Source organism: Xenopus laevis, chromosome 2S, assembly GCF_017654675.1.
Source record: "Xenopus laevis strain J_2021 chromosome 2S, Xenopus_laevis_v10.1, whole genome shotgun sequence".
Taxonomy (NCBI): domain Eukaryota; kingdom Metazoa; phylum Chordata; class Amphibia; order Anura; family Pipidae; genus Xenopus; species Xenopus laevis.
The window spans coordinates 93611256-93683344 of NC_054374.1; the positions used below are offsets into that span (position 1 = coordinate 93611256).

The 72089-nt window shown below is 37.2% G+C and overlaps 1 pseudogene; it reads left to right on the plus strand.

Annotated features, from left to right (window-relative positions):
- The first annotated feature begins 15170 nt into the window (after positions 1–15170).
- On the plus strand, positions 15171–31032 carry LOC121400790 (annotated as a pseudogene).
- The last annotated feature ends 41057 nt before the right edge of the window (positions 31033–72089 follow it).

Here is a 72089-nt window from a genome sequence, read left to right on the forward strand (position 1 = left end):
CTTTGTCTGGCTTTAAGCAGCTGAATTCCTGCTATAATGTCATAGACAGAGACAGAGAGTCTCTCTTTTTATTTTTATAAATTAACATAGTATCACCCACCCATCATTGATCAAACACGAATAAAAAAAATAAAGTAACCATTTCCTTTTGCTGTTAAGATTTTAATGTTTTTTTAGGTGTGATAATGAACTGTAAAGTGTGGGTATCTCTTCAAAAAAACAACCTTAATAAAAGGGGTAACTTATAAGTTCCAAGTTGCCCTGTAAGACAGCAGGGAAACAAACTGCCACATAGTCATGTACACAGCCACATTTCAGGGGTTGCTGCAGCCTGAGGCAGCAGCCCCAAAGCCTCCCCCCTGCACTCCCCACATCTAACTTGTAGTGTTGGAGCGGGACGAGGAAGGGGCCGCATCGCTAGTGTAGTGGGCGGTATAGCGATATATGTGTATATGTATGTGTATATATATATATATATTATATATATATATATATATATATATATATATATATATATATATATATATATATATAACAAGGGAAAGTTGTGCTCACCACTATTTTTTAAAACCATTAGGCGGGGGTGCAATGAGGCTGTGACCACAAAATACATATAGTCAACTACAAGAGTCCTCTGCACTCAACTCATTATCAATATATTTAAGACAGCGACATTTTGTGCATACTGCTACTAAAAAATTCCTTACCCTTTAAACAAAACAGGGATTGCTTGTCCATATATTGCAATATATTTAAGCTGGCCAACTACGTCAAAGTCATCCCATATAGGATGGCCAGATATGGGATGACTTTAGTAGCAGTATGCACAAAATGTCGCTGTCTTAAATATATTGATAATGGGTTGAGTGCAGAGGACTCTTTGTTGTTTGACTATATATAATATATATATATCTATATATATCTATATATATCTATATATATATCTATATATATATATATATATATATATATATATCTATATATATATATCTATATATATATATCTATATATATATATATCTATATATATATATCTATATATATATATATCTATATATATTATATCTATATATATATGTATTACCACCTCCACTGCATCTTGCTGAGCTGCATCTCCCATATGGAATCAGGTGGGACTATCAGCGCCACAGAAAACAGAATAACATTGCAGGGCCTGCAAATTAGCAAATACATTGTGGTCCAAAAAAAGTTTCAACATATCAACGTCTAAAAATGTGATAATCAAGGGACATTTAAAAGGATCTACTGGAGTGCTGCCTTTATAAGAAATACATTGTGAATGGGGGGAGTGTGGACATCCCTGACACCTGAAAACATTGTGAGGTGTGATAAAAATACAGCTTTCTCATTTTAGACATGATTTGAACACCACAATAAGATAGTGTCTGGACCCAACCTTTTTTGTTTGTCATAACCTCTATTGAAACCAGACAGGGAAAGTGGGTTAGACACAGATATCATCATCACAGTTTGTCCCTGTGCCTTATACTGTGCCTTTGCTAAAACTGACCTCAGTGTAACATAATCATTTGAAAAAAAAAATCAGAAAAACAAAAAAAATAAATAAAAGAAGGAAATTGGTGCGCTCTGTCTCTGACAATTTATGTATGTTTGTGTTATTGTTATCTTGAATGTATAATGGAACTTTCTGAACCTTCTAGGGATGTACCGAATTCATGATTCAGCAGGATTCGGATTCGGCCAAATCCTTCTGACCTATGCATATGCAAATTAGGGGCGGGAAGGGAAATTGTGTGACTTTTTGTCAAAAAACAAGGAAGTAAAAACATTTCCCCTTCCCATCCCTAATTTGCATATGCAAATTAAGATTCGGTTCGGTATTTGGCCGAATCTTTCTCAAAGGATTCAGGGAGGTGCAAAATAGTGGATTCGGTGCATCCCCAGAACCTTCTGAAAACATTCTGAAATCAGTGTCATCCTGTTTGTTTCATGTTTTAGTAAGATAAATTGCACATTGTATTCATTCTTCAGGGAACTCGTACAGTGAACAGTCATTCAAACAACATCTTTTTGTCAATTTCTTTTTTATTGAACATTGCAACCAATTCTCAGATTTCTGGTTAAGTCAAAAATATGATTGACCCTTCTAGCAGATATGGTAAGTCTTTTATGGCTTTTATGGCAATGGAGATTAGACATTGCTGGATGGTGTTGATACCTCAAGTGGGGGTTATTTATTAACCTTTTAAGTGCCAGCAGAATTTCACATTTTGGTTACGCGAAATGCCAGCCGTTTTTGAAACATTTTGTGCTCTCTCACTTTAGGGGCATTTTCTGAGGGGAAACCTATAGTTTACCTAGGAAAACTATACATTGTTTTTTTCGGTAGAAACTGAGCTTTCTAAATCTGCCTGAGTTTTCATGTATTTACACCTGTGCAAAAAAATTTATAGTGCTAAATACCAAAAAAAAATGAAAAATTACCATTTTTCATCGTATATCAATTTATACCAGAAAAATATTTCATTTTACGGATGAAAATCCAACTGATTTGGAAAGCCTTATGTCTCTCGAACGTGCCAATACCAGATATGTATAGTTTTAGGGAGATTTAGGATTTCTGTACAGCAAAAACTCCCGGCAGTCTATTACCAAATTTTGAAAGCACTAAGGCAGAAAACGGCATGCTTTAGATTCCAAGGCAAAAAATCCTGAAACCGTAGGTTTACCCCAGAAAACCATACATTTTTGAAAAGTACACATTCTGCCGATTACAAAATGGGTAACTATGTCTCTCTACTCCAACTACCAAACATAAAAGCTTGTCTGAACATAGCGGTTTTTCAACAAAAAATTCAAAATTCTGAAAAATCATTTCAAAGGTTTTATTTTGCTGCTCCGCATATCCCAAACTATATTAGGTACCAAGAAAAAGCACCTGAAATATGATTGCCAGGGGTCCACTGAACAATTTGATACCCATTATGCATAGGTTTACCAAAGTATCTGGCATTTAGAGACACCAATATGTAGTTAGCACATCCAAATTGTTCAGGACTTTACTTCAGCTACTGAGAAATCAACACATTGACTGCATTTTTTGTGGGGTAAAAACACAGAAATATATGTTTACCCCCAAACCCATATATTTTTGGAAAGTACACATTCTACTGAATCTAAAATGGGTACCCATGCCTTTCTGCTCCAAACTACTGAGTCGCAAGGCTTTCCCAAAGTTGTCGGTTTTGGTGAAATATCTGAAAATTGCCTCAAAGCTTCAACTTCCCAGCACCATATCACCCATGTGTCATTACGTACTAAGAAAAAGCACCCTAAATATGATTGCCAGGGTTCCTCCGAACAGTTTGGTGGCCATTGTTCATAGGTTTACCAAAGTATCTGGCATTTAGAGGCCCCAAAATGAAGTTAGCGCATACAAACAGTCCCGTGGGTAACTTCAGCTAATGAAAAATCAACACATTGACTGCATTTTTGTGGGGTAAAAACACAGAAATATATGTTTACCCCCCAAACCCATACATTTTTGGAAAGTACACATTCTACCGAATCTAAAATGGGTACCCATGCCTTATTGCTCCAAACTACTGAGTCGCAAGGCTTTCCCAAAGTTGTCGGTTTTGGTGAAATATCTGAAAATTGCCTCAAAGCTTCAACTTCCCAGCACCATATCACCCATGTGTCATTACGTACTAAGAAAAAGCACCCTAAATATGATTGCCAGGGTTACTCCGAACAGTTTGGTGGCCATTGTTCATAGGTTTACCAAAGTATCTGGCATTTAGAGGCCCCAAAATGAAGTTAGCGCATACAAACAGTCCCGTGGGTAACTTCAGCTAATGAAAAATCAACACATTGACTGCATTTTTGTGGGGTAAAAACACAGAAATATATGTTTACCCCCCAAACCCATACATTTTTGGAAAGTACACATTCTACCGAATCTAAAATGGGTACCCATGCCTTATTGCTCCAAACTACTGAGTCGCAAGGCTTTCCCAAAGTTGTCGGTTTTGGTGAAATATCTGAAAATTGCCTCAAAGCTTCAACTTCCCAGCACCATATCACCCATGTGTCATTACGTACTAAGAAAAAGCACCCTAAATATGATTGCCAGGGTTCCTCAGAACATTTTGGTGGCCATCGTTCATAAGTTTACCAAAGTATATGGCATTTAGAGGCCCCAAAATGAAGTTAGCACATACAAATTGTCCGGTGGGTAACTTCAGCTAATAAAAATTAACACATTCACTGCATTTTTGTGGGGTAAAAACACAGAAATAGATGTTTACCCCCAACCCCATATATTTTTGGAAAGTACACATTCTACAGAATCTAAAATGGGTACCCATGCCTTTCTGCTCCAAACTACTGAGTCGCAAGGCTTTGCCAAATTTGGCGGTTTTGGTGAAATATCTGGAAATTGCCTCAAAGCTTCAACTTTCCAGCATCGTATTGTCCATGTATCATTACCAGCATAAAGCATCCTAAATATAAACATATGGGTCTACTAAACAGTTTGATGCCCAATGTGCATAGATATACCAAACTATGTGGCGCACAGAGACCCCCAAATGACAATATGTATAGACATTTTCACGGCTGACGCTCTGGCTGCTGCAATATGAGCACCTGGAGTGTGTATTATGCGACATTAGACCCCCTAACAGTACAGAGACCCCAGAAAACCATATATTTTCAGAAAGTACACATTCTGACGAATCCAATATGGGTAAATAAGTGTTTCTACTGCAAACTGCCAAACTGCAAAGCAATGCTGAACATAACGGTTTTTATCAAATTTCTGAAAATCGTCACAAAGCTTGAATTCTACCCCATTATATGCCACACATTTCGTAACGTATCAGCATAAAACATCCTAAATATGAACGCCAGGGGTCTACTGAACACTTTGATGCCCAGTATGCATAGATATACCAAACTATGTGGCGCACAGAGACCCCCAAATGACAATAGTGTATATACATTTTCATGCTGACGCGCTGGCTGCTGCAATATGAGCACCTGGTGTGCGTATTATGCGACATTAGACCCCCCTAATAGTACAGAGACCCCAGAAAACCATATATTTTCAGAAAGTACACATTCTGACGAATCCAATATGGGTAAATAAGTGTTTCTACTGCAAACTGGCAAACAGCAAAGCAATGCTGAACATAACGGTTTTTATCAAATTTCTGAAAATCGTCACAAAGCTTGAATTTTACCCCATTATATGCCCCACATTTCATAACTTATCAGCATAAAACATCCTAAATATGAACGCCAGGGGTCTACTGAACACTTTGATGCCCAATATGCATAGATATACCAAACTATGTGGCGCACAGAGACCCCCAAATGACAATAGTGTATATACATTTTCACGGCTGACGCTCTGGCTGCTGCAATATGAGCACCTGGAGTGTGTATTATGCGACATTAGACCCCCTAACAGTACAGAGACCCAGAAAACCATATATTTTCAGAAAGTACACATTCTGACGAATCCAATATGGGTAAATAAGTGTTTCTACTGCAAACTGCCAAACTGCAAAGCAATGCTGAACATAACGGTTTTTATCAAATTTCTGAAAATCGTCACAAAGCTTGAATTCTACCCCATTATATGCCACACATTTCGTAACGTATCAGCATAAAACATCCTAAATATGAACGCCAGGGGTCTACTGAACACTTTGATGCCCAGTATGCATAGATATACCAAACTATGTGGTGTACAGAGACCCCCAAATGACAATAGTGTATATACATTTTCACGGCTGACGCTGGCTGCTGCAATATGAGCACCTGGTGTGTGTATTATGCGACATTAGACCCCCCTAACAGTACAGAGACCCCAGAAAACCATATATTTTCAGAAAGTACACATTCTGACGAATCCAATATGGGTAAATAAGTGTTTCTACTGCAAACTGGCAAACTGCAAAGCAATGCTGAAATAACGGTTTTTATCAAATTTCTGAAAATCGTCACAAAGCTTGAATTTTACCCCATTATATGCCCCACATTTCGTAACGTATCAGAAAATTAACAAGCCTGAAATAATAACGCCAGTCTACTGAACACTTTCAGCCCAAAATGCATAGATATATACCAACAGTGCCACAGGCCCAATCGACTATAGCTGTATATACATTCAGCTGTGCGCGCGTGCCAATATGACACACTGATTTAGTGGCTATTATGCGACATTGACCCCCTAAGTACAGAACCAGAAACCATATATTTAGAAAGTACAATCCTGAAACCAATATGTAAATAAGTTTCTACTGAACGCAAACTGCAAATGGCAATGAAGCATAACGGTTTACAAATTCTGAAAATGCTACAAAGCTTTGAATTTTACAATTAAATGCCACATTTGAAGTATCGCATAAAATCCTTATAATAGAACGCCAGTTACTGAACACTTTGAAGCGCATACATTGTATACCAATATGTGGTTACAAACTAAATGACAAATGCCAATGACATTTTACGCTGACGGCTGGCTGCTGCAATATGAGCCCTGGTGTGTATTATGCGACATTAGACCCCCTCAACAGTACAGAGACCCCAGAAAACCATATATTTTCAGAAAGTACACATTCTGACGAATCCAATATGGGTAAATAAGTGTTTCTACTGCAAACTGCCAAACTGCAAACAATGCTTTAATAAACTTTTAAACTCAAAGTTCTGAATCGTCACAAGCTTGAATTTTACCCTATTAATGCCAACATCTTAACGTATCAGCATAAAACATCCTAAATATGAACGCCAGGGGTCTACTGAACACTTTGATGCCCAGTATGCAATGAATATACAAACTATGTGGCGCACAGAGACCCCCAAATGACAATAGTGTATATACATTTTCAGCTGACGCGCTGGCTGCTGCAATATTGAGCACCTGGTGTGCTATTATGCGACATTAGACCCCCCTAACAGTACAGAGACCCCAGAAAACCATATATTTTCAGAAAGTACACATTCTGACGAATCCAATATGGTAAATAAGTGTTTCTACTGAAACTGGCAAACAGCAAGCAATGCTGAACATAACGGTTTTTATCAAATTTCTGAAAATCGTCACAAAGCTTGAATTTTACCCATTATATGCCCACATTTCGTAACGTATCAGCATAAAACATCCTAAATATGAACGCCAGGGGTCTACTGAACACTTTGATGCCCAGTATGCATAGATATACCAAACTATGTGGCGCACAGAGACCCCCAAATGACAATAGTGTATATACATTTTCATGGCTGACGCGCTGGCTGCTGCAATATGAGCACCTGGTGTGCGTATTATGCGACATTAGACCCCCCTAATAGTACAGAGACCCCAGAAAACCATATATTTTCAGAAAGTACACATTCTGACGAATCCAATATGGGTAAATAAGTGTTTCTACTGCAAACTGGCAAACAGCAAAGCAATGCTGAACATAACGGTTTTTTATCAAATTTCTGAAAATCGTCACAAAGCTTGAATTTTACCCCATTATATGCCCCACATTTCATAACTTATCAGCATAAAACATCCTAAATATGAACGCCAGGGGTCTACTGAACACTTTGATGCCCAATATGCATAGATATACCAAACTATGTGGCGCACAGAGACCCCCAAATGACAATAGTGTATATACATTTTCACGGCTGACGCTCTGGCTGCTGCAATATGAGCACCTGGAGTGTGTATTATGCGACATTAGACCCCCCTAACAGTACAGAGACCCCAGAAAACCATATATTTTCAGAAAGTACACATTCTGACGAATCCAATATGGGTAAATAAGTGTTTCTACTGCAAACTGCCAAACTGCAAAGCAATGCTGAACATAACGGTTTTTATCAAATTTCTGAAAATCGTCACAAAGCTTGAATTCTACCCCATTATATGCCACACATTTCGTAACGTATCAGCATAAAACATCCTAAATATGAACGCCAGGGGTCTACTGAACACTTTGATGCCCAGTATGCATAGATATACCAAACTATGTGGTGTACAGAGACCCCCAAATGACAATAGTGTATATACATTTTCACGGCTGACGCTGGCTGCTGCAATATGAGCACCTGGTGTGTGTATTATGCGACATTAGACCCCCCTAACAGTACAGAGACCCCAGAAAACCATATATTTTCAGAAAGTACACATTCTGACGAATCCAATATGGGTAAATAAGTGTTTCTACTGCAAACTGCCAAACTGCAAAGCAATGCTGAAAATAACGGTTTTTATCAAATTTCTGAAAATCGTCACAAAGCTTGAATTTTACCCCATTATATGCCCCACATTTCGTAACGTATCAGCATAAAACATCCTAAATATGAACGCCAGGGGTCTACTGAACACTTTGATGCCCAATATGCATAGATATACCAAACCATGTGGCGCACAGAGACCCCCAAATGACAATAGTGTATATACATTTTCACGGCTGACGCGCTGGCTGCTGCAATATGAGCACCTGGTGTGTGTATTATGCGACATTAGACCCCCCTAACAGTACAGAGACCCCAGAAAACCATATATTTTCAGAAAGTACACATTCTGAAGAATCCAATATGGGTAAATAAGTGTTTCTACTGCAAACTGCCAAACTGCAAAGCAATGCTGAACATAACGGTTTTTATCAAATTTCTGAAAAATCGTCACAAAGCTTGAATTTTACCCCATTATATGCCCCACATTTCTTAACGTATCAGCATAAAACATCCTAAATATGAACGCCAGGGGTCTACTGAACACTTTGATGCCCAGTATGCATAGATATACCAAACTATGTGGTGTACAGAGACCCCCAAATGACAATAGTGTATATACATTTTCACGGCTGACGCGCTGGCTGCTGCAATATGAGCACCTGGTGTGTGTATTATGCGACATTAGACCCCCCTAACAGTACAGAGACCCCAGAAAACCATATATTTTCAGAAAGTACACATTCTGACGAATCCAATATGGGTAAATAAGTGTTTCTACTGCAAACTGCCAAACTGCAAAGCAATGCTGAAAATAACGGTTTTTATCAAATTTCTGAAAATCGTCACAAAGCTTGAATTTTACCCCATTATATGCCCCACATTTCTTAACGTATCAGCATAAAACATCCTAAATATGAACGCCAGGGGTCTACTGAACACTTTGATGCCCAGTATGCATAGATATACCAAACTATGTGGCGCACAGAGACCCCCAAATGACAATAGTGTATATACATTTTCATGGCTGACGCGCTGGCTGCTGCAATATGAGCACCTGGTGTGCGTATTATGCGACATTAGACCCCCCTAACAGTACAGAGACCCCAGAAAACCATATATTTTCAGAAAGTACACATTCTGACGAATCCAATATGGGTAAATAAGTGTTTCTACTGCAAACTGGCAAACAGCAAAGCAATGCTGAACATAACGGTTTTTATCAAATTTCTGAAAATCGTCACAAAGCTTGAATTTTACCCCATTATATGCCCCACATTTCATAACTTATCAGCATAAAACATCCTAAATATGAACGCCAGGGGTCTACTGAACACTTTGATGCCCAATATGCATAGATATACCAAACTATGTGGCGCACAGAGACCCCCAAATGACAATAGTGTATATACATTTTCACGGCTGACGCTCTGGCTGCTGCAATATGAGCACCTGGAGTGTGTATTATGCGACATTAGACCCCCCTAACAGTACAGAGACCCCAGAAAACCATATATTTTCAGAAAGTACACATTCTGACGAATCCAATATGGGTAAATAAGTGTTTCTACTGCAAACTGCCAAACTGCAAAGCAATGCTGAACATAACGGTTTTTATCAAATTTCTGAAAATCGTCACAAAGCTTGAATTCTACCCCATTATATGCCACACATTTCGTAACGTATCAGCATAAAACATCCTAAATATGAACGCCAGGGGTCTACTGAACACTTTGATGCCCAGTATGCATAGATATACCAAACTATGTGGCGCACAGAGACCCCCAAATGACAATAGTGTATATACATTTTCATGGCTGACGCGCTGGCTGCTGCAATATGAGCACCTGGTGTGCGTATTATGCGACATTAGACCCCCCTAACAGTACAGAGACCCCAGAAAACCATATATTTTCAGAAAGTACACATTCTGACGAATCCAATATGGGTAAATAAGTGTTTCTACTGCAAACTGGCAAACAGCAAAGCAATGCTGAACATAACGGTTTTTATCAAATTTCTGAAAATCGTCACAAAGCTTGAATTTTACCCCATTATATGCCCCACATTTCATAACTTATCAGCATAAAACATCCTAAATATGAACGCCAGGGGTCTACTGAACACTTTGATGCCCAATATGCATAGATATACCAAACTATGTGGCGCACAGAGACCCCCAAATGACAATAGTGTATATACATTTTCACGGCTGACGCTCTGGCTGCTGCAATATGAGCACCTGGAGTGTGTATTATGCGACATTAGACCCCCCTAACAGTACAGAGACCCCAGAAAACCATATATTTTCAGAAAGTACACATTCTGACGAATCCAATATGGGTAAATAAGTGTTTCTACTGCAAACTGCCAAACTGCAAAGCAATGCTGAACATAACGGTTTTTATCAAATTTCTGAAAATCGTCACAAAGCTTGAATTCTACCCCATTATATGCCACACATTTCGTAACGTATCAGCATAAAACATCCTAAATATGAACGCCAGGGGTCTACTGAACACTTTGATGCCCAGTATGCATAGATATACCAAACTATGTGGTGTACAGAGACCCCCAAATGACAATAGTGTATATACATTTTCACGGCTGACGCTGGCTGCTGCAATATGAGCACCTGGTGTGTGTATTATGCGACATTAGACCCCCCTAACAGTACAGAGACCCCAGAAAACCATATATTTTCAGAAAGTACACATTCTGACGAATCCAATATGGGTAAATAAGTGTTTCTACTGCAAACTGCCAAACTGCAAAGCAATGCTGAAAATAACGGTTTTTATCAAATTTCTGAAAATCGTCACAAAGCTTGAATTTTACCCCATTATATGCCCCACATTTCGTAACGTATCAGCATAAAACATCCTAAATATGAACGCCAGGGGTCTACTGAACACTTTGATGCCCAATATGCATAGATATACCAAACTATGTGGCGCACAGAGACCCCCAAATGACAATAGTGTATATACATTTTCACGGCTGACGCGCTGGCTGCTGCAATATGAGCACCTGGTGTGTGTATTATGCGACATTAGACCCCCCTAACAGTACAGAGACCCCAGAAAACCATATATTTTCAGAAAGTACACATTCTGAAGAATCCAATATGGGTAAATAAGTGTTTCTACTGCAAACTGCCAAACTGCAAAGCAATGCTGAACATAACGGTTTTTATCAAATTTCTGAAAATCGTCACAAAGCTTGAATTTTACCCCATTATATGCCCCACATTTCTTAACGTATCAGCATAAAACATCCTAAATATGAACGCCAGGGGTCTACTGAACACTTTGATGCCCAGTATGCATAGATATACCAAACTATGTGGTGTACAGAGACCCCAAATGACAATAGTGTATATACATTTTCACGGCTGACGCGCTGGCTGCTGCAATATGAGCACCTGGTGTGTGTATTATGCGACATTAGACCCCCCTAACAGTACAGAGACCCCAGAAAACCATATATTTTCAGAAAGTACACATTCTGACGAATCCAATATGGGTAAATAAGTGTTTCTACTGCAAACTGCCAAACTGCAAAGCAATGCTGAAAATAACGGTTTTTATCAAATTTCTGAAAATCGTCACAAAGCTTGAATTTTACCCCATTATATGCCCCACATTTCTTAACGTATCAGCATAAAACATCCTAAATATGAACGCCAGGGGTCTACTGAACACTTTGATGCCCAGTATGCATAGATATACCAAACTATGTGGTGTACAGAGACCCCCAAATGACAATAGTGTATATACATTTTCACGGCTGACGCGCTGGCTGCTGCAATATGAGCACCTGGTGTGTGTATTATGCGACATTAGACCCCCCTAACAGTACAGAGACCCCAGAAAACCATATATTTTCAGAAAGTACACATTCTGACGAATCCAATATGGGTAAATAAGTGTTTCTACTGCAAACTGCCAAACTGCAAAGCAATGCTGAACATAACGGTTTTTATCAAATTTCTGAAAATCGTCACAAAGCTTGAATTTTACCCCATTATATGCCCCACATTTCGTAACGTATCAGCATAAAACATCCTAAATATGAACGCATGGGGTCTACTGAACACTTTGATGCCCAATATGCATAGATATACCAAACTATGTGGCGCACAGAGACCCCCAAATGGATATAAAGTAGATAAAATTTACAAGGCAAAACAAAATAAGGCAGTAAAGAGTGAAATGCAAAAAAATCCAATAAAACCACAAAAATCAATGTTTTTTTTCCAGACTAGTGTTATCGGCCGTCAGAATCACAGTTTGAATATTTTAGCTGGGCCAAACAGGTTATACGGCTAGAAACAAGTGAACACAACATACGCAGAGCTGAAAATGCAATAAAATGGCTAAAAATTCAATAAAATGGCTAAAAATGCACCAAAATACCCAAAATTGCAATATAATCACCGAAATAACATAAAAAAGATATTGCACAGTACGGTTAGCGAATACGCTATTCGTAATGGCAATAAAACATTTTTTTCAGCCAAAAAAAGAGACGATGCGATAAGAAAAAAAAAAAAAAGCCACAATGCCATGTATGTGCGTGTGCGTGTGTACAAATGGTAAATTACATGTTATGTGCGCGTGTGTGCGTGTGCACATGTGTGTAAGTGCAGTGAGTGTAAGTGACCCCCCCAATCCCCAAAAATGTATGTGTAAGTGTGTGTAAGTGTGAATCTAAGTGTGTATTACTGTAATAAGTGTGTGTTGGTGTGTTTGTGTGTGTAATTGTTGCACTAACCTGAAAAAATCGCTGGAGACTGTTGCAGGCGATCAGGAAGACTCCCTGGAAGACATCTGCCTCGTGGTTCCTGTCTGTGTGCTGTGGGGGCGGAGATCGTCGATCCGGTGCAGGCTGCAGCAGCAGGACACGTAAGTAACACGTGCCTGCTGCTGTTTTTGGGCCCCTGGGCGATCGCGCCCCAGGGGCCACTCGATCCCCTGCTCTGCTCGTTGCCTAGGGGCAGGGGATCGAGCAGGAATGGAGCGAGCGGCTCTAACAGCCGCTCCTCCGCTTCTGAACCCGGAAGTGCTGCAGAACGTAGAATCTACGTTCTGTGGCATTTCAAGTACCTTTGCCACAGAACGTAGATTCTACGATCTGTGGCATTTAAAGGGTTAAAATCTGAATTTTTCCGATTTTTTAAAATAGAAAAGTCCAAACCAAACTATACCAAACTTTAATCCACAATTTGACCTAATTTATTGTTAAAAAAAGCATGATTTAATTGGATCATGGGAAAACTTGATACATTGAGTTTTTCCTGAATCATACAATTTTTCAGGCTTTTTCCCCAAAAAAATAATAAAAGCTCAAAATAATAAAATTTTCGGTCTAAATCCAGCACACACCACAGTAGCTTCCAAATAGGGTAGAAACCTCTCTCATTGACCTCAGGTATAATAAATCTTGAAAAATTAATAATAAATCCACTAAAAATTCAGTATTTGGACTTTTAGCATTTGGACTTTAATAAATAAACATCTATACAAATCCCATAGGATTGTTGTACCCCACCAATATGGATTCATACAGTTTAGTTATGACTGAATATAAGATACTGTTTTATTATTACAAAATAAAAAAATAATTTTTCTGCTATCCTCCAAATAAGTATAGGTATGGGATCCATTATCCGGAAACCCATTATCCAGAAAGCTCAGAATTACAGAGAGGCAGTCTCCCATTGACTCCATTTTATCCAAATAATCCAAATTTATAAAAATGATTTCCTTTTTCTCTGTAATAATAAAACAGTAGCTTGTACTTGATCCCAACTAAGATATAATTAATCCTTATTGGAAGCAAAACCAGCCTATAGGATTGTTGTACCCCACCAATATGGATTCATACAGCTTAGTTAGGACTGAATATAAGATACTGTTTTATTATTACAAAATAAAAAAATAATTCGGATTCGGATATTAGGTATGGGATCCATTATCCGGAAACCCATTATCCAGAAAACGCAGAATTACGGAGAGGCAGTGTCCCATAGACTCCATTTTATCCAAATAATCCAAATTTTTAAAAATGATTTGCTTTTTCTCTGTAATAATAAAACATTACCTTGTACTTGATCCCAACTAAGATATAATTAATCCTTATTGGAAGTAAAACCCGCCTATTGGGTTTATTTAATTTTTAAACAATCGTCTAGTAGACTTATGGTACAAAGATCCAAATTATTGAAAGATCCGTTATCTAGAAAACCCCAGGTCCCTAGCATTCTGGATAATAGGTCCCATACCTGTATATAAATTAATCTCGAGATAGGCCAGTGTCTATTATCTGTCACTGAGGTTTTGTATGGTCAGCTATTATGAAGCCCAAATTATTACAAATCAGCAATATGCATTACTGCATTACAATATATTTCTAATGCAGGTCCTGTACCATTTAGTTAACCAAATTATTTATGCATCTATCATTAGTGGTTCATTTTCTTACTGGACTATTTTCAAGATTTTTGGGTTTTTACAATAAACTGCCCTCTTTCAAGCCATACAATACCCAACAATTACTAAAGGGCCAGTGGCCAGGAATGACTGGACACAGAATGCCGTCTGTACAAGCAGTTGTGTTGAATATAAACACCTCTTACCCATAGTTAATGCATACACTCAATAAAAGGCACCAGAGACCACTTAGAGAAATACTGCATTTCTACTACATCTTCTACTTAACTGAAAAAAGTGCTGAATTCAAGTGCAAGTTGTGTAATTGCAGTGCTACGCAATATGTTGGCGCTATATAAATAATGTTTATAATAATAATAATAATTGCTGATACATTGCCATGGAAAAACTGAACTGGTGTGGTTTATCGACCACATTTGTAAATACATATATGTATATTTTTATTTATATATGAAAGCAGCACTGTATATTAAAACAATACATTAAGAGCCTATGATTAAAGGAGTTACTCCCGAAAGACGTCAGGTGATGTTGGTCAGTGATCAAGACCTTTTTTATCTTACCGGAGTGCCGCCTTTTCATCTTTTGAGCAATACATTAAGGGGGTTATATAAACTGGACTTTTTCTTTCAAAAAAGAAATTCGACCAGACTCCCAGACCCGAATCACCTTTATTTACCAATAAAACTTCTCATGACCTTAAGTCATTCCAGGAAAATATTTTAAAAGCATGACATGGTCTTAATCTTCAGTGGAGCTTTCAAGCTTTCAAGTCTAGACCATTGTAAACAAAATCACGAACTGAAAGGGTCATGTTATCATGAGAACAAGTGTTTTGAAAAAAATAGTATCGCTATCTCTTCAAAACCATTACAAATCATTCACTCCAATATACAGCATAAGAAGACTCCTATGTTTTTAGTTTTGCCAAGGAAGGTGACAGCCTCTTCCCATCCAAAGCATTGGTGGCAATACTTACATTGAACCACTCCTAAAAAGATGATTCTATGAGCAAGACAGAAGCATAGCCTGGAATGATGGCCAGAGGCTGCTCATTGTTAAAGCAATTCATAGATAAAAAAGAAATAAGAACAGCCACAGGCCTAGAGGCAGAAGATTCTGTATCACTAAGCAAGTCACCAAATAGTCATAGGATCTGTGACATTAACCTGAATATTTATTATTCTGAAAAAATATACTATTATATTCAGTTTTTCTACAGCCAGATACTTTGTTTCCATATTCCTAAGAAACTGTAAACTGTTCTTCAACCTGAAAATTGTTAAATTTTCTCTATTTTGAAAAAGCTATTATTTATGTTCCTTCGGTATATCGCTATTTTATCAGAACTAGAGGCATAATGAATTCCGGAAAGGACAAGCTACAGCACAGGTCTTGGAAACTTGAGAATTCTATGTATTTCTACATTTACTGACATAATTTAATCCATTTGTCTGTACAGGCACTTTTGCCACCAAACAGCAGAGATAATGCAGCCATCTATGAAGCTAGCAAATAAAACAAAACAAGCAAGAATCAAAATAATTGTTCAGCCTGAAATCACCCAGAAGTGCAAGGCAGTTAAAATTGCAGACAGTTTGGTGCATAAAACAAACATCATACCAAAACAAATATCAGAATTGAAGATGTTGAAAAAACAAAAATATTTAGACTTTTCTGCCCAGAAACAAAACGTATGGTTTAGTTTATTGTCTTGCACAGTAAATATAATAAAATGTATTTCGTGAAAAGCAATGATTCTATGATAAAAACAAAATGAAGCAGGTGTTATAACCATACATTAATTGTAATGTACAGTTTAACATTACCAAATCAGCTTTTCTTACATTTATGATTTTAAATTGAAGAAGCAACTTTTACCAACATATTTTTTACCAATGTCTAATAAGATGGAAAATGTTATGGGGTGTATACGAAAACTTGTATTGAGAAGTGCATGCACAAGGTTCACCAGAAGACCACTGAAGAACAGGTTTTTGCCTATGATCTTTGCAGTTGATTGCAGCTGATGTCACAAAGCTGATTATTAAGTCCTGGTGATGGATGAACTGATTTCTGAGATGCCATGTAATGTGAATGTGAATTAATTGATACCATAATAAATTGATAACAGAGAGGTACAAATGTAATCTGAAAACTTACATTCTGAAAATAATCACTTCCTTGAGACAACATAGATATTTCATAAATGTATTTCAATAAGGTTATATTTTTCATGAAGCACCTGTAGGATGGCATAAAATAATAACACATTGTTATTGTATGCTTTGGTCTTTAATTTCATTCATGGATATCTCAGCCTTGATATACCATCTTGCAATGACACTTGGATAAAACCAGGTAAGAGATCTCTCAAAAGTTTCTTGCTATAGACGACTCATCAGCCTGTTTTTTGTATTCTATTTTGTAAGGATTACATCAATAATAGCATGCTTTTGCAAAGTTTGCACCAGCTCTAATAACTAATAGCAAACAATCAGTAGGTAGCATACTAGGCACCTGCTTTAAGTAACACATATGATTGGTTGCTTTGGGTTACAAGACCCGGTGCAAACTTTGACTTTTATGAAATTACCTTGTAAATGTTATTAGTTTTAATAAAAATATGAGGTTATATCAGCCCACAAGTGGGCAGAACTGCCTTTTTTACTTTTGGAAGCTGCATTATTTCCTGTCATATGATCAGTGAGCCATCATAGATGGCGATTCAAGGTAAAAGTTGTGCAATATTTTAAAAAAGGGCAACATTTTCTTATGTACAGGATATGACAAATTGTTTTGGATCTTTAATAGGTCACTCTATAGGATATAAATTATTTATTGATTAAGTATTCATTGTGAACTGTTTTTTTCTTAATATAAAAATCACCGCAGTTTACCTGGAAAATACTGGTAGGCAGATTTATTATAGATTTAATTGGGAATCCTGCACGATTGGTATCAGTTTGAACAACGCAAGAATTTTCCACATTTTTGACAGATCAAACTGGTATATCAATTCCAACTGATTTCAAAGGTTATTTTGATTGATTTGATCAACAATCAACATTAATCATAGTCCATATCATTCAGTGCTTTGTTATTTCAAAATGAGGTGTCAAAGTGTGAGGTGTCAAATCCCATTACAGGCTATGGATAATGGTTTTATTCTCCTGTTCTTCTCCTTGTTCACTCAATCAATACAGAGAATATAGAATTCAGATACCATTATGGGAGAATGCTTGGGAGTTGGGACCTCAGGTTTTCCAGATCACCATATCTTAAGTCTTCTAAAAAAACATTTAAACCCAATAGAATTGTTTTGCCTAAAATAAGGATTAATTATGTCTTCGTTGGGATCACGTACAAAATACTGTTTTATTACTACAGAGAAAAAGAAAATTCTTTTAAAAAACGTGAACTATTTGATTAAAATGGACTCTATGTAGATCCCCTATGTGTGTTGGTGCAGTATATTGGTAAGCAAAGCTGTCCTTGTAAGCTGATGTTGCCTTAACCTTCCACAATTGTTTTTTTTTTGTATTAAAAAGGAAATGCAATGTTTATAAAATGAAAAAGTATGTAATCTAGTTTACTTGATCTGTCCATCTTATAAATATACCTTTTACATTGCAAAATAAAAGAAAATGTAATTCTAAGTCACTTTTTAAAAAAAAAATATATTGACACAAATTTAATTATTTAATTTTTTTGATTGCAATTTAAAATAGTTTATCAGAAACTATTTTAGTCAGAAACAAGTTCACAGAAACAAAGTACTGTATCAGAAGCTCTTCTCCAGTCAAAAACCCACCTTCAACAATGCCTTGCACTAGTGATGGGCGAATTTGCGAAACGGCGCCGGCGTCTCGTTTTTGATGCCGTGCATTTTGTCGGAAAAAAAAAAATTTGACGCCGGCGAATTTTTGCCGTGAATTTTCGCTGGCGGCAAATCGCGCAAATTCGCCGCAAATTCGCGCCTGCCGGATAAATTCGACCATCACTACCTTGCACACTTCCATTCTTCTTCTTCTTCTGGGGTCTGTCACTGAACATGCAAAGCACTATGGGAACCGGCATCTTAGCTGGAGGAGAGCTGTCTACTGATTCAATGAAATGGTTTGAGCAATCAGGGAAGAAACAGACCACAAAACATTGAGCTCAATATTTATCTCTGCCCAATATATTATGATGGTTTTAATGAATCTCAGATATATATATAAACAATATCTTTACTAACCCACAATGTCAGGGAATGATTGACACATCAGGAAGAGTCCCGGTTCTCAAATTCATCTTCTCGGTCAACAACAGTTCAACTTGTGGAAGTTCATTTGTAGTAAGTCTCTGTTCAGAGTGTTCTAGTTAATTAGTTAAAATGATTGTAAATTGTAAAATTGTGATTGCATAAATAAAGCAAAACAAAAAAAAAAACAGCCGTTCATTGAAATTAAATCTGCACAAGCTTTTTGAATAAAAAAAAGGTAATTTTCCATAAAAATATGGAAAGGCATATTGGTTTAATATGGAACACTGTAATAAATATGAATAATGGCATAGAGTGCTAACGTTTGTCAGATCACCAGTGCTTACGGTCAAGGGATTTTTCAGGACTTCTCCAACATTCAGAGTGTTAATATCAGTGGGATCATTAAGTCAAGATATACAAGTACAGGCATTATCACTTATACAGTAGCTCAGCTTTAATGTATTTATACTCTTGCCAATATCCCCTGGAGTATATTCTTAACAATACCAGGCTTGATGTGTAAGTATATTTACATTTTGCAAAATTCTGTTCATTACAAAGTATATGCAATCTACACCACTAGATGAGCCTAACAGAAGTGTTTACATAGCATTATTGAAAACTAAATGCTCCATTTGGGAGACAATCAATATAAAATTAAAGTAATAGCAATAAATGTTTAATCTCTTGTACGCCATGGAATACAATAAACATGGTTACAGTGGAGTGGACAGTGGGCATTCATTAACTATTTTTATTTCAAATTGAAGAATTGGAAATACAGTAGCAATCAACACGACTAGTGGCAGCTTCTTAAGCACACTCTCTCTCTCAAGCGTTATACAGTAAGCAGTTACAAATATTTTACTGGGAAATATGTGGGGGAAATAATCAATTTTATTACACTAAAGTGATAATTTGTAATTGTTAGATGCATCACTATAGGCACTAACATGTGTATATAATTGCAGTGTGCTATACTAGCGATATGTACTTAAATGCATAAGCATCCTTCTTTTACTGCAAGGCCAATCATGGTTACTGCATGAGGCAGCGCTGTCTTGGCTATGAGATAAACACTGGAGTCCATTTGGAATTCACTCCCATTCACTATTGTACAGCTAAATCACATGCATCTGTGCGTATGTTACCTATTAAGACGGTCCACCAGATTTGTTTATTATAGAGTGTTATTTATCAGATTTGATAGCTTTATCTGTAAGCACTTAATAACTCTTGTGTTTAATACAACTTTGATTGATACAGATGCAGAAAACGTTATCTAGAAATTAGACCAGTGCATGTAATACGATCATTATTAGTGATGGGCAAATAAATTCGCCTGGCATGAATTTGCTTCAAATTTCGCCGGCGGCGAATACATTAACAAAACTCCTGCGAAAATTCCTGTGAAATTTAGCCTGCGTCAAAATTTTTTGGATGCCCATTGACTTAATAACGCCAGCGTCAGCTTGGACGCGGCATCAATTTTATGACTTTCACGATTTTTCGTGAAAATGTCCGATTTTCGAGATTTTTTCATGCAAATGTCAGAATTTCACTATTTTTTCGTGAAACTTGTCGATTTCACGATTTTTGTGTGAATTTTTTGTAGTTTTGGGACAAATTCGCCCATCACTAATCATTATCTGCCTTTTTCGATTGAAATGAGCGCTTTGACATACTGTGCTGTGGTTCACCCTCAAGGCTGGTACATATTCATGACTTGGGCTCTACAATGAAGTAAATTAAATTTTTTAACAAAATATTATGATTTTTAACATTTTTGCAAAATTTGCAGCAGACATAAGGGAGGATTTTGCAAATTAGATTTCACCAAAGTAAAATTCCACTGCTCTCTATTGATTTACTGCTCTCTATTGATTTCTGTGGGATTTTTAGAGACATGTTGGATCAAATGGTGAAATGTAACTTTCACCCATTGATAAATTTGCCTCTAAAAATCCGATTGAAATCAATAGAGAGCAGTGGAATTTTGTAATGATGCAGGAGCTTTAATTTTGAACTTTGATAAATCTGCCCCTAAGTAACCAGTAGTACAAATTAAAAAACAGAATCTACTTTCCCTCCTTGCTCATGACGTATTAAACACTATGCCTTTATGCATTCTGCAAAACGATTTTATGGTTTTTTTTTAATGTCTTATGATTTCTATAATAGGATGCTAACTATGCAACAGAACTTGTTATGCCGAGCCCTGGATTGCAGATGAATTGTTCAGTGTTTGTGGAAGTGAAAGCAATTAACCTGACAACAAAGTAAGAAGATATAAATGAACGTTATTTTATCTACTGTTTATTGACTTTGCTCTGAGAGGCCATAAAAGTGTCAATAACTTGAGAATTAAATAAAAAAAAAGGCAAAATTGGCCCTGAAGTTCACAACAGGGTGTGAAATGCTATTTGCAGATATTAAAATAATTACTGTAGCCACACATAGTATGTAGAATATTCACTACAATCATATTTACTGCTTATTTATTGTTCCTGGTATAAACAGGGATAACACTTATGTTGAATAATTGGTTTTCTGACTCCATCAATGTATAAAGACACTGTAATGCTCTAGACAGGCACATTTTGTGTAGAACTAACTCAACAGCACTGAACAGAAGCAGTTGCCAAGGTACACCACAGCTATGCAAAGGCCCTAAGTTAGCAGGGAATTGAGAATATTCATTGGTATGGCACATATATATAAATATTGCTGTTTTTGCTAACTGCCCTTTAAGCATTAAATGTCTGCTTTACCCTTTTCTGCAAAATTGTGCTCAGTACAGGTATGGGACCTGTTATCCAGAATGCTTGGGACCTGAGGTTTTCCAGATAATTAATCTTTTTGTAATTTGGACCTTAAGTCTACTATAAAAGCATTTAAACATATAGGGGCAGATTCACTAAGGGTCGAATTTCGAAGTAAAAAATACTTCGAAATTCGACCCTCGAATTGAAATCCTTCGACTTCGAATATCGAAGTCGAAGGATTTAGCGCTAATCCTTCGATCGATCGATCGAAGGATTTGTCGTTCGATCGAACGATTAAATCCTTCGAATCGAACGATTCGAAGGATTTTAATCCAACGATCGAAGGAAAATCCTTCGATCAAAAAAAGGTTAGCAAACCTATGGGGACCTTCCCCATAGGCTAACATTGACTTTGGTAGGTTTTACCTGCCGAAGTAGGGGGTCGAAGTTTTTTTAAAGGGCAAGTACTTCGACTATCGAATGGTCGAATAGTCGAACGATTTTTCGTTCGATTCGTTCGATTTCGTTCGAATTCGAACGAATTTAACCAATTCGATGGTCGAAGTACCAAAAAAATACTTCGAAATTCGAAGTATTTTTCATTCGAATCCTTCACTCGAGCTTAGTGAATCTGCCTATAAATAAACCCAAAAGGTTGGTTTTGCTGCCAATACTGATTACTTATATCTTAGTCTGGATCAAGCACAAGCTACTGTTTTATTATTACAGAGAAAAAGAAAATCATTTTATAAAAATTGGATTATTTGATTATAATGGAGTCTATGGGAGATGGCCTTTCCGTAATTTGGAGCTTTCTGTATAACAGGTTTCTGGATAACGGATCCCATACATGTGCAATAAAATCTTTTATTGTTCAGTATAAACCATTGGACATCTTAGGAAATTGTCTCTGCTATGGAGAATTATTTTTACAGTCTATTTAGCTTGCTGTCTCCTTAATTATATTAGACCACATTGCTAGATTACATCCCCATCAAGCTTCATTAGAGAGAAGGAGCGGGATGCACAGGAGTGAGTGGAGGGGAGAGGGAGACAGGCACTAGTGGGATACAAACGTCACAGCATTAAAGCTTAGATGGAACCAACAATGTTTTGCCAACTGAGTTGGCAGAGAGCATAGCACTTTACCATGGATAGAAGGTGTATATACATGTAAGAAGTGTACTTTATGGAAGGAGCAGCACTGAGAGTTTTAATGGAGGGATGGCATTATGGCAGTGACATTTTTAAACTGTTGGTGAGCAAGGGACTGTTGGCAATTTTGGGAACCATGGTGTTGTGTGGTATGAGGTATCAAAAGGTACAGCACTAACAGGGATACGGTTGCTCTGTACTAAACTCCTACCAATCATTTGGAATTATTCCTTATGGTGACAGGCCTCCTGTAATGTGCATGGAACTTAAGAAATACCATTTTGACTCCATATCAATTCAGCAAATATACCTGTAACATTGGAAAAAGAGGATGGTGTGGTAACACTAGAAGTGTTTTATATACATTCAAATATACTGCACTGTTACTCTGCCCTCGTAGAAACACCATATTTGCTTCAGAAAGACTACTATGGCTGTGTAGCCATGGGGGCAGCCATTCAAACCGAATAGGTGAAAAAAGGCAGAGCAGTTATCAGTGTCGGACTGGGACACCAGGGGCCCACCAAAAACCTTTAGACTATGGGCCCACTCTTAAGTATTATTTTCTTTCTCTCCTCACTCAACCTCTATTCTCCTATTCTCTTTTCTTTACATCTCATAGAACTAGGGAATGGCCATGAAATAAGCCAAATGTTTAGAAGCAGGAGGGCCCACTGACACCTGGGCCCACCTGGAGTTTTCCTGGTATCCCGGTGGGCCAGTCCGACACTGGCAGTAATATAACATATAATTATATTATATAATAATATAACCTCTAGTTAAATATAATGGGTTTGGTCCTTACACATGCATTTATGGCTTTCTAAAAGACTTCAGACTGAAGACCTTTCTCATATGAAATAGGACAATTGTAATAAATACTTTTTCCCTGTGTTCAGGGGAAAAAAAACCTGGTTGGCCCTGGCCTTTATGGGCTCTGCCAACCCAGACCCCCTGCTTTTGGATGATATGGATGCTCCCTTGTCTGTTTACAGCCGTTAAGGAGGATGAAAAATTTGTTCAGTGTGGCACAGTGCAGGCAGTGGAAGGGTAGATGGACAATGGGAGGGGTCCTTCAGGTTGCAGCCCCGGTTGGCCCTGAACACCCTAGTCTGATGCTGTCAATCAAAGTGTATTTTTAGATGATCTATCAACAGAAGCAACCATTAAATGTAAAACACAAAACTTATTTATATATTTTTTTTTTAATCTGGTCTTTCAAACATTCTGATTTGCAACGTATTTCCCAGCTGCTAAGCATTGTCCTAAGCAGGTTTTGTGAATTACAGAGTAGCATGTAAGATCACCTGTAGAATCTGCTGACAAGATATATTCAGGGGGTTATTTATCAAAGTACGATTTTTTTATGGTCAGACTTTTAAAGGGGGAAACCATCATTTTTTCATAGAAAAAAACTAGAATTTTTAGTCATTTATTAAACGCATATTGTGATAAAAGTCTGAATAAAAAAGTACTCCAACTCAAACCTACCGAGTTCATGTAGAAGTCAATGACAGATGTACCGTCTATATCCTTTATTATGCTGAGTTTTGTCCAGTATTCTGAAGAGTTCATGATTTGAGGGTGACAAATCCGAAAAATTCGTACTATTCGGATTTTTTCAAAATTGTATTGATTTTTTCCACACACAAGAAATTTTCGGAAAACTTTTTTGATAAATAGGGGGAAAAGTCGGTGTGGATTTGGTCGGAGTTTAATTTAATCCATATACAGTATTTGTTTTTCAATGTAGCCAATAAATACTATTTTATTTAAATACATTTTTTATTTTACAGATGTAAAAATGACCTTTTTATGGAAATAATTATAAATGGAGCTTCCCAATATGCACGGTTTTCATTCCGTACCTTCAGATTCATAGAACAAAATGGTCAACCAATATCAACATGGTATTTGCACTGTATTACACGTCTATGTATGGTAGCAGACTGTCCAAGAATTAAACCAGTAAGAATTATAAATTAGATCAATCCTTACATAACATTAAATATACTTAATAATATATAATAATACATAATATGTAATTATAGTGTTAAATGAGATCATGTAAGGGAAGAGAATGGAAGGATGAAAATTTGTGCTGCCTCTATACATATATGCTCGAAAAAGATTTCTCAAACTTTAATATTTGTGAGCAAAAAACTTGAAAACTTGAATAAAAGGATATGGCTCCTGAAAGCTGGCAAGATCATGTAGACGTTAGTAGGAGTTGTATCTAAAAATTTAGTTTTTTTTAAAAAAACAGTGCTTTCAAAATCAAAGGGTTTGTTCACCTTTGAGATAAATTTTAGTATGATGTAGAGAGTGATATTCTGAGACAATGTTTAGATTTCATTATTTGTGGTTTTTTAGTTATTTAGCGTTTAATTCTTCAGTTTCAGCAATCTGGTAACTAGGGCCCAAATTACCCTAGCAACCATGCATTCATTTGAATAAGAGACTGGAATATGAATAGGTGAGGGACTGAAAAGAAAGATGAGTAATATAAAGTGGCAATAACAATACATTTGTAGCCTTGCAGAGCATTTGCTTTTTAGAAGGAGTCAGCAACGCACATTTGAAAGCTATAAAGAGTCAGAAGAAAAAGGCAAATCATTATAAAACTATAAAAATAAATAATGAATTGAAAAGTTGCTCAGAATTTGCCATTCTATAACATACTAAAAGTTACCTTGAAGGTGAACCACCCCTTTAAAACGCATGGATTTTTGTGCATTCAAATATCTTCATTTTTTTACGCAATCAAGTTTTTGAGTGTTTCATTAAAAAAGAGTATGTTTAAGCTTTTTAAGTTTTAAGCTTTTTAGGGTTCAAAAACAATATGAACATTCACATTTTTTTATATCTGTCCTGTAATGCAGATCCGTTCTTAACGTTTGCCTATGTCTGTGCAAGTACAAAGTGTAATCTACAATTAAACCTCCTAACACAAGTTATATTTAACTAACTGTTGTATGCTCTAAATTTGTTTGGTGGATTAACATATAATGACAACTGGCTCCAGCATAAATATACTGTATATTCAAAGAAATAAAAATATAAGGGAAAAAGATATAGCTTGATCACTCTGTGCTAGAAGTCAAAGGGGTTTATGTTATAAAAGACCCTAAGTTTGCCCAGGAGCAGTAACCCATAGCAACAAATAAGCAGGAAGCATTCACTGGTCACCTATTTAAAACATCTTATTGGTTGCTATGCGTTACTGCTCCTGGGCAAACTTAGGGTCTTTTATAACATCAACCCCTTTGACTTCTAGCACAGAGTGATCAAGCTATATCTTTGTCTTTTATTACATATGAGGGTAAGTTACAAAAACATAACAATCCTAACAGGAAATAAATGCTGTATTTATTATTCAGTTCAGCCAAACATGAACAACGAATATAGCAGGCACATCTTGCACAAAATCAAAGCATAACCTGGTGCAGCAATGGCAGTGCTGCAGCTCATATGATGCCTATATCAACCAAATGAAAGAGCAAATTACATGGATTATTCAATAAATGGTAATTAGAGGTAATTTATTTTTTCCTTGGACAGAAAGTACAAGACCAAGTGAGTAAGGAAAGCAAGAGTTTGCCCCTTGGTGTTCATCCATGAAGCACTTTTGACCAGCAGAATGCAGAGCTAAGGTGCCCAGGCCAACCCTGGCCTCCCTAACTTTTGTATCCGAACGAACCACAAGTTAGGGGATGGCTAGAGGACAGGTAGGGATAGGTAGGGACAGGAGGCAGGATTCATAAGTGCTTCCCATCCCTCACAAATACAGCACTACCAAATGTAGGTAGTGTTGCATTCGTGGAGATAGCTTTAGGTCTTACTGTAGATACAGTAGATAGATAGACCTTGGAGCTTTATATATAGTACAGGTTATATACTATATACATGTGTTATAAAATATTTTTAATATTTGCAAAAGATTAAAGAGTAGGATAAAAGTGTGTTCAAATTGAAAAATAACAAAGCTTATTACAAACTATCTGTGTAAAATGTCATATGTGCTGATCGAAGCATTTCCCCCACAGGTATGTGCAAGAAGAAGAAGAGACATGAGAGCAGTACAGAGTTATTCCACACCCACATCTGTGTCTGATGCAACAACTGTAACATCACCTGCAATTACTACCAGCATAGACAATGGTATGTATGGTTAAAAGGTATTGAATGAGGCAATACCTGCAAATATTAGTTCAAATCCTAGTATTCATCAGAATAATATTGGATCAAATCACCTCTAACAGTGACAACACATAGGGGCAGATTTATAAAGGGTCGAATTTCGAAGTACAAAAAACTTTGAAATTCGACCATCGAATTAAAAAACTTCGAATTCGAATATCGAATCCAAAGTTTTTTCAACAAATTTGGCAATCCTGTGGTCGAATAAAGATCGTTCGATTGAACGATTCCAGCGATTTTTAGTGACCGATTGAAGGATTTCTATTCGACCAAAAAAAACTTAGAAAACTTAGAAAAGGTCCCCATAGGCTAACATTGCACTTCGGCAGCTTTAATTTTGCGAAGTATGAAGTCAAAGTTTTTTTTAAAGAGACAGTACTTCGATTATCGAATGGTCGAATGGTCGAATAGTCGAACGATTTTTACTTTGAATCATTCGAATCAAAGTCAAATGGTTGGATATAGCCTATTCGATGGTTGAAGTACCCAAAAATTTATTTGAAATTCGAACTTTTTGAAATTTCAACCATTCACTCGAGCTTAGTATATCTGCCCCATAATGCGTGACAAATGTGCAAGCAATGGAATACCTAGGAAATTGTGACTTGTGTCAACATACAATTTTAAACTACAGGAAGTAGATTTAAGCACTTTATGATTATTCATTCAGTGCATAGTTGGGACAATAACCAGCTAATCAGCTAAAACACAGAATGAAATTGTTGTCCTTTAAATTGAAATTAAACCATTAATATTCTCAAATTATTTCTTGAAGAAAGAAATATAAAAGCATTAAGACCCAACATGCTGTATGTGGTTTAACTCGGTTAAGTGGACATTAATGGGAAGGAAAAAGAAAGCCTTTAAGTCAACGAAAATAGACACAGGGAGGCACATTTATCAAGGGTCGAATTTCACATTCATGTGAGTTTTTTGAATATACTTTAAAATTTGACTGGAGGGGTTATTTAAGAAAAAAATAGAATATCTTAAACGTGGATGATTTTTCACTGACTCAAAAACTCAAATCGAATTCAAAACGAATTTGACCAAACTCGATTCGAGTTTTTTCTCAGAAAAAAAAAATCGAATTTCAGTAAGGCTACAAACATCTCCAAATTGGTCACTGGACCTCTCCCATTGATGTATACAGGAATTCGGCAAGTTTTAGGTCAAATTCGAATTCTTAGTGCCAGAGAAAAATAAATCTAAAAAATCAAATTAGATCTTTTAAAAAACTTGAATCGAGTTTGGATAGTTCCCTAGTCGAATTTGACAGTTTGGACCATAAAAAAAATTAGAAAATTCAAATTCGAATTTTCAATTCAACCCTTAATAAATCTGCCCCTTAGTTTTGGACCTTTAAATATTATTCCAATTGTTTTAAAGCAACAATCAATTATGACAGAGTGGAAAGCAAGAAATCGATTGCTTTAATTACAGAAGTCATTCTATTTTGTTTTAAGAGAGAACTACAGGTACAATCTCCAAATGTTAGGCACCCCCCAGTGATCACTTTACTGGTTATAATTCTATTTGATAAAAACTGCACTGGCCCAGGGTATTTCTGTATAATCTCAACATCACCATCTTCTTTAGCTTCTTCCGCTTTTTCTTTTCATTCCTATTCAGACAGGCATATGTGTAGTAGAGTGAAAGTCAAACTTAGATGCACATGACTTTGGTTACAGAGAAACTGAAAGAGAAAATGTAGATGCCCTTATAGCGGTTTTGACAGAAAAATGCATTTGGTTTAAAGGAGTTGTGACATATGGTTTTCTGGATTTTTCAGAACTATACCCATATTATATAATATGCAGTTACATTTAACAGACAAACTTATGCCATGAAAATTACTTTAAAAAATAAATGTTGTTCATGTTGCTGGGTTGAATGTGACAATATATTTTTGCATTATATATAGATTTCGTCTGGCTTATTTATTAACATTTTGCACCTGGGCTGTAACATATGGCAGCCAATTACATTGTTCTTCCTGCAGCTTGCGGGAAATAAAAAGCAAATAACTGACTGGTTGCTATGTGTTACTGCCCAAATGTGTTCATTGTTGATAAATGTCCTCCAGTGTGTTCTTTTCAAATGCAAGTGAAATACATGGGTTATTAGAATGCACCAGTGCAGTTGTTCATGGCAGCTAATGAGCTCTTTCCTTTCATTTTCTCACTTGCAGTAGATACTGTAATTGATAAAGACAAGCAAAAATAATTACTGACCATTGAATATGAGTAACTACACTTGTTTTATTTATCAGCTCCAATATCAGATACATCTGTATTGCTTATGTTTTTTTTTCTTGATCTCTACAGGGAAAACTGCAAGCTCTAGCAGTGTTAAGTTATTTGGCTTCATATATTTTGATATAAAATATGAAATCAGTCTTTTAAGGGGCATCTATTTCAGTGATTATAAAGTAGTTTCTGCACCTATCCACTTTCACTGTCAAATGAATCTACCTCAGCTATGGGGGGATATTTACTAAAGGGAATGCTTTGCCACACTGCGTGCCACTTCATCAGATGTTAATTCACAGTGTATATCCGCTAATTCATCAAAAAGCAAAGTTAAATCTCGGCTGATGAAGCTGGTGAAGTTTCGCCAGCAAAATTCAGCAGCATGAGCATTTCAAAGCAAACAAACGCTAGCATTACTTTCTTCCTAGTCAAACTTTGTTAACACCCTTACGCTAAGGTCAATTTGAATACAGTATATTTAACACATATAGGCTATATATGTCTTTATTAGAGACGTTGGTGCAAATGCTTGAAGTGCCCACTTATTATTAAAAATTTCCAAGGAAGCAAAATAAAGGCTAAAGAGATCCTCTATTGTCCTACACGAGGCCCACCCTAAAACAAATGTGGATGCCCCTCAAATAGTTTAAAAAAAAATTAAAAATATATACATTTAAAAGTTACATCGTTTAAATACAATCCCACTTTAAAATATAAAAAAAACAGTGTTATTTTTTTTATGACACTTTGGCATACATAATATGATGTCACTGACATCAGATTGAGGAGGATGTAGCTTCATCTTAGCAGTTTGACAGGTAAAACCCGGTAAAGCAGACTCTGGCGAAATGTATAACATACTAGAAAAATTACACTTTAGTGAATTTGCAGAGTAACAATCATTCACCTGAGTGCAAAGTTGTCTGCTGAAAGGGCGCAAAACTTTGTTAGTGGTGAGCTCTTTCACTAGCGAATTGTCCTCTATGCCTAGTAAAGTGGCGATGTCCCTACGGATTGTCTTTTTGCTGAATTTCCGCTAGCGATAGCCACTTCGACCTTTAGTAATTTTCCCCCATTATGTCTAGTTTGTTATATATAATTTTAGATTAGGGACACATACAAATAGGACAGCGTTCAAGATCTTTATACTACAGCACTAGTAACCCTTATAAAACCTCCCCCATACATATAAATATTATATAAAAACATAGAGCACCTATGCTTCAAATCATATATATATATATCATATATATATATATATCTATATATATATATATATATATATAAAGTCATTTTGGAGTTCTTTAGTATATATATGTTGATACTTTATCCCATTTGTATTATACAACACATATCTCCGTGATATATATATATATCATTGGCCATTTCTCATCTTCTACAAAACTGTCATGAATGTCCAACAAGCATGTCAGCACAAATAACAATATGACAATGGGGTGCTATTTAAATTCTATTTAAAATCAACTTGCATCATTATTACGTCACAATATAGAAGTTTGACTTTAAGGTTCTGGTATTAATTTCTAATGCTTTTTTTTCATTTTTAAGGTATTTCCAAAATAGACGCCCAAAACATTGTGGACACTACTGTTGACTTGAAAATTACAGTAGGATTCTTGGCATTGCTATGCTTCTTCACAGTAGGGATTGCATTCCTTTTGCACCGAAGACTAAGAAAAACAAGTTACCAAGAAAAGAACAGGTTACACTAGAATAACTTCATATTGTATGATATTTATATATGTATAAATGCTTCTGCAGAGCAGCTGTATTAGTTTGAAACCACCTGCTTTTTTAAAAATACTAATATTTTTTTATAATCTAGAAAAGTAATTCTTATCAACTGTATCTCACATTTAATAAAGGATACCTTAAACTTTACAAATAATATTACTATACATGTGTAGGCTATTGGTCATTCCTGGTAAGCATGTATAGGTTATTGCAGCTTTAGGTTTGCAATTTAGACATTCTATTGTAAACCCATATACAGTATGCACAAGCCTCATTAGTAGTGATGGGCGAATTTGCGCCGTTTCACTTCGCCGAAAAATTCGCGAATTTCGCGCGAAATTCGCGAAACTGCAAAAAATTCGCAAAACGGCGCCAGCGCCCGTTTTTGACGCCAGCGCCCGTTTTTTCGAAAAAATCTTTTTGGACGCCGGCGAATTTTTTGCCGCGAATTTTCGCGGGCGTTTCGCGAATTTATTCGCTGCCCGCGAATTCGCGCCTGGCGAATAAATTCGCCCATCACTACTCATTAGCAGTGACTGAATGAAGGCATGTGATCCTACCAATTCAAAACTAGACTTGTGTTGCATATTGTGTAGGATAGTGCCATTCATTTTAGGCATGTGTTGGAAATGAATCACATGCCTAAATGGTATTTATCAATCCCTTCACAATTCAGGCATACTGTTTTAATGATAAATAGGTACATGCCCAAATAAAAGTGACTGAATCTGATAACGTTATTCCTTATAATTCTAATAACTCCTTTTGGGCATGAATAGGATATTGATCATTGAGTATATTTCTCTATATCTTTGTTATAGTCCTACTAATTGAAAAACAGGCAAATAGGCATGCCAATAATGTAATAAATGCAAGGTTCATGTAAAAGACTTTCAAATGCAGTGCCAACCTTTGCATTCACTAGTGTAATTAGGATTTGCTCTTTGCTGTAACAGTAGCATATTTTTATATTGAAGCAAAATTTTTGGCACTGAAATAATGCTTATCCTTGCTTCAATTCATGTTTAAATATTTAATTATCTTTGTTTATGGATATGCTAATTATTTTCCTCAATAGAAAATAAAAAAGTAACTCATTTGCATTTACATATTTTATTTATGCATTATAGATATTGCATTACAGTACTATTAGTAAGTTTATAACATTCTGTGTTACATATTCTCATTCATCTGTCTTCTCTTCCTCACCAATTGCATATAAAAGTGGGATCCACCAGTTTCTCACCACTTGTGATGAATGAACTTTAAATCAATCATCAGATGCATGCAAATTGTTGATTCTTCTTAATTTTTTAAGAGTTTGTCCCAAACCACCACCGTAGAAATAGGCAAATACCAAATACAAAACTTCAACTATATATATATGTTATAAAACTATTAGGACCCTCCCTTTTTGTTTTCTGTATCTCCCTTGTTTATTTTTGTTTATTTCAAAAACTGAAAATAAAGAATATACAAAAAAAAATAAAAGCAAAAAAAACCCATCATTACAAAACAACAAAACCACAAAAAAACCTCAACCTTGAGTTGTCTGCATTTGGATCTGACTCGACATGGCACTGAGTGCTGAAAAATTATTGTGTTCAGCAAAATCCTGGATATTCTGCATCCCTATCCAGAAGCATTTTAGAAGTCCTAAAATAAAAAGATGGGAAGCATAGAAGAGCGTCTTCAGAAATACATAACTTACATGTTGTCCATCTACCAAAATGCATAAAAAGCAAACTGAAATCTATAACCCAGTGCATATATTCTGCAAAGTATTATCAGAACATCTAAAAAGAACTGTCTACTTTCACAGATTAGTAGGAAGTCACGTCCTGTGAGCTATGTGGTCAGGGACTAGGGCCAAGTCTGCAGTGCCCGAGTAGAGAATCCTGTACATGTTTCCCAGCACACAGAAATCCAATAAAACTAACAGTTGCCATTAGGTGAAGCATGCTCACACAGAATAGAAAGTACAGATAATGATGTGAGCGGATCCGATATGGCGTCTGCCATCTTATTTAAAAGTAATCAGATTTCATGAAATATAATGTAGCGATGATCTTTAAATTGACCGTGTAGCCACCAGAACTTTGTGGCTGCACCACTGATCCCTGAATTTCATTATGCAACCACCAAAGCTTTGCTACTTTGGTATAACATGTACATTATTGTTTCACTCAACTGTCTTCTATGGCAATAGGGTAAAAATAACAGATACAGACAGACTGCGTCATATGCGAAATGCATAAATTATGTTTTTATGATGCAAAAACTGCAATTAATATACAGAAAAGGCATAGCTTACATATTAATGCAAATTGTACACTGAAACATAACATACCAAGTGGCATATTTATTATGCTGTGTAAAATTAAAAAAAACAGTTGAAACAATTGTGTGTAATAAATGTTGAGTTTATCAAGGTGCGTGATTTTACACCATGCAAATGCCAGATTTGCTGTCATTATTTTAGATTACATACGCATTACCTCATTTCTCCCTCATATTAAAGGGTCCTGTAGATGTTTGTGGACATGTTTATCTGCAGGTGCATACCATGTATAGACATGTATACACATGAGGGCCTGTGCTTAGGGCAGCAGACTTAATAGAATAGAAATCTTAGGTGCTTATAATATAAATAAGAAAGCACCAAATAATGCCCCCCCAACCAATATAGTGTAGGGACAAATAGGGTTAAAAAGGTCCCTATGGCTTTAATTCCATACCCTATCTCCTTTTCACTAGTTGCTGGGCAAAAGCCCATGTCGAGTTTACTTTCACCTTTCCAGTTATTGGTTAAGAGGTGTAATAACCACTTCCTACCACACTCTAATATAGTGCATGGAAAGGGTTGGATCTTCCTCTTCGGCTTCTGGTGTCCTAATCATCTGGATGTGCCCATTGAGCCTGGGTACACGAAGGCCCAGTAAAGCATTGCCCTAAAGGGATCAGTATCTTTAGTGTCTGAGTCGGGGAGCAGGGTTCCCGAGGTTAGCTAGATACAGGATAATATCTGTTATAGACTCTCTAGGAGAGTGAGATAGATAATACAGATAGTAAGAGCAACTTTGTGCTTCATAAAGGATCTGCAGCAGGGAGTAGCTTCCCAAGGCTCCTAGATTGCCTTTAGTGAAGGGACCACAGTGGATAGGGTGTCAGGCTAAGACTCCTTCTCCCTGACCACTCCACTGGGTGGGATCCTGACCACTTCAAGGTATATCTACCTGAAGGAATTCCCTTACTCCTTGACTACATCCTTATGGGTGTCACATTCCTCAGCTGTATCATCCACCTGTCCTAGTCTATGATTTTATATCTGCCTATACCTCATTTGACTGTAAGTAAACCTGTGGGATATTTGTCTTGAACAAATAAACTGTTATTCCTTTGTTTTCACCACAAGAACCTCCTGGCATCCATTATTCCTATTTTATTGCACAGAAGCATGTGGTAGGTGTAGGAGGCAGATGGGAGGGGGCACTACTAACATGCATCCATGTAAAAGAGTTGCATCTCACAGAGACCAAAATTTCAGTGCAGGATTTGTTATTAAGTAAAATAAGTTATAGGTCATGAGTCTTAGGTGGTTACATCATAAAAGTGCAAAATGACTAATGACCTATAGGAATAAATTAGCAGGTGTCATTTACTAAGAACAAAGTGAATTTGTATTAAATACACATTTAACCACTGGCTCTTTATTTCTTCAATCACAAAATCATTTCCTTCAATCACCATCACGAGGGCCCAGCTGAGAGCCTGTCTGGAAGCAAACACAAAAGAGTATTGAGCCATAAAAAGGTTATACATTCCATATTTAATGCAATAAAATGGCCACAATTTGAAGCTATAGTAGTCTACCCCCAAGAAGATTTTTCTAATTTTTAAGATTGAAGGTGCCATATTGGATCCATTTACATCAGGGGTCCCCAAAATTTTTTACCTGTGGGCCACATTCAAATGTAAAAAAAAGATGGAGAGCAAAATAAGCATGCAAAGAATTTATGGGGATACCAAATATGGGCTTTGATAGGCTATTAGTATTACCAACGTGGACTGGCAGTCTACAAGAGGACTCTGTACACCAGGTTTTTATGCAACTAAATCTTGTCTTCAAACCAGGAATTTAAGAAGAAGCACATGTGAGGCCACTGGGAGCAACATACAAAGGGTTGGAGAGCAACTCCATTTCTTAGGGATCACTGACATACATCATCATCCAAACTGTGTGTTCCTTGTGCTCATTGCCACCTAGTGGCAATTGCAGATGTGTTTCATTTTATTATGTTCCTGTGTGCTGGAAAACATGTACGGGATGTTCTGTGCATGCACTGCTACCTTGGTTTTAGTCCCTGATCGCATAATTCGCTGGGATTGATATCCTTCTTATCTGTGAAAGCAGCTTGTTCTTTTTAGATGTTCGGGAATATTGTGCAGAATATATGCACTGAGTTACAGATTTCAGTTTGATTTTTATGCATACTATCAGATGGGCAACATTTATAGTTTGGCTTTTTTTTAACAAATGCAAAATTATAATGTTAATTTAAGTTATGTTAAGAAGGTTTATTTACCAATGCTACAGGTTCTGATGGGGTACAGTCCTGCATCGGGTCGGGTACCCATGGAATATATCCACAAGGTGGTCGGGTTTTGGGCAGAAATTTCTGAGTGCCTGATTGTGCAGGTAGTCCAGGGTAACCTGACTGGGTACCCAGCTTTGTTGCAGAACTGGTCCATCCTACCCCTTCCTGAGTTTGTGGTAAGATTACTTTCCTTACTTAATGGAATAGGCTCCTGTGTGATGCCACTTCCGGTTAAAAGTGACGCCACTTCTGGTTAAAAGTGACAACACTTTTGGTTTTCACAGGTTCCGGATCAGGGAGTAAGCATGCTGTTTGTGGGTCGGCTTGCAGGTCTGTGGCTCCAGGTTGGGCATGGGTCTGCCCGATTGGACCTATTCAGGACTCTATAATGGGTGCTAATGTGGTTGAGTAGCATTTGCAAGCTGCAAGCTGACTGAAAAGCCTGTGAAATATACCTGTATTAAACTTGTACAGGTATGGGACCTTTTATCCAGAATGTGGGGGGCTTGGTCTAATCACATGTCTCACATCTACTATAAAATAATTTAAACATGAAATAATCCCAGTAGAATTGTTTTGCTTCCAGTAAGAATTAATTATATTTTAGATGGGATCAAGTATGAGATACTGTTTTATTATTACTAGTGATGGGTGAATTGAAAATTTGCAAAACTGCAAAAAAATGGCCAAATGCATTGAAGTGGGCGGAATACCTTTTTTGACAACAAATTTTTCTGGTGAGCAACAAATTTTTTCACCCATTGGAGTCTATGGGCGTTTTTTTCGCAGTGAAACCTGGCGAAAACTTTTTCTCATCACTAATCATTACAGAGAAAAGAGAAATCATTTTTAAATATTAAATATTAAAATTATTTGATTAAAATAGAATCTATGGGAGACAGCCTTTCTGTAATTCAAGGCTTTCTGGATAACATGTTTCCATTCCTGGATCCTGTCTTGCCGAGCTTTACTTGGCAGATGTATCACATACAAAATGTCTTGCCAAGCTTCCCTTGGAAGGGCCACATACAGGGATAGAAATAAAACCCACACACACATTGATCAAGATTAGATAAGAATAATATATTGTAAGAAAATTAATACATCACCGATTGAACACAACGCAACGTCTAGCCGAGCTTCCCTTGGCAGACTTCTGAGAGGAACATCAGCTGGGGGACCCCGGGCCAAATACAGCGAACTCTCAAAGCCAGATCAATCGGGCAGGCTTCTACACAACACATCTGCTTGTAGATGAAGTTCCGAAGCCCCCTCCACTAAGTTCTCTTTTTATACAAGTGTAACAATAAAATAATCAATCATAGCAGAATTTGGTCTTAATCCTAATTGTGGATATATACCAAAATAATGGCCATACACCCAGAACTGTGACCATGAGAATGACCATGAGAATGAAAACAATAGTTGTATGCCTAAAATTATAACCACGTGAATACGATACAAGCTTCTTTCCTGATAAACATATCAGTACATCCATTTTGTAACTAAGGAGCCATATTGGATACACTTGATCACACTCACATTCATACATGGCCTGCCATGTCACATTTGTATCACAGATCCCAAACCTGTATACTTAGTTTTCTATTTTATTATTAAGGACAGATCTTTATTTAACTTTCAATTCACAGTTTCTTTATTAATACAGCAATATTAAGAATTTATTTGAAATAACGTAATTTGTTAGTGCTGGTTCTAGCCAAGTATTGCATCATTGACAGAACTGCACCAATGTGTATCACCATAGTTGTCATGTAATGACATTAAAAGTCTCTAAAAATTGTGCCAATTATATCTAATCAGCATTGCATTTACTTTCCAGCATTCATACTATGTCACAGTAACCGTGACACATTTTTTTCTGTTTGAAAGCTGCAGTTTCTTGTTTGGATAATCTGCATAATTTGATCCTTGTTGTGCATGTAAGAGCTCATTCAGGCTACTTTTTTTCTATTTTTATTTTAACACACAGACATTCTTATGGCCATACCAGGGTTGTTTAACAGATTGGAACTAATATTATTACTGTCTGTTTCAAGTATATTCTTGAGACACACAAACAAGGACCGGTGTCAGATATGTAACATAGAAGCTGGACTTAAGGGAAGATAGTGGAAAAGTGGGCTATAAAAAAATGGTATTTAAAATTGTGTCGTTTCTGCACTGCATCAGCTGTTTACACCACTGTAAGTCCCAGAATTAGTTTAATAAGAAATAAAAAGACACAATACCTATCCTCTGCTACATACTGTACTTTTCTCTAATCTATGAATAAATATCTTACAGAAGAAATACAGTTACTTACAAAACAGATTGTTATGGCAGCTGACATTTATAACTGCATTCATACTGCAAATGTTTCCTTCAGATAATTATTCTATAACCTGTTGTTTTTATTTTAAATTGTGTATAATACAAGCTAAAGGGCCACCTTCTAAACGTATAAGGTTATGAAAAGGAGACCACAACCCGTTTAAAACCATTTTGAGACCTTCTACTATTCACTGGCAGCACACACATTCTATTCAGTGTAAACCTTTAACACCCCTTCTGTCAGTGTTACACTCCACATGTGGTGCTTACCTGATGGCACGGGATAAACCTGAGCCACTCTGCAGTGGTATTGGGAGAGACTGGGTACCTGGTACTTATTAGCGCAATATATCCACCTAGTGGGATCTGGAAATGCACCTGTGGGTGGCCCCACAAGGAAACAGTAATAATGCAAACACAGATACCTGTCCCTGACTTCAAACAAATTCAGGGACAGGCAAAGGTCAAGGAACAAGATCCGGACAGTATAAACACACCCAGGCACTAAGGAGATAGACCAACATTCGGCAGTGAACCATTGGCTGTGGGCTCTCTAAATATTTGAATTGCGCATCAAGGGCAGTTACATCTGACACAGCGATATGGATACAATAATATAACCCTTACTTTAAACTAGTTATGGTGAAATGGTGCTTATGCTGACACTTTTCACACTTATTCACAATGCATGCTATTTTTTGTCTGATGCATTTGTAGGATTTATTATTCTTTTCTTGAAAGTGACAAAATATGAAAACATTTCTTGCCATTGAGACTTTCGACCATTTTACATTTGTTTTGCATTTGATTAGCATTTTCGAGACAGTAAATTATAGTTAACTAATATAACATTAATTCATGTTGATTGCAAAACAATTCTGTTTGTTTGTTTTTTCAATATTTAAATGTTTTAAGTAATCTTAAAGCTAATTGTTCCAAATTACAACTCTTGTACACCACAGTATTTCCTTTACAGTAAGCACAGTGTTTCTTTAGTGTAATATACTGGGGGTCATTTATCAACACTGGACAAATTTGCCCATGGGCAGTAACCCATGCAGCCAACCAAATTGCTGCATTCATTGTTCTACTTGCAGCTGGCCTTATAAAGCTTATCACTGATTGGTTGCTATAAGTAACTTCCCATGGGCGGATTTGCCCAGCATTGATATGGAGGAAAGATGTTGTTATTATTTTTATTGTTCAGTGCAACATATAAATTAGTTAGATAGAGAGATACAAATACATGCAATAGAGATATTTTATCAAAGTTTGAGACTAAAATTTTCTTCACTTATATTGACATTTAAAATATGCATTTTATTCCATCTTTCCACTGGCATTTTCTCATCTAAACACATAAACAAAAACACATGAAGCTGCCAAAATCCATTTTAACCACTTTGCTTCTCTGTACAAGCATGGGATCATTATCAGTAAACCTGTTATTCCATTACAGAGACGCCATCTCCCATAAACTCGATTTTTCCCCAAATAATCAAAAATTGTAAAAAGGATTTCCTTTTTCTCTGTAATAATAATCAGTACCTTGTACTTGATCCAAACTAAAATATAGCTAATCCTTATTGGAAGCAAAACCAACCTGTTGTTTTGTTTACATGATGTTATAGTAGACTTAGGGGGTTATTTATAAAAATACTAATTTTTCTTATAATTTAATTAAAAAAAGTTCGACCAAACTAGAATCCACAATTTTACCTTATTTTATATTAAAAATAGCTAGATTCAATCAGATTGGTGAACAAATCGTACATTTTTTCTGATTTTCTTCCTGAATCTCTTGATTTTTAAAGGCTTTTTCCCAAAAATCCCAGATTTTTTTGGATTTTTGCCCGAAATAGTCGCATTGTCGGGCTAAGTCCAACGCAGACCACAAAAACTTCCAAATAGCATAGGGACCTCTCCTATTGACTTATAAAAAACCTCGGCAGGTGTGAGATGGCAGATTTGTGGATTCCGACTTTATGCAGCATTCGAGTTTTGAACCAAAAAGCCCCATCGGGGTTTCGTAAATAACCCCCTTAAGGTATGAAAAAACAAATTATGAAAGATCCATTATCTGGAAAAGCCAAGGTCCTGAGCATTCTGGATTACAGGTCTCATATTCATATATTGTCTTGCAAATTTTAAGTTTCCCATAACATTAATATTTTTTTCTTTTGCAAATTTTGGTTTATTAAATAGGGTGAGAATGTTATTGAATGCTGGTGATCAAACTCTAAAAAAACACAAAAAATATATTTGAATGTTCATGAACTTGAAAATAAGAAAAAAATGTAGGAAAAAATTGTAGAATGGTCTCTTACTGGGCATTGACAACCTGGCTTCATCCCTCTTACAACAATCTTGTTTGGATTTTCCATGCATTTCTTCAATAAAGAAAATGTTTTCTTTTTATAGGGCATCTGCTTGCATGAAACCTCTAATACAAAATGTCACCAGGTAAAAGTTGTCAAGGTCCAGTGGGAGCTGCACTGATCCTATTGGACCACTTAAATCAATTCGGACTTGTAGAGGTTTTCATATTTTTTCATTAGGAATTGTCCAAAAAAGAGGTATTCATATTTGTTGTGCTTTTTTATTCAGATTTTTTAATAAATCTCAACATTTGGGGGCAGGTTTATCAAGGTTTGAATTTCAAATTTAAAAAAACTTTGAAATTCGACCAACCGAAATGTTTTTAAAAAATCAAAGATTTTTGCAGGTTAATAGTCCATATTTGTTCGAATTCGAATTGTACATATTAAAGTAATATTGCATTTGAATCGTACGGATTTTTCCCCAAAAAAAACTTTGATTTTTCAAAGTCCACCAATTGGCTCCAAATAGGTTCTAGGAGGTCCCCCATAAGCTAAAACAGCAATTCGGCAGGTTTAGATGGCGAATGGCCGAAGTTGAATTTTTAAAGAGACATGATAAATTTCCATGATATCATGAGTACATGATAAATTTCAATATTCAAATTTTCAATTTTTAAATAATAAAACTATGAGGAAAGACTGGCAAGGTTGGGGAGGGTTCTGGGGAAAATGTATTTGTAACGGGACATCTTTTAAATACATTAGAAGATATTGTGGACATATAACGGAGTATATTTTCTCCCATAGGAAAAGTCAAAGAACCAGAGGCTTCCCCTTTAGACTTGAAGAAATTAACTTTTATTTAACGCAGTGTATTTGGTTCTTCACAGTGAAAACATTGAGGTTAATGTCTTTCAGGACATTTAATTGAGGTTAAATGTCTTTAAGAGTGATTTGGATGATTTATTGAACAAGTATAATATCCAAAGTTATAGTAAACTAAAGATCTACAGTTATTTTAGTATACAGTAGTTATGTGTAATTTATATATGAGACTGTATTAATAGGTCTGTTTGCATGTGATACATAACCACTGGGGCTTATTTGGAGGGGTTAAACGTAATGCAACAATAACTATGTAAATTTATGCAACTATCCTGGAAAGGCAAAATCTCTGCAAAAGAATACCATGGCACTATTCGTATTTGATTCAAAAATCTCTGCACTGTGTCCTGCAGATATAATAGTGCCTTTCTACTGTAAATCATAATAGTAACCTTTCTGCCTGCAGACAAGAAACCTTTACGGCGTCATGGAGAAGCTTTGTAGACATTCTGCATTTAAAAAGGGTTTCCCTTTCATATGTGCCTGGGAATGTAATAACATGAGAATTATGTAGTGTTTTTTAAAATCATTTAATGGGTTTACAGATTTATTAGCTTTGCCCTGGTAAAGCCTCTTAATAATAATGTTCAAAAGTCATTCAGGGATACAAATGATCTTTATACTGTATATTAACTTACATGTAATTGTATTTAGGTTTTGCATAAGTTAAGTTGTTATTTTTTAATACAAAGAGAAGTCTGAAAACGTGGACATTTCATCACATTAGTGCTGGGGGGTTAGGGATAATCATATTCTTTTTGAAATAATAGTTTAGATTAATCTCTTACATTTTTACTTGTGATAGGAATGAACTCCTCTAAATTGCTCTACGGAAAGACACCATTTTTTTCTAATGTTTCTCATTTAAAGCTTATAATTAAGCTTTGAAATTATTAAGACACCAAAGATCTCAGATAACGTTTTGATTTTTACCTAGGAAATGTCAATTCATTGAAAGGTGAGGTAACTGGTGAAAGCACAAATGACAGAATCTACTAAAAGGGATATGTAGATACAGAAAAGGAAGCAATAGACAGTACTTGTAAGAAGAGCAGAATATCACTGAAACTGCTAAATCACACTGCTCATTATAATTAATGAATGCTAGTTCATCCAATGTATATAGAAGAACTATATGTACTGAACACAGGGGAATAGAATATGCAGCACTGTCCATTCATTGGATAGTAGTATTTGTATATAGGATCATTCAATGGCATTGGATTGTACAATATCTCATTAGAAAAAAAAATTAATACACATACTCACTTTTAAAACCATAAGGCGGAGATGCAATGAGGCTGTCACCACAAAATACTTAAAGACAAAAACAAGAGTCCTCTGCACTCAATCCATTATCAATACATTTAAGACAGAGACATTTTGTGCATACTGCTACTGAAAAATGCCTTACCCTTTAAACAAAAGAAGGATTGTTTGTCCATATATTGCAACTTAGTCCCTTTGTAAAATGTATAATGAAGCAATAGAATTCTTAATGAATCAGATGAAAATTGAGCATAGGACTGGCCAGATATGGGATGACTTTGACGTAGTTGGCCAGCTTAAATATATTGCAATATATGGACAAACAATCCCTGTTTTGTTTAAAGGGTAAGGCATTTTTCAGTAGCAGTATGCACAAAATGTCTCAATGTCTTAAATATATAGATAATGGGTTGAGTGCAGAGGACTCTTGTATTTGTCTATATGTATTTTGTGGTCACCGCCACATTGCACCCCCAACTAATGGTTTTAAAAACTAGTGGTGAGCACAACATTTCCTTATATATATATATTTCCTTTAAAAGGAACTAATAAGAAAAGTATTTATTAAAAGGACTTCTGTCAAAGAAATGCATTTTGAAGATAGGGCCTTATTTATCAAAATTCTGAGTTTTTAGAGAATTTTTTGTACTTTGAATAAACTCACAATTTAAAAAAAATAACTTTATCTTAATTATTTAAAATTCTAAATATAAATAACTCAAAGAAATAAAGAAATAGTTTAACGTTTGCCAAGAATAACACCCATTGACATCTACATGACCTTTCAAGCTTTTAGATGCTGAAGTTTTACAAGCTTCAAGTTTTTAAATTTTAACATATAAAAAAATTGAATTGAAGTTAGAATTTGAGTTTTTGACTTTTAACGCAAAAAAACTGGGGAAAAAAACTAAATTTGAACATTGATAAATCAGCCCCTTAGTGTTTTTTTTTTTGGGTTAGATGCATGGAGAAATTTCTTTTCACCTAACCCAAAATGCATTTTTAGTGTTAATATTAAGTCTATGGAAAAGACTAGTTTGTAAACCTTACTATTGGGGAAAATTATGGATACTAATCCGCAATCAACAAAAGTGAGTGAAAAGAAAAAACTATACTGTAGTGCAAAAACAATGTGTCTTAGACAAACAAAGATCCGTTTATTAATTTATCAGGGATGGAAATAATTCATAATTGATTAAATATTAAAATAATGTATATACAGATTATTGAATTACTGATATTAGAGTTCAACTATGTTTATTATCAGCAGTTTTACAGTATTAGGATTAATTATGATGACCTTACTGTAAATGACTATTTTATGTCAATGCCCTCAAGCAGAATTAACAACATTAACCATTTCAATGCAAAAATTACTATGGACTCTTTACCAAAATATGAACTGGCCCATTACCACTGCTAGATGTCTATGCTGGCAGGTTCATTTAGTTTTTCATTTCTAAAGTCAGCAAGTGGCTGGCCCATTAATCATTTAGTCATAAGAAAGATAAGCGAAATTACTTATTAATGACTTCATTACTACTGTGACAAGATGACTGACCTATTAACTGACTGATCTCATCTTAATGATATGAAATGCTTATACAATCACATTATGATGTAAAAACAACAAACGTTTTCCATATTCTGTTTCTAGATATATTTGCCAGTCTTGCTTGATTTATTTGTTATAAAGATTGAAATATGTCTCTTGTATTGTTAGGAGAATTGTTATTGGTATTTTAATAGGATAGTTTTGTCTTCAGATTTTAAAAGAAACCATGTTAAGGTAAACTTCAGAAAACTCACTCTAAACCAGTTTTATACATCTAGGAATGCTACACCTACACTACAACCTAAATTTCAGAAAACAATTTTTAGTAGAATCGCAATACTATTCTAGGTTTAGGTAGTGACGTAACTTCAGGACACACTGTAATTGTGCATCATATAACACTACACTCACAAATGGATTTGGTTCAATGTGTAAATGCTGGGGAAACAAATTTGGTATTATTAATATTCTGACCTGGATGCAGATTCTTCTAGCAGACCTTCCACATGCTTTTGATTCGTCCAAACCCAAATGAAGAACCATGCACAAGTGAACCTGGACATGGCTTTAGCTTCAGGGTTCCATCAGCAGGTTGTGTAATTTCATTTTAAACTGCAGGTTGTGTAATTTCATTTTAAGACTGCATGATGAAAGTGATTCCATTCTTACTGCAAAAAATTGCAGTACCCTTACCCAGATTGCATTTACTGTAATTATACTTTGGTGGGGACCAGCATTGGTATTCTCTATGAATTCTTGCTTAAAGAATCTCTTTGAGTGATGGGCGAATTTCTCCTGTTTCACTTTGTCGAAAAATTTGCGAATTTCCCGCAAAATTCATGAAACGAGGAAAAATTTGTGAAAAATCCTGAAAATCTAAATTGATGCCCGCGTCCAATTTTGGACCCTTGTCCAAAAAAATAATTTCCGTCAATTTTGACGCTTGCGTTAAAGTCAATGGGAGTCCAACATTTTTTGATGCAGGCAAATTTTCACAGGAGATTCGCGAATTTATTCTCCAGCGGTGAAATGTGGAATTTCGCCATGAATTTGCGACAGCCGAATTTATACGCCCATCACTAATCTCTTTAACTGAAACAACACATTTTATTTTTCTATAAAAATATATCTTTTCTTTTGTGCCACCGTTGTGTGATAGCCGGTGTACTCGCTCACTGATCACCTAACAGGAAAAATGCAGGTTCCGGTATTAATGAATTAGGATGCAGGATAGAAAACATTTTACAGGATGGGCAAGTTCCACTCACCTCCTTGCAGCATAAGAAGCAAAAGAATAAAAAGTACAAAAACCGTGGCTATTTTGTTGGATCTTTGCTCATTGACCCACCAATAATAAATGAGTCTTCAAAAGTGAAAACTTAAATAGAACACTGTCTGTGGTAAATGTAGACAGCAGAATCAGAATATACACTTAACCCAATGACTTCTTTATATGGTATATTGTCATCTTTAAACTCTTTTCTATTGTAAAGTACAAATACAGCATGACAAATAAAAAATAGAGAAACAAAAGTATTTGAAGTACAAGTTAAACACATCTAAATGAGAACATTTGCTTCAATCTTAAATCAATTAAAATTCTAGCTATAATTGGATGATGGCGCTAAAACCAAATATAGCCTTTGAAAGTGAAATGCCTAATTAGGAACGTCTATGTGCGCCGGTGCTCTGTAGTTACAGTTCTTACAAATTTCATCTCAATAGCACGGTGTGAGATTCCTGTCTTAGAACCCTGTATAATAAAGGAAACTTAAGTTCACCCAATGATGTTTTGTCTTATAGAACAGCTGTGGAAATGAATAGCTAAAAATGGAAAACTCTCTGCAAACCAGAAATGAAAATCTAAACTAATAAGAAAAGCAGAATTGCATACATTTATGTGAAGTGAATGTTTTATCTGAATTATTGTATTTTCATTCATATATTGTTATTAATTTACCCTTATATTTGCTTTCCTGTTCTCTCACTATTTTATAGTATATGTTTTTCTCATTAAATTTCTGTTCTTGCTTGTTTTTTCACTTTCTCTTCACTCTCTTTTGTGTTGTGTCCCATTGTAGCAGAGTGACGTGCTACTGACTGACCAGCTGGGGTGGCTAATCAGCACTCCTTAAAAGCCAGGCTGGTCAGTCTCTCAACAGAACTAGCTGGGAGAGAAAGGGAGAGCATGTCTAGGATCTTGACACAAAGGATCCTATGTGCCTGTGCACACACAGTCACTGTGTGAAAAGGTCTATAATTGCACTGCCTTTTGTTGTTATTGAACTTATACTGCTGCCAAAAGCTATTGCTGCCGGCTGAAATAAAAGGCATTTTCTTTTAGGGGGTTATTTATGAAGGTCTTAACTTATCTCAATTTTTTCTGCTACAAACTCCGATCTAAGCCGCTTGGGTTTTTAACGCTTATTTGTTATTACATTTTCCCGAAAATTTGCTTTGTGGTAAAAACTCAGATTTTCACGATTTTTTCTGAGGTTTCACCCAATTTTCACAATTTTTTCAGACTTTTCACCCTAAACCTCAGATTTTTACCCAAAACCTCAGAAAACGTTGGGGTTTGGCACGAGACCCAGCGCACATAAATAAAATATTTGGGACTTCTCCCATTGACTTACATGCAACCTCGACAGATCTGAGATGCTGGGATTTCAGATTCAGAGTTTTCCAGCCTCTGGGTTTAATAAATTCTGAAAAATTTGTTATTTTTTAAAATCTCGGTTTTTGCATTCGGGGCTTAACCCCCTTACTCTTTGGGGACCTGTCATACCCATATTTTACTTTTTCCTATTCTACTGTTCCCCCCCTTCTTTTCAGCTGTGTACAGTTCTCCCAACCACTGTTGTGTTTTTCACCATTACTTTTCTGGTTTAATCTAAAAGTCAGAGACTTGTCTTGTCTTGTATGTCCTAGCAACCAGCTGGCTAAGGGTGATCAATAAACCATTGGTTGCTATTAAATGTTATATATGATGCAAACTCTGCGAACCTGCACAAGACACGGTGCAAGATATTGGTCTACTTATTATCCATAACTGTCAAGTAGTAGTAGACTGTAGATGGGGGAGTTTGAGGTTACACATGTTTTGTTTGAAACTGCCACACACAAAAATATCTCAATAGATAAGATAAAGACCCATCACTGTGCACCATCATTTCAATAAGGATAGGGTTTTTATGTTTGTGCCAGATAAACAATTAACAATAACTTTAACATTTACTTTGTTACATTCATCAACTATCACTATATTGTTGTGTTCTGGCACCTGGGTCACTTCTACCATGAGACAAGGTGAGAGCCTTGCCTCAGGGGGCAGTGAGAGGCCAGTTATCAGCAGCGGAAATTCAGCTTCATTTGTACAGAGAGTGCAATTGCACTTGCTACACTAGTGCTGTTCAACAGGGTTCTACTGTACAGGTAAGGGACTTGGGGTAAGGGCCTGGGGGTTTCTGGATAAGAGGTCTTTCTGTAATTTGAATCACCACACTTTAACTGGGGAATGTAATATGGTCACTAATGTGAAAATCATTCACAATGCGAATAAATCTACAAAGTGAAAGATTTTGCCATTCACACAACAGTAGGATAGATGCAGAAAATGTTAGAGTTTGCAATAGAGGTCAGTGTAGGGTATGTATTTAAAACTTCTTAATGAAAAGATTTTATGTTTGCTCCAAAAGTTTACCCCACCTTCAAGCAGGTGTTAAAGGTTTGCAATGTGCAATTAAGATTTGCAATGCCACAAAACCTAATGAAGAAAATTACATTGCCACATGCACATTTTTATTCACAAATTTGTTCTCTTGGCAAATTTTTTTACATTTCCCACAAAGTCTACTAAAAATGTTTTCAATATTAAATCAAGGATCAAGTACAAGGCAGTGTCTTATTGTAACTTACAACATTTATTTTAAAAAAATGAATTAAATGTTTAAAATGAAATCTATGGGAGATGGTATTCACATAATTTGAAGCTTTCCCGAAAGTCGGTTTCCATACCTGATCGCATACCAGTACTTAATACTAGTCTAATACTGTTGTTTTTTCAATCAGTGAGAAAAAGGCATGAAAGAATACAGCGTCAGAGACAAAAGTATAAAAAGTATTGCAAATAAATGCAATGCAGTGTACTTTCCAATTACCACAAGATACAAAACTGTCGTTTTTTATTCTTAGTATTAGGGATGTAGCGAACGTCGGAAAAAAAGTTCGCGAACATATTCGCGAACTTGCGCAAAAATGCGAGCGGTTCGCGAACGGTTCGCGAACCCCATAGACTTCAATGGGAAGGCGAACTTTAACATCTAGAAAAGACATTTCTGGCCATAAAAATGATTTTAAAGTTGTTTAAAGGGTGCAACGACCTGGACAGTGGCATGCCAGAGGGGGATCAAGGGCAAAAATGTATCTGAAAAATCTGCCTGTGTGTGCTTGGAAGAGATAGTGTAGGGGGAGAGCTGTTAGTGATTTCAGGGACAGATGATAGTAAGTTTGCTGGCTAGTAATCTGCTTGATACTGCTCTGTATTGGAGGGACAGAAGTCTGCAGGGATTTGAGGGACATTTTAGCTTAGGTAGCTTTGCTGGCTAGTAATCTACTGTTCTCTTTAAACAACTGCCATACGTTGACCTTGTAGGCATTGTTTGCCCAGTTTTTTTGGACGCAGCCACTGAAGCACAGTTGCCAGAAAAAATATGCCATATAAATGCTGAAAATAGTAATTTTTCGCCATACGTTGACCTTGTAGACATTGTTTGCCCAGTTTTTTTGGTTGCAGCCACTGAAGCACAGTTGCCAGAAAAAATATGCCATATAAATGCTGAAAATAGTCATTTTTTGCCATACGTTGACCTTGTAGGCATTGTTTGCCCAGTTTTTTTGGTCGCAGCCACTGAAGCACAGTTGCCAGAAAAAATATGCCATATAAATGCTGAAAATAGTAATTTTTTGCCATATACGTTGAGTCAACGTATGGCAAAAAATGACTATTTTCAGCATTTATATGGCATATTTTTTCTGGCCTCTGTGCTTCAGTGGCTGCGGCCAAAAAAACTGGGCAAACAATGCCTACAAGGTCAACGTCGTTGACCTTGTAGGCATTGTTTGCCCAGTTTTTTTGGCCGCAGCCACTGAAGCACAGAGGCCAGAAAAAATATGCCATATAAATGCTGAAAATAGTCATTTTTTTGGTCGCAGCCACTGAAGCACAGTTGCCAGAAAAATTATGCCATATAAATGCTGAAAATATGCATTTTTTTGGTTGCAGCCACTGAAGCACAGAGGCCAGAAAAATTATGCCATATAAATGCTGAAAATATAAATTTTTTTGGTTGCAGCCACTGAAGCACAGAGGCCAGAAAAATTATGCCATATAAATGCTGAAAATATGCATTTTTTTGGTCGCAGCCACTGAAGCACAGTTGCCAGAAAAATTATGCCATATAAATGCAGAAAATATGCATTTTTTTGGTTGCAGCCACTGAAGCACAGAGGCCAGAAAAATTATGCCATATAAATGCTGAAAATATAAATTTTTTTGGTTGCAGCCACTGAAGCACAGAGGCCAGAAAAATTATGCCATATAAATGCAGAAAATATGCATTTTTTTGGTCGCAGCCACTGAAGCACAGTTGCCAGAAAAATTATGCCATATAAATGCTGAAAATATAAATTTTTTTGGTTGCAGCCACTGAAGCACAGAGGCCAGAAAAATTATGCCATATAAATGCTGAAAATATGCATTTTTTTGGACGCAGCCACTGAAGCACAGTTGCCAGAAAAAATATGCCATATAAATGCTGAAAATAGTCATTTTTTGCCATACGTTGACCTTGTAGACATTGTTTGCCCAGTTTTTTTGGTTGCAGCCACTGAAGCACAGAGGCCAGAAAAAATTAAACCAGTAGGGTTTGCACCCTAGTTTGTAACGGTGGCGGAGGGAGGAGGAGGACGCTAAAGGACAGCTGTGTGTGGAGTCATGAGGCTTGAAGAGAAGGACAGCTGCATAGAAGTCAGAACAAGTCTTCCGGCGTGCAGTAACCCTCCGAGATCCACCCCTCATTCATTTTAATAAAGGTCAGGTAATCGACACTTTTGTGACCTAGGCGAGTTCTCTTCTCAGTTACAATCCCTCCTGCTGCACTGAAGGTCCTTTCTGAGAGCACACTTGAGGCTGGGCAAGACAAGAGGTTCATGGCAAATTGTGACAGCTCTGGCCACAGATCAAGCCTGCGCACCCAGTAGTCCAGGGGTTCATCGCTCCTCAGAGTGTCGATATCTGCAGTTAATGCCAGGTAGTCCGCTACCTGCCGGTCGAGGCGTTCTTTGAGGGTGGATCCCGAACGGTTCTGCCGCTGCCTTGGACTGAAAAACATTTGCATGTCTGACGTTACAGAGTGGCCAAAGTGCTTTGTCCTTGCAGGTGCGCTCGTGGCAGGATTACTGGCACCTCTGCCCCTGGAATGTTGATGAGTTCCTGAAGTGACATCACCCTTAAAAGCATTGTACAACATGTTTTGCAGGCTGGTTTCTAAATGCAGCATCCTTTCAGACTTGTGGTATGTTGGTAACATTTCTGACACTTTATGCTTGTACCGAGGGTCTAGTAGAGTCGCGACCCAGTACAGGTCCTTCTCCTTAAGCCTCTTGATACGGGGGTCCTTCAACAGGCATGACAGCATGAAAGACCCCATTCTCACAAGGTTGGATGCAGAGCTATCCATCTCCGCTTCCTCATTATCAAGGACTGCATCATCCACGGTCTCCTCCCCCCAGCCACGTACAAGACCAGGGGTCCCCAAAAGGTCACCACTAGCCCCCTGGGAAGCCTGCTCCTGTTGGTCCTCCTCCTCCTCCTCCACAAAGCCACCTTCCTCCTCTGACTCCACTTCTGGCACCTCTCCCTGCGTTGCAGCAGGTGCCTGGGTTCGTTCTGGTGTTTCCGACCAGAAATCGTGCGCTTCCAGCTCCTCGTCACGCTGGTCTACAGCCTCATCTGTCACTCGTCGCACGGCACGCTCCAGGAAGAAAGCGAAGGGTATTAGGTCGCTGATGGTGCCTTCGGTGCGACTGACCATATTTGTCACCTCTTCAAAAGGTCGCATGAGCCTGCAGGCATCGCGCATAAGCACCCAGTAACGGGGGAAAAAAATCCCCAGCTGTGCAGATCCAGTCCTACCACCCAGTTCAAAAAGGTACTCGTTGACGGCCCTTTGTTGTTGCAGCAGACGTTCCAACATAAGGAGCGTTGAATTCCAGCGAGTCTGGCTGTCAGAAATCAAACGCCTGACTGGCATGTTGTAGCGCTGCTGAATGTCAGCAAGGCGTGCCATGGCTGTGTAGGAACGTCTGAAATGGGCCGACACCTTTCTGGACTGGGTGAGAACGTCCTGGAATCCTGGGTACTTGGAGACAAAACGTTGGACTATTAAATTTAACACATGTGCCATGCAGGGCACATGTGTTAAATTGCCTAGTCTCAACGCTGCCAACAGATTGCTTCCATTGTCACACACCACTTTTCCGATCTGCAGTTGGTGTGGGGTCAGCCACCGATCGGCCTGTGACTGCAGAGATGACAGGAGTACAGATCCGGTATGGTTTTTGCTTTCCAGGCACGTCATCCCCAAGACAGCGTGACAACGGCGTACCTGGCACGTCGAATAGCCTAGGGGGAGCTGGGGGTGCACAGGTGTGGAGGAGGAGAAGGAGGACCCAGCAGCAGAGTAAGAAGAAGAAGAAGACGAGGTAGAGAGCGATGGAGGAGTAGAGGTGGTGGCAGAACCGCGTGCAATCCGTGGCGGTGACACCAACTCCACTGTTGTTGTTGAGCTACCCATTCCCTGCTTCCCAGCCATTACCAAGTTCACCCAGTGGGCAGTGTAGGTGACATACCTGCCCTGACCATGCTTGGAGGACCATGCGTCAGTAGTCATATGGACCTTTGGCCCAACACTAAGTGACAGAGATGCGGTAACTTGGCTCTGCACATGTTGGTACAGGTGTGGTATTCCCTTTTTAGAAAAAAAATTGCGGCTGGGTACCTTCCACTGCGGTGTCCCAATTGCTACAAATTTGCGGAAGGCCTCAGAGTCCACCAGCTGGTATGGTAAAAGCTGGCGGGCTAAGAGTGCAGACAAGCCAGCTGTCAGACACCGGGCAAGGGGGTGACAGTCAGACATTGGCTTCTTACGCTCAAACATGGCCTTCACAGAAACTTGGCTGGTGGCAGATGACTGGGAATGGGAACAGGTGGTCAAGGTGGAAGGCGGAGTGGAGGGTGGTTCAGACGGGTCAAGGAGAGCAGAGGTAGAGCAGTAAGATGCTGGACCAGAAGGAGTGTGGCTTTTAGTTTGCCTGTTGCCTTTGAGGTGTTGCTCCCAAAGTGCTTTGTGCTTGCCGCTCATGTGCCTTCGCATAGAAGTTGTACCTATGTGGCTGTTGGGCTTACCAAGGCTCAGTTTCTGACTGCACTCATTGCAAATTACAATGCTTTTGTCAGAGGCACACACATTAAAAAAATCCCACACTGCTGACTTTTTGGAAGTGTGCGATCTGGCGGTAACAGTAGAAGTTGGCGGCATTGGCGGCAATGGCGGGTGCGTTGGCCGGCTGAACACAGGTGCCGATACATGTTGTTGCCCTACTGATCCCTGCGGGCTGTCCTCCCTGCTTCTTCTAAGTCTTATTCTCCTACTGCCTCTCTGACTCTCCGTCTCTCCATCTGAACTACCCTCCTCTTGCTCTCTTCTACTAGGCACCCACAAAACATCAATCTCCTCATCATCATTCTCCTCAGATGCATCAATTTCTTCTGACACATCACAGAGGGAAGCAGCAGCGGGGACCTCCTCCTCATCACTCATTATGTCCATCTCTATCGTGTTCTCTGCCAGAATTAAATCTGGTGTAAGGTCCTCATCTCCTTCATCTTCTTCTGGCAATAATGGTTGCGCATTACTCAGTTCAAGAAACTCATGGGAAAATAACTCCTCTGACCCCAGTGAAGAAGGGGCACCGGTGGTGGAGGAAGTGTTACGTGGGGTGGCCATAGCAGTGGAGGATGAGGAGGATGTTGTGGTAAAGTTAGAAACGGTAGAGGATGGGGTGTGCTGTGTAAGCCAGTCAACTACCTCTTCAGCATTTTGGGAGTTCAGGGTCATTGGCTTTTTAAAACTGGGCAATTTGCTAGGGCCACAGGATTGCATAGCAGCACGGCCCCTAGCACGGCCTCTGCGTGGCGGCCTGCCTTTGCCTGGCATTATTTTTAAAAAAACAACAACAACAACAAAAACTCAGTTGGTTTTTCTGGAAACGATAATACACACAGCTAGATGGCGGGTTGAAGAAAACAGTGTGCAAATAATGCCTACAAGGTCAACGTATACACTACTACAGCGGTGGATACGGATTACGTAAAATATATGAATGCTGCTTGAAAAAAAGTAACTCAAGTGGTTTTTCTAGAGACGATAATATTATCAATATTTAGACAAAATGTGAACAAGCTCACACAGCTAGATGGCGGGTTGAAGAAAACAGTGTGCAAATAATGCCTACAAGGTCAACGTATACACTACTACAGCGGTGGATACGGATTACGTAAAATATATGAATGCTGCTTGAAAAAAAGTAACTCAAGTGGTTTTTCTAGAGACGATAATATTATCAATATTTAGACAAAATGTGAACAAGCTCACACAGCTAGATGGCGGGTTGAAGAAAACAGTGTGCAAATAATGCCTACAAGGTCAACGTATACACTACTACAGCGGTGGATACGGATTACGTAAAATATATGAATGCTGCTTGAAAAAAAGTAACTCAAGTGGTTTTTCTAGAGACGATAATATTATCAATATTTAGACAAAATGTGAACAAGCTCACACAGCTAGATGGCGGGTTGAAGAAAACAGTGTGCAAATAATGCCTACAAGGTCAACGTATACACTACTACAGCGGTGGATACGGATTACGTAAAATATATGAATGCTGCTTGAAAAAAAGTAACTCAAGTGGTTTTTCTAGAGACGATAATATTATCAATATTTAGACAAAATGTGAACAAGCTCACACAGCTAGATGGCGGGTTGAAGAAAACAGTGTGCAAATAATGCCTACAAGGTCAACGTATACACTACTACAGCGGTGGATACGGATTACGTAAAATATATTATGGCTGCTTGAAAAAAGTCACTCCGGTGTTTTTTCTGGAGACGGTAATATTATGGATATTTAGACAGAATGTGAACAAGGTCACACAGCTAGATGGCGGGTTGAAGAAAACAGTGTGCAAATAATGCCTACAAGGTCAACGTATACACTACTACAGCGGTGGATACGGATTACGTAAAATATATGAATGCTGCTTGAAAAAGTCACTCCGGTGTTTTTTCTGGAGACGGTAATATTATGGATATTTAGACAGAATGTGAACAAGGTCACACAGCTAGATGGCGGGTTGAAGAAAACAGTGTGCAAATAATGCCTACAAGGTCAACGTATACACTACTACAGCGGTGGATACGGATTACGTAAAATATATGAATGCTGCTTGAAAAAAGTCACTCCGGTGTTTTTTCTGGAGACGGTAATATTATGGATATTTAGACAGAATGTAAACAAGGTCACACAGCTAGATGGCGGGTTGAAGAAAACAGTGTGCAAATAATGCCTACAAGGTCAACGTATACACTACTACAGCGGTGGATACGGATTACGTAAAATATATGAATGCTGCTTGAAAAAAGTCACTCCGGTGTTTTTTCTGGAGACGGTAATATTATGGATATTTAGACAGAATGTGAACAAGGTCACACAGCTAGATGGCGGGTTGAAGAAAACAGTGTGCAAATAATGCCTACAAGGTCAACGTATACACTACTACAGCGGTGGATACGGATTACGTAAAATATATGAATGCTGCTTGAAAAAAGTCACTCCGGTGTTTTTTCTGGAGACGGTAATATTATGGATATTTAGACAGAATGTGAACAAGGTCACACAGCTAGATGGCGGGTTGAAGAAAACAGTGTGCAAATAATGCCTACAAGGTCAACGTATACACTACAACAGCGGTGGATACGGATTACGTAAAATATATTATGGCTGCTTGAAAAAAGTCACTCCGGTGTTTTTTCTGGAGACGGTAATATTATGGATATTTAGACAGAATGTGAACAAGGTCACACAGCTAGATGGCGGGTTGAAGAAAACAGTGTGCAAATAATGCCTACAGGGCAAATAATGCCTAAAAGGTCAACTTATACACTACTACAGCGGTAGTAAAATAAAAAAAGTAAAATAAAAAAAAATGAATATTAAAAAAAAAAATTAAAGTTGGTGCTGCTGAACTACTAGGAGCAGCAGATTAGCACACCAGTCCCACTCCCCAACACTGCTAGACTAATAGCACTGGGCTCTTATAGTAGTAGTAGTAGTAGTAGTAAAACAACAAAAAAATAAATAAAAGCAGTCCTTACAAGGACTACTGTTATTGCAGCAGTCAGCAGATGAGATCAGAAGCAGGACAGCTGCCCACTGCAGCTACATACAGAGCACTGCAGTAGAAGGTAGATTACTAGCCAGCAAAGCTACCTAAGCTTAAATGTCCCTCAAACCCCTGCAGACTTCTGTCCCTCCAATAACAGAGCAGTATCAAAACGATTACTAGCCAGCAAACTTTCAACTGTCCCTGAAATCACTAACAGGCAGCAGCTCTCTCCCTACACTATCTCTTCAGCACACACAGGCAGAGTGAAAAAACGCTGCAGGGCTTCGGTTTTTATAGGGAAGGGGAGTGGTCCAGGGGAGAGCTTCCTGATTGGCTGCCATGTACCTGCTGGTCTGGGGTGAGAGGGCAAAAAAAAGCGCCAACAATGGCGAACCCAAAATGGCGAACGTCGCGCGACGTTCGCGAACTTCCGGCGAGCGCGAACACCCGATGTTCGCGCGAACAAGTTCACCGGCGAACAGTTCGCGACATCTCTACTTAGTATACATGTTGAATATGTCCAAACATACCCTGTTTTGACTCCAATCCATTTAAAGTAGGACATCAATTGTAAAATAATCATTTTTGTGATGTTTTACTGTATATGTATACAGTATATTTTTTTATGATAGTTTTCTGTTTTATAATATACTTCTCAACCCTGTCTCTGTTAGCTACAATTATATTTGCATCCAAAATTTATGTTTGAAATGACAGAAATCAATGTGATGATACTAAAGTGTAAGGAAAGTCATTGTTTTCCATTTAATATTTATAAAGGTTTTAGACTTCTACCCATCTTTTCAAATCAATACATGCTTAATGGAATGGGATATGAGTTGTGCACCAACATGATTAGCTAACCATCCTGTTATTTGTTCTGTCATCTTCTCTTAAAAACAAGTAAATATTATCTTTCCAGCAATTACATAAATATCTAATTAAGTCAGCTTTCACTGTGTAGCACTTTAACTCAATGGTTTTAACAGACCCTCTTTTAGTGCAGGTTTCTTAAACGTCCTTCAGCTACAGGACCTTTGCATTAATAACTTAGTTCAACGTTTTAAATATATATATATATATATATATATATATACACTGGGATTTTAGAAAAGATAAAAATGTCACCTTTATTTAGTTCATCATTAAAAGAAATCAGGCCAACGTTTCAGTCCCCATCTTGGACCTTTATCAAGACACAGTTTCCATTTTAAAATCACAATAAATAGTTAAAATCAAATTGGTTAACCAATCAGTGTACAGCCACATATGGCAGAAATGACATCACTAGGTCACAGCCCCTTTTTTTTCTCTAAAGAGGTTAAACCAAACTTTATGGGTCTGTCATTGCAACAATGTGTCAGAGGATAATATGATGTGTTTCTTATTCATTACAAAGTATCTAAACATTAGGAAAGGTGAGATGGTGATTAGTTTTAGTTTAGTTTATATAAAAAACCTCCCGCTGCAGTAATACTTTGGACCTATCACCATCTCGTTGGAGGGGGGGTATGATCTATAGCAATATATTTAAATGTTGGAAGTCTATGGTCACTATTGTGCATTGTTAGCTCCTGCAACAAACAGGCACAACAACTGCCGGCGTCTTGCCGGCGTCACGGACAGCAAGTCCTGGTTCTTCACCTCTGTGCAGGAGCTAAGAAACTGGCTGGACACCAGGAGAAAATAATGCACACACCTCTGGCCCAAGGGGTGGCCAGAGCTGAGCTGCTCCACATGACCAGATAAACGCCACACTTTGGTCGCTTACCCGGTAAGCTTAAACATCCCAGCAGGTTACACGCACCCCACTAACTTTGGCAACTCAGTCCCCAACTGATGCCTCAGAATGCCCATAAAGCCATTCTGATCTTTCTGAATTCTGGGGGTAGCAGTGCAGGGGGCAGATGGGGGACCCCCGAGGGAGATCGGCATCAGACAGCAGCAGCGGCAGTTCACGGGGCAGCCAGCAAGAGGGGAGACTGGGCCAGGAGGTCACGGTGCCGGTGCGCAGGGGCAGCAGTAAGAGATCTACTGTACCGGCTCAAGAACAGAGGTAAAGGGCATCTGCAGCCAGAGCCGGCCCGGGTGGGATTAGTGCAGAGACTCTTTCTAAAGGAAAAGCAGTACTGCAGGCTGGAGGTGGAGGAGCTGGGCAGGGACAGGTTCAGCCCGGCCCAGGAGAATAGGCTGTTGGCTCGGTCCCGGATACGCAGTGTCAGTGTGGCTACATCTGAGAGCTGCATGAGCTGGAGGAACAAGGGAGAGGGAAGCCAGGGAGGAGAAATCGAGCGCAGCAGGATGGATGGTCGTCCTGTCGCCATTTCTGAAGAGGAGCGGAAGTGGAGTTTCTGTAAGTTATTTCTTAATAAAGGCTTTGCTATTTTAAAGTTTAATTTGTCTTGGTGTTTTTTTCATTGTATAGAACAAACTTTTTTAAAAACATTTTTGATGTTACTGGTCCTTTAACTCAAGCCAAAGCACAAGTGGATATATACAAGCAGGAGTTACTACAATTCAAGAGGGAAAAATTGTGGCGTGTAAACGATATGGGAACTTCTGGGTATACAGATGGCTGACCGGAGAATGAGAACCTTTCCCTTCACAGCGCATGAGGAGATACCCAAGGCGCAAGTTAATAAAACCATTTAACTCTGTGGATGCCAGCTCTAGGAACTCCGCTGTAGATGAGACTCACGGAATCTCTGTGAACACGCAACAATCAGAGACACTGACTTTGCCGGCTTTTTTAGATACTGCCCCGAACTATTGTCAACTTTCAGAGAGGAACACCGCAAAAAGGGCCAACGCTGCGTGGTCAGAAGAGGCAGCAGCTGCAGGACTTAGGAGTGCAGAAATTTAATCTGTCTACCCACACACTGTCACCAGCAGAGATTTCATTCCTATGTTTCGTCCCAAAGCACTTGATTGTGAACCTTCAAATTGTGTAGGACTATGAGTCTTAAAGATCAATTTCAACCAGTGGATATTCCATCTGAGGACTTTTCACCACTAAGGCTAAAATGTCTATATGTACCCCTGGTCACTAATCCGGCTATCAAATTGTATAAACATTCAATAGATGGTGAAATAAAACAGATCCTATCAACTTTGACTAAGAAGGAATGTAATGCGATTAAATCCTTAACAAATGATACTTCCTTAGTGATCCGTCCGGCTTACAAGGGCGGTGGAGTGGTGTTGTTGAACTACACTGATTACTGTACTGAACTTAGGACCAATTTTTAGAAACAATATAGTATATAGACAACTAACTGTTAATCCGATTAAAAATTTCACAGCTCAATTTGATAAAGTTGTTCAAGAGGCACTAAGATCTGGCGTGATCAAGCATTTTTTGACCATGGATTATCCCAAATGTCCAATATTATATACATTGCCAAAAGTACATAAGAGCCTAACATCACCTCCAGATGTCCCATAGTCTTGAGAAGAGATTCCCTAATGTATTCAGTGGGTAAATATCTAGATACTATTCTCCAACCAGTGTTTCAAACTACGCCCACATACTTGAAAGATACTCCACATTTATTACATTGCCTTGATGGTGTGATAATTCCTGATAATGAACCAGTGCTACTTGCAAGTATGGATGTCGTGAGCCAGTGAAACGCTCTTTGGAACAATTTGATTCATATAGTGGTCCGCCCATACCATTTGTCTTGGAACTTTTACAATTAACCCTAAACTTGAATTATTTTCAATTTGAAAATGACTATTTCTCACAGGTCTCGGTGACTGCGATGGGTGTGGCCACGGCGCCGGCATAAGCCAATTTATATATGCACCAATTTGAGTCAAATTACATTATGCAGCAATACAGTGATAACATTTTATTTTTTAAACACTTTATTGACGATATGTTATTTATATGGCATGACACTGTGGAGGAATTTACAACTATCGTGGTCTCTCTTAATTCACTACCATCCCTGGGCAAATTTACTTTTACTGCACATGAGAGGTCTGTAAATTTCTAAGATGTTGAAATATTTCATTAAGGTTTAAAACTGAGCCTTTGTAATAGCTAAGGATAGAATAAAAGGTAGGAGGGATACCCCTAAGATGACACCTAACATCATCTTCAACACCATGTGTAATGATGCATCGGAAAACATCTGAAAAAGCATTAATCACAATTGGAATATTGTTACAGCTGACAGTGGTCTATCGTCAAAAGTCCCAAATCCAACTATGGTGGGATTTAAGAGGGGTTTCAATCTAAAGGACAGATTAGTCAAAAATGATCATTTGAAATGTTATGAAAAGACAACCAATAATTGGCTCAGGAGTATCAAACTGGGTTGCGTTTGGTACAGATGCAGCCACTTTGGTTTGTCTGTTTGACACAGAATAACTAAACACAGATATCCCATTTATCTCATTTAACACAGAAAACTGTGACATAACATCCCATCTAATTAAAGCATTCACCATTGTGAACAATGGTGCTTTGGTATGCTAATGAAAAGGTTAAATGCATTAAATGAGTTAAGATAACTTTAGATAACACAGTTTCTTCAATTAACTCTGAGTCATGACGCATTTAACTCACAAATCCAAGTGGCTTCATCTGTATCTAAATTGTACATCTTGTCAGTAGATGACCCCAGGTACGAGCTTTAGACATCCACACACAGGAGAAAGATTGTCTATTAGACATTATATCACTTGTACCATCACACATGTGGTTAACTGATCACCTGTCCATGTGGTCTCTCATACGTTGGCAAAACAGATCAGACTTTGCGATTGAGAATGGATGGACATAGGTCAACTATAAGTACAGCCTTTAGGAATGGTAAAACCCTAAAGCCAGTGGCTAAACATTTTCTAGAGAGTGGCCATAGACTTCCAACATTTAAATATATTGCTATAGATCATATTCCGCCCTCCAAAGAGGTGGTGATAGGTCCAAAGTATTACTGCAATGGGAGTTTTTTTGATAAAAAAAAAAAAAAACTAAACACCCTCTCACCATGTGGTTTAAATGAACATTGTTCGTTATCTTGTTTCCTAAACCAGAGATAGTACCTTTCCTAATGTTTAGATACTTTGTAATGAATAAGAAACACATCATAAAATCCTCTGACACATTGTTGCAATGACAGACACATAAAGTTTGGTTTAACCTCTTCAGAGAAAAAAAAGGGTCTGTGACCTAGTGATGTCATTTCTGCCATATGTGGCTGTACACTGATTGGTTAACCAATTTGATTGATAAAGGTCCAAGATGGGGACCAAAACATTGGCCTGTTTTATTTGAAATCATTAGATTTCTTAGATGGACTTTAAATAATAAGCAAAGGAAAGCACCTGGATTCAGTAAATAATTAGCGTGGGAGTGCTTGATCCACTGCAGCATATATATGTATATATATATATATATATATATATATATATATATATATATATATATATATATATATATATATATATATATATATATATATATAAAGAAAATCCTGGCGTGCTTCAGCTTTTTCTGCCTTTGAATATTTGATTTCTGAACTGCACCCAGGTATGTAACTTTTGAAGTGTGTGCTAAAGCCTTTCAGAGCATATATATATATATATATATATATATATATATATATATATATATATATATATATATATATATATATATATATATATATATATAAAACCTGCCTAACTGCTAGTTGATCCAGAAGAATGCAAAAAAAAGATGGCAACCAGACCAGTCCCTGGATAAATTTGTTCTATGAGCTATATTTCATAACCCTGTATTCCCTCATTTTGTAAAAAGCCATTCAAACCCTTCTTAAAACTATCTAATGTATCAGCCTGTACGACTGATTTAGGGAGAGAATTCCTCATCTTCACAGCTCTCACTGTAAAAAACCCTTTCCAAATATTTAGCCAGAACCTCCCTTCGCCTAATCGGAATGGGTGCCCATGTGTCAGCTGCAATGACCTACTGGTAAATAAAGAGAGATTATTATATGATCTCCTTATATATTTATACATATTTATCATATTACCCCTCAAGCGCCTCTTCTCCAGCTTGAACAATCCCAGCTTGGTCAGTTTTTCCTCATAGCTAAGATTTTCCATACATTTTACCAGCTTAGCTCTGGACCCTCTCTATATAATATATCTCTCTATAATAATATTTTCTTACATAACAGAAGTGCTTATAAACAGCTTGAATCAAAGACAAAGGCTGCATGCATATGGTATTTATTTAACAACTCTTAAGGAGCAGTCTATAGCCAATATTCACTCCAAATGTCTGTATTTCTAAAAGTGCTTCATTCCATAAGTAACAACAAAGTTTTTGCTCCTGCTTGAAACCTTTTTCAAGAAACCAGTATAAAAAAAAGATTTACATACGGATATCACAAGCACAAATGGCTGTGGTTAAGCATCAGTAACACATTCACTTTAAAAAGTGATTTTTACTCAGAAAAAAAGTAACTTTGCAATCACTGAAAAAAAGTCTTATTAATTAAGTCAATCTCCAACTCATTAAGAAAGGATCTTAAATTTTCAACGGGCTTACATCTACACTCAAGTCAGAGGGTGAGAGAACAGACTTTTTTTGTAACTTCAATTTTTTATTGGTTATAACAATGTCACTTTACATTGCAAAAAATACAAATATACTATTGCAAGTATTGAAGAGCGAGAGAATGGAATCAGAATAATGATTATGTAGCTGGATGTATGTTGCTCTTGCAACTAGTTGGTTGTACAAAAATGCACAAAAATGGGCAACCTCAGTGTATCTGAGGTATCAATGAATCTAGAATCTATTTGGGGGTGATACGTTTCCTGGCAATCAAAAAACATTAATTAAAGAGATAGTGACATCAGAAAATAACCTTTTTTAATATCTATCATAACATTTTTCAATGCTATTTATAATTTTGCCATAAAAGTATTTGCCTGATGCTTTAACATAATCTTTCTTACCCCCATGTTCCTCTATGAGGGGGCTGCCATATCGGTGCAGCAGTAGACGCTTAGCCTTAGAAACTCTGACTGACAGGTTAAGAAGTGACAGTCAGGTAGGAACTTCAAGCGACAATTACTTACAAAAGCAGAACTGTCAGCAAAAAACGATCAACATGACCTATAGGTAACTTTTAATGTAGATGAATATTTTGATAAAAAAATTTTTAGTGTCAGTATCACTTTAATAGATATGCACAAGACCTTGGATGTAATTTGGCTAGGGTGTAATACAATCTTTGTACAAGAGAATGATGTAACTTTCTGGACCTACCTGTATAGTTAAAAAGGCAGAATACCCCCTTGTTTAACATGAATAGACAATGAATACATTTTTATTACACTTATGCTGAACAAAAGAAACAACTTCCTACTCCTTTTCATTTAGGGGACCTTTGTCTCCCTCCCGTGTGTCTTTGAGCTGTTAAGCAAGCATTCTTCCATGGAGGAAATTGAGGGAGTAAATGAGTAATTTGAACAAAACTATGAGGCATATTTATTATGCTATGTTAAAAGAAATTTGCCACAACAAAAGTGTAAAAAGCTGTGTAAAGTTAAGGACTGTTTTTTTCTGATTGTACTTTTACAGGGGAAAAAAAGCCTTCTATTTTTTGTGATTTATTACACCCCAATGGTATTAAAAGTCCAAATAAAAAAGTACTCCGACTAAGAGGGGGATCAGCAGAAGCAAAGGTGAGTGGAGCTGTCTGGGATGGAGCTGGGGCAGTTTGGGGAGGTGTATAGGATGGGGAGGAGCTACACCCTAGGTCGAAGGTTAATCCTCCAGTGCTTTTTCTCTATAAACTTTTAGGACTGTTAGGGGTTTGTGGTTGTTGTAGAGATCATAATAACATCTCCTTAGTGCCTAGTTATTTTTGGATAGGGAAGTAATTATATTATTTTTTCACAGCAATAATAGTTCCTTTCTCTTTAGAATTTGGACATTAACACTTTGAACTTAAACTTAACAGAATTAATTATATTGGGCCAAGTGACCTTTTAATCTAATTTTCTTTTTTTGCAAACTGCACTTCACTTCCCACACTATATTTTGCTTCACTTTTATATGGAACAATTAACAAAAAAAATGTATGTTTTAGACCTTTCTTTATATAACAACTGCATTCGATTTACACAGGGAGCACCAATTTAGGAATCCCTAGAAAAGGAAAGGGTGCAGGTGTTTTTCTTTTCATTACTGTGCTAGTTCAAATACGAGACAATATCAAAAGCAGCCCGTACAAACAATAAACATTGAAACATATACAAACACTGCTATAAAGAATGGATGATGTGTTCTAGAAGCCCCTTTTTCTTGTATATAGTGACCTTGGTGTGTATCCTTGTGCTCAATACAGTGCATTTATTTCTGGGTTGGCTGTTGGCACAATATACAGTACAGGTGAAATGGGGTCATTAGTGGTCTGTTTTTTATTTTTTTTTTGACCAATTAACTTTGGCATGATCACAACATAATCAGATTTATCAAATTAGTTTTTTCCAATATCAAGACACCAGCCAATGTTTTTACAGTTTTGTCAGTAAAAAAAGATGAAACAGAATAAAATAAAATCTGTGCATGCATGACAAGCATTAGGACAACACAGAAAGCTAAAGTTGAGACCATCTAGTGAAAACCCCTTTATGAACAAAAGGAGATGCTTTAAAAACAGAGTTGCACCTACCAGTATTTTTGCTTGCTGGTCAAGTTGGCAAAAGTGATATTATGTTTGCTGTGTCCATAGAGTATCCTACTCTGTTGTATCCCTGTGCATCCATTTTATCCGTGCTTATCACAGGGATTTAATTAGAAAAAAAGAAAGAAAAACTGACATATATTTTATTATTTTTCCAGACATGATCATCAGAATTTTCTTCCTTATTAATTTTAGAAAAGGACTTATAAAGGTTATATGCACCTCATGTTGATAAATGCAGGTTCATTAAGAAAATAGCAACAATTTATCCAAGTGAAATATTGTTCAAAGAAGGTTACGGCAGGAGGTGTGTATGATCATTTTGTGCTTTGCTGCTAAGCTTCTTAATCTAGTGTGACAAATAGCTGAACGTCGTTTTGCAGAGGTAAAGTCATGCTAAGTTAGTAAATGAGAAGAGTTAATTAGCTAGTACGTGAGAAATGTAGACAGGTAGACAGGCGAAGCAGCAGTGCATTATACCTTCAAGTAATATTCAGAGATCAGATTGCTCATTAGCAGGTTAATAAAGTGTTGCCACTGGAGCATTTGCATTTGCTATGAGGGCTGTTTAAATACAAACACAGCATAGCAGTTATTTACAAACTGCAGAACAGGGTGCAAAATTAGAAAAAATGGGCAGAGTATCAGGTTTTTTGTATTTGCGCTCTGCACTTTTGTGTATTGCTGCAGGTTTCTGTGCTCCAAAATGGCACACCTTGATCTAATCCAAGCAAAAGTGAGGTAAGGCAGCAACAGCCCCTAAATCTTCCTGTGATATTGTACATTTTTGAACTACATTCAAATATACAAGTTGATAATTTGTTTTATCATAAGTTTGTAAGTAATGATGTCTAAAACAAGACTCTATAGAAATACAGGGAGAAGAAAGACTATAACTACTTGCTGGTTGGTTAAATCATTATACAGTAAATGATATCCTTATAAACGGTGAGTTCTGATGTCATCAGTTATAAACGGTGAGTTCTGATGTCATTTCTGTCACATGACTCACTGAAATGTGTATTATAATAAATAAAGTACCCCAGTTGCACAATATGGGGATATTAGAAGTTACCTCGGAGTTCCAAGAACTGTTTAAAAATGGTCATAAAACTCCTCAGTAACTTATAATATCCTTATATTTTACAATAGGGGGTACTTTATTCACTATATATATATATATATATACAGGGGTGCTTCGCCAATGAGGCAAATTGAGGCTGTAGCCTCAGGCGGCAGCGCCCCACTAGGTACCAGGGGCAGCAAAAATGCTGCTCCTGGTACTTTAAGAGCAAATTACCGGGGGAGGGGGGGCAGCTGCAACTGCTGCTGCCTCAGGCGGCGGAGGGGCCAGGATCGCCCCTGTATATATATATATATATATACTGTATATATATATATATATATATATATATATATATATATATATCCACAAAGACAGATCTGCACTCTCAGGTCTTATGAAAATATAAACGATTTTATTATTTAAATGCGAGACTAACATTTCGGCCTCCTCTTTGAGAATAAATAATAAAACCGTTTATATTTGCCCAAGACCTACCTTGAGAACTCTATATATATATATATATATATATATATATATATATATATATATATATATATATATATATATATATATATATATATATATATATAGAGAGAGAGAGAGAGAGAGTTCAAAAAACGGACAGCACTCACAATTTAATGCAAAAGGGTTATATTGTGAAAAAAGTATACATCACCATACAAGCGCACATTCAGTAGCTACTGAATGTGCGCTTGTATGGTGATGTATACTTTTTTCACAATATAACCCTTTTGCATTAAATTGTGAGTGCTGTCCATTTTTTGAACTCGAAATATCGAGGAATAACCGGAAACCTCAATTTGGGCTTGCACCACATACATAGAGATCGAGCGTGAGTGCTGTTGCTGAACTAAAATAGGATATATATATATATATATATATATATATATATATATATATATATATATATATATATATATATATATATATATATATATATATATATATATATACATACAGTGCTACGCAATATGTTGGCGCTATATAAATACATGTTAATGATAATAATGTAGACTGTTAGAGGACCCAACAGGCAAAATTGGCAGCAGTGCGACACACACACCCAGTTGAAGGTACAGAGGAAAAGAAGAGACAGAGGGAGCAAAATTTGCAATGTCACAGAAGTTAGCATCAAAATAATTAGAGAATACAAAGCATACTAGTTTCGTAGAACACTAGACTCAGCAAATGAGCACTTTGTCAGATGTAGCTTAAACAGCAAATTACTATGCACAATGAAAAACTCATATTGTGGGAATTTTAATGCATGGCAATTGACTTTCAAGGGAGATGATAGGGACATGGCACTGCTACAGCGGGATCTGTCACCCTCTTAATTAGGAATAATAACTTTGTACCAGAATTAGTCAATTTTCAGTATTATACTTGAATACTCCATTTGCTATTGCAGAAGTACATCAGCTTGAACTGTCTGCCTAGTCTATTGAACCAGCAATGTCCAGCTTTTTCAAACAATTTTTTGCAAGGTCATGTTTTAAAGGAAAACTATACCCCCCAAACAATGTAGGTCTCTATTAAAAGATACTGAGTAAAACAGCTCATGTGTAAAACCCTGCTTCATGTAAATGAACCATTATCATAATAATATACTTTTCTAGTAGTGTGTGCCACTGGGTAATCATAAATAGAAAATTGCCATTTTAAAAAATAAGGGCCGCCCCCTGAGATCGTACGATTCACTGTGCACACATACAAACCACATGTTAGGTCACATGAGCCAATTAACAGACAGAGATCTGCCTTTTGCTTCCTCACTTCTTCCTGTTACAGTTAGTGTTGTAGTATTTCTGGTCAGGTGATCTCTGAGGCAGCACAGATAGAGTCACGAAATGGTGGTTCAAGGCAAGAGATGTAAAAGGGCAATATTTATGTAAATATAAATTCCAGTTTGGTAAGATTCTTTAATATGTCATTCAATTTGATATAAACTATCTGTTGGTTAAGTATTCATTTTGGGGGTATAGTTTTCCTTTAAGATGAAGCCTGATTTGAGCCAAAGGAAGTCATTTTCTGAAAATCACAATTTGTGCATATCAATTTTTGTGTGTATGCTGTAGCTCTGGATTTTTTTCCACAATAAACACTACTTGTAATTAACTAAGGATTTAATGTAACAAGATATGGCATTTTTTTAACTTCATAAAGGACTCTAAAAACATGTCATTCACTTGTACTTAAACGAGAACAGAATTTTTTTTTATTAACATTCAGTAAATAAAGCTGTTGGGTAAGATGTTAAGTGAAAATGTCCATGTGACAGGCCTTTAGAACTCAACCGAGGGGCGAAACTAGGGACAGAAGACTTTGGGCAGGTGGAGCAGATGATGAAAAGAGGGGCAAAAATAGGTATGAGTGGAAAGTAGCAGGGGATAGCGAGCAGGAGAATGGTGTGTGAACTGAGCAGGGGTTCAATGTGTGAGCAGAGGGACTGGGGGATGGGTAGTGCCTTGGTCCAAATCTATCTTCAATTATTTAGTGCTTGATACAATTTGTTAAATTTTTGTGTTTTGCTTTAGGGATTTATGACAGTCGATAAGTAATATAACAATAAATTGTTTTTTAAAATGTATATAAGGAACTTTTTTGACATTTACATCAGACTGAGATTTGAAATGGAAACAGTTGTACAAATCATCTTCCCAAAGGGCAATGCCCTCTTTATAATCAGCGAGTAGAATTCAGCAACATATGAATTTTTATATAAATGTTATCTGGGGAAGTCCCAGATAATGAGGTGTCAAGTAATTGAAAATGTATTGGATTGTTTAATTCTGTTGCTTCTTTATGCCCAGAGGGGTGGCCTGTTTTGAGTTCTCTAATGCTTTCTGGTCAATTCCTGAGAGTCAGACAAAATGATCTATATCTCCTGCAGCATACCCTCAAATTGGTCTCCTTATTGGACTTTGAACCTCAGCTGCACCAACAGCTCAAATATTGTCCATTTACTTTACAGATCCTTTACAATCTCTCTGCAGTTGTATTGGTCTGAATTTGCTCCTGACTAGGGAAATCTGTGCTGCCCTATTTATTTTACTGTTATCAAAATCTTTCTGCACAAAAACTTGCTTATGGCACTGTGAACAAGAGTTAAGATTTTTTAAAATCCATTTGATTTTGTTATCTCACCCCCACTTTCAGAGAATTTATTCGCCAGGAGCGAATTTTTCACCGTTTCGCATAAAATTCGCGAATTTTCCGGCGAAAATTCGCCCATCACTACACCTAATAAATATAAAACCCAGTTTTTGTAGGATTTTCATAAACAGAAAAAAATCGGACAATTTTTTCCATATCTGAATTCATGTACTTTTTTCATTAATACAATAGAGGCCTTTGGTTTGGATCATGCATAGTCCAATATGATACTTTGTATGGGCCGAGCTGGTACCTAAATTATTACAATGCATTATCTCTCTTATGGCCATGGGAACGGTTTGGTTTGTTAAAGAAAACAACCCATATCCAATAACACACTTTACAATTTGCTTTGTTGGAGAATGGCCGCAGCATATTTATTGATAAACAATTTTACAACATACCATGTTTTTAGTATACTTTAATTTAGCCAGCCCAATTCCTTTATTGGATAGCCTATCCCAAAATAGTTCCGCCTTTTAATTCTTCTGGCCAGGAAACTAATTACTCAACAAAACGTAATTTTCCTCCAAGCTGCGACAATAAAATTTTTAATATATATATATAATATTACAATATATATCTAACAAATCAGGGTGGGTGGGTACAAATCTGGAGAGCATGATGGTGATTTTCTTTCTTCCACGAGCCTCACTGACTGATAGAGGCGCTGATCCATTTTTCTATACAGTATATTGCGAAGTATTCCACAGTTGGGAGAACTGAAGTAGGATCGGCAGGAGCAGATTGAACTAAAGGACTGACTTTTCCATCTATTTGCAACTTTTTGCAATTTTGCATCTATTTGCGAATTTTTGAACTTTTTTTTGACAGGTAAGCTTACCACGAACTGGCTTTTATACCACTTTTGTTACGGTCTTGTGTCCTTGCAGCCAATAAACTTATTTTCTTCACAGCTGCCGCTCGAGACCTGCAATCAAAACTGAGACTACGCAGACAACATTTTTACCACAGGTAAGTATACAAATTAACCCTTTCCTTTTCAGCCACCCTCCCATGCCGGCTATTAAGTGTTATACACACTTAAGTTGCACATTGTTAAGATAGATAATCTTTGGTAAATGATTAGGAGTCATTCAGATGAAGGGTGTTTGATACTGCTATATCTTGACTTAGGGTAAGGGCACACTAGGCGTTTTGGGGAGATTTGGTCGCCTGTCGATTAATCGACTCGTCTTTGCGGCGACCAATCTCCAAACGCCTTCCCTGATTCTGCACCGGCTAAAATGAAAAAAAAAAACGCCGGTGCTAATCACATGCAGCGATTTGTTTTCCGAAGTCGCCTGAACTTCGGGCGACTTCGGAAAACGGATCGCTGCGTGTGATTATAAAATTTCCCCAAAATGCCCAGTGTTTTGTGCTATGTTCTCTACCTCACAAGTTTTATCTGTGTGAGGTGTACAGCGCAGTCAGACCCTGGACGCAAGTGTATATTTAAATAAGCTCTAAGAGCTGCATTTTTGTTTTGATAAAATGCTGGTTTTATCTGTTGTTGCTGAAGGAATTAAGAATATTTGAATTCTTTAATGCAGAATTAAGCTTTCAGTTCTTTTTGTAGCTAAACACATGCAGGGACAATAGCTGCTCTACCACTGGAAATCCCCTCTAGCAATATCCTGTACTAGAACATTTATTTCTCTAATGTAAACAGGCATAAACACTATGGCTTGCTGTAGGTTTTTAAATATAACTATAAATCAAAAGGAAGAAGGAATGGAAGGATTTAACACTTGCATTTGCTTATAGTTACGAATAAATAAAGACACAAGGAAATTACATAATGTATATACTAAGGTAAATTTAGATTCATTCCGTGAACCAATTATAGCCCTCTTCTGCTATTGTGGAAAGTCCTGTACTGATTTAGCTTTTTGTTCTACAAGAGACCTGTGTCTCTGAATATGACATCAGGTATAACTATTGTATGGATCTCACCTATGTTTTACCTACAGGACTTAGTGAGCCTTCCCTAAGATTACCGCTGGTCACTGTCACACAGTACGGTGATAAGTCTGTTGCACTGATTTAGGGTTGAGAAGGAAGAACTTCTCCTGAGAGAGCTGTGGACTTAAAAGGAAGCAAATTTGTTTGTTCCACAAATAGGGCTGCCACCTTTGACCTTGTTTATGACGATCCCTAAGTAGCCCAGACCGCACTGAGCATGTGCAGGGTCAGGGTCAAGCAAAGATGTTTAACAAAGTTACAAGATGATAGCCCCCTGTGGCCAACTTTGAAAGCATAAATCATTTGTTTGATTAGGCTTTGTGGTGCAGTAAGTTCATGCTTCTGTTTAGTATACAAAATACAGCATTTCTAGCCTTATTCTAATTTAGACTTTCCTTGTCCTTTAAACTAAAAATTGGCATGCATCAGAACTGTGTCTGGACAGACTATGCTGCAATACCACTCTCCTGGGAATTTCTTTGAACTACAAGTACCAGTTCTGCAAACATATGGAGAGGTTTATTTGTAAGGAAACTGTAATATATACAGTCAGCCAGGAGTGACTTCACAGGCATGTAGATTATTTTATCTCAGATCTGCAGGGGCACCCCATTGAAATTGCAATTTCTTCAGAATTCTGATAACAAATTCCTCTAGTTTCCTGTGTCCTGAAAAGAGTGCATTTTGATTGAGGGACTCTGTACCCTTAAAGGAACGTGATTTGCTTCTGCTGGAGTTTAATACTTACTTTCCATTTGCCTTGAACTCAGATATTATATAAAATCAATCTCCCTTCTGCCTGTTTCTCATTCGAACAACTCCTTCTCCTAGGGTTTACACCTATCCAGTTTTGACCCAGACATAGCAACAAAGGTGGAAACCCCATCTCTTGCCCTCTACAGGCCTTCCTTACTGCACAGTTCACAGGGACATATTAAAGGACACAAATGCTGCTCCAACACAGAGTGCAAATGTATCTTTAAACACCCTACACATCCTAGACAAACAAGATTTTATAAATATCAATACACCGATAAAAATGCAAAATGCTATGTACAGATGAAGCCACTTTGATTTGTGAGTTAAATGCGTCATGACTCAGAGTTAATTGAATAAACTGTGTTATCTAAAGTCATCTTAACCCATTTAATGCATTTTACCTTTTCATTAGCATACCAATGCACCATTGTTCACAATGGGGAATGCTTTAATTAGATGGGATGTTGTGACACAGTTTTCTGTGTTAAATGAGATAAATGGGATATCTGTGTTTAGTTATTCTGTGTCAAACACACAAACCAAAGTGGCTGCATCTGTATTCTTATTTAAAATACAATCTAATACAGTGTATAGCAGTGATGTACTCAATAAGTAGCCTATAATTAATAAGACATCCTGCATCCATTTGATATTACTACTTAAATTACAATAATTCTAGAGGGATGGTTTGCATAACATTAACACTATGAGTGGCATTGGCTATTCTGTAGTTAGACAGATGAAGTGAATTAGCTCCATTGTTGCTTTTTTGCTGTCTCTGATCCTATGGGATCTAATGTAACTGTAACTGTAGGTATTGGCAAGCTTCACTGATGTGTTTATATTGAAAGCAGCCTTTCAGTTGCACCATCTAAGGGAGGTGAGCACACAGACAGATGAG